Raw genomic sequence first — 72,089 nt, 5'->3', positions numbered from 1 at the left:
CTTCTATCCTGACAAGTGCTCCAGTCCCTGCTGCAGAGAAACACCCCCATAACAGGATATTACCACTCCATGCTTTACTGTAGGAATGATGTTATTTGAATGGTGAGCTGTATTGAATTTCCGCCAGACATATAGTTTGGTGTTGAGGTAAAATAATTCAATTTTAGTCTCACCTGACCATCTAAATGCACCTTGAAGATGCTAAGGCCACATGGAAAAAGGTGCTATGGCCAGATCAGAGTAAAATTGAATTATCTGTCCTCAACACCAAACGATATGTCTGGCGGAAATCCAATACAGCTCACCATCCAAATAATGATGGAGCATGGATGGAGGACATGAAACCAGTGGATAGCGCTTGTAAACCTAGGGAAAATGTTACTATTAGACACAGTACGTGATTATAGGTGGAAGATGCTAGAGGTGTTTTTTTCCTGTACAGTCATTGAGTACATATTTTTTCTCCATGATCTTTAGAAATAGAATCACCTTATATAACGTTATTTACACAAAATTTAAAACTGGAGTAATACAAGAATAAAACGGTGTGAAAATTTATTCCAACAGAGGTGGTTCTTTTGGGCACCAAAGGTTGGTGATAGGGATCTGGGACTGTGTACATCTTAAACAGGAACTTCACCCTGCCAAAATTTTCATCCCACCACTGTTCTTCCACACCACCATCTTGAACGTTTGCAGATGTGTTACAGGTCTTTGAAAGGTATTTGGAACCTGAAAGAGAGCTGAGACATGACTATGCATGTGTGGGGGATTCCCGCACCTTCACACACATGCCACTGGTTTTGGGTATCTGGGACCTTATATGGACCTGCATCATGTGTGCACTTGTGGGGGAATCCCCCAAATGCATGCATAGACATGCTGTGGGTCTCTGCCAGTTCCCAAATACCTGATCTGCATCATGTCTGCACATGTGTCCCGCATTAAAGGACTGCCTCTGGGATTCCCTACATCATTCTTACCTAAGAGAGGAGGCAGGAAATACTAAACATTTCTAAAAAGGATTCATACTGATAGCAGATAGCAGCAGACAGAAATGACACCTAGTGCTCTTAATTGAGACAAGTACACACTAGAGGGATATGCTTTGTTCATATTTCATGTCTGAGGTTTACAACCACTTTAATGAGTGACGATTTGCTTTAAGTTTGACAGTAGAGGACGGAGAAGCTAACAATAAAGTGATTTTAACCACTTGCCGACCTGCTCACATACATTTACTGCAGCAGGTCGGCTCTCCTGCGGGAACCGACGTATCTGTACATCGGTCTGTGCAAGGAGGATAGCGGGCACGCACCCGCCGAGCGCCGCAGGAGCGTGCCCACAGGTCCCGCGGACTCGATGTCTGCGATCGCTGTGTAAACAAGGTGATTCCCCATTCTGCCTAGTGACATGTCAGAGATCTTCTGTTCCCAGTGATTGGGAACAGTGATCTCTGTCATGTCCCTGGTAGCCCATCCCCCCTACAGTTAGAACACACCCAGGGAACACAGTTAACCCCTTGTTCGCCCCCTAGTGTTAACCCCTCCCCTGCCAGTGTCATTTTTACATTGATCAGAGCATTTTTATAGCACTGATCAATGTAATAATGTCACTGGTCCCCAAAAAGTGTAATTTGGGGTCAGATTTGTGAGCCGCAGTGTTGCAGTCCCGCAGTCCCGCTAAAAATCGCAGATCACAGCCATTACCAGTAAAAACAAAAAGTCCCTAAATCTATCCTGTAGTTTGTAGACGTGATAGCTTTTGCGCAAACCAATCAATATACACCTATTGCAATTTTTTTACGAAAAATATGTAGAAGAATTTATATCGCCTAAACTGATAAATACATTTTTTTTTTTTTTAGATATTTTGTTTGGATATGTATTATAGCAGAAAGTAAAAAAAATTGTTTTGTTTTCAAAATTGTCGGTCTTTTTTTGTTTATTGCGCAAAAAATAAAAACCGTAAAGGTGATCAAATACCACCAAAAGAAAGCTCTATTTGTGGGTAAAAAAGGATGTCAATTTTGTTTGGATACAGCGTCACACGACGCACAATTGTCAGTTAAAGCGTCGCAGTGCCAAATCGCAAAAAATGGCCTGGTCATTAAGGGGGCAAATCCTTCTGGGGCTGAAGTGAATAAAGCTTTGGGTTTTTTTGTTTGTTTTTTAACCACTTGCCGACTGCCCGCCGTCGTTATATGTCTGTAGTTTGAAGAGGATTATCGTTGTTATGGCAACAGCTGGCTGCCATAACCCTGGTATCCTCTTCTTCAGTGGGCAGTCGGCTTTTATCTGATTCGCCGCAAGATCACTTTTATCAGTGGTGGGAGAGGGCTCCCTGAGGGCAAGCGTCTTTCTTGTCCTGAGGGCACCGCTGCATGCTCACTTCTGGGCCGCTGTGCTATGCATCCATAAGACACATAGAGCCCACCCCTCACTCTTTCCTCAGTGGCTCACTGGCTGTGATTGACAGCAGTAGGAGCCAATAAGCTCACAATGCTGTCTTAGCCACTGAGGAGGGAAAGTTCCCATACAGCCAAGGCTAACGTGAACATCGCTGGATCGGAGGGGGCTCAGGTAAGGATTGGGGATGCTGGGGGGAGCAGCTGCACACAAAAGTTTTTTTTTAACTTCATGCATAGAATGCATGAAGGTAAAGAACCTTCAGTCTTTAGAACCACTTTAAGGTTAAGTTCTTACTAACTCATTTTCTGAAAATCAATCTGCGGTAGAACGCTTTAAATGTGCGTCTATGCAGCCACTGTCAGGCGTTCAAGAGCCAAGCCTGCCTCCTCCTGAATTCTTGTCTTTATTTTTATTTTTTCTGAACAGTGGCATATATTTTTTTTGCTGAACAAGCGTTTGGCTTGCAGTTTCGGCACAGCCCCTGACGTGACTTGACTTGAATGGAGCTGTCGCCTGTCAAACTTACATGCCATGTTAAATGTTCTATAGCATGTGAACATCCCACTCCAGCTGTCTTGTGGACTTTAGGTGGACTTTAGCTGTAAGCCTCTTACACAATTGCCAGTAGTAAGATGCCTTACAGCTTTAGTTTGCAATGGTACACTTCTTGTCAGGTCGGCTTCTTTTGGCAGAAGCTTCCTATCCGGAACGAAAGATGTTAACAGTGTTTGACTGCTGGATGATTAAGCAGTCTGAGCGCTATCACGCTTGTTTATATCCCACCAGACAATCTCCCTCATAAATGGATGAATTCTTCCCAAGAGAAACTGGAACAGGTTACAACATTCTGCGCATACATTTCATGCAGGCTTATCCAATCAGACAATGACAAGAGCAGTGATGATGTGCAAAGTACACTACACCACAGCAACCAGCAAAGAATGTCTTCTGCTAAGCAAAGTTTGTATTGGAAAATGGTCACATAATATAACAAAATTATCATTTTTAGATAAACTATGACCCTTTCAGCGAAAGAAAGATACTTATCATGGTGCCCTATGTCTGTAATAGACAAGACATGCCAAGAACTTGTTTTTTTTTTCACGTGTGGCTACTAATCCCCTCAGGGTTCACAGCTGAGTACATCTGAACCATGAAATACACTTAGTTCCCATGATACAATAAAAGCTGTCAATGCCTTGAGGTCTGTATGTCGTGCTTTAAGTCTAAATGATGCAATAAATAGAGCCAGCAGAAACACACTAAAGCTGGCCATACACAGCTCATATTTCGGCTTGGTTCCTGACGGCACGTCTAGCTCAACAAACTTTGAAAAAAGTAAAAAGTTGCCAGTTGAACAGTGACCGCGTCCAACCAGATGCAGGTACTGTTCAGGCATTCATAACCTAAAGCTGTCTTAATACAACAGGCAGCAGGGGAAATTCTTCCCTCCATGCGGTTTAGACCTCGTTCACACTTAGCGATTTGGAAATCCAAATCACAACAAAAAGCGTGACGCGTGTTTTGGTACCATTCATCCTTAATGGCACCTCAAACGTGTTGCAATTTTGACACAATTGTGCGACAAAACACAAGAGAATCTCGGCAAAATGTGGGTTTAAAACACACCTGACACATGTGGAACCGCGTGTGGATCACTCAAAAAAAAAAAAAACCATGATCGGGAACACGTGTGAGTGTGAATGGGTCCTTAGGGCTGAACATGCGGCTGAAAAAGATAAATTTAAAGGTCTATGGTTAGCCTAAGGCCTATGTCACACTAGTGATCTGTCGCTATTGTTAAAGTGGTTGTTAAGCCATTCTAACATCTTTATACTATCTGCTCTGTCTCCTAATGCTGTGTACCCCTGTGTGTATGATTTATTAAAAAAATGCAGCTATATACCTAATTTCAGAGCCCCACTCAGCGCTCACGTGACCGGCCAGCTCTCACCTCTTACCTTCTGACAGCTGCAGTGGGCGGGGCCGATATTCCCCCATTGATGTCAGCCAGGAAGGAAGTAGAAGAGGAGGAGAGAGCTGGATGGTCATGTGAGCGCCGACCAGCGTTCTGAAATGAGGTATGTAGCTGCATTTTTTTAATAAATCACACACACAGGGGGACATAGGATTAGTAGACAGCATGGATAGTATAAAGATGTAGATGTTAGTCCAGTAGCGGGGGGGGGGCACTGTCACTAGCTGACAGGTGGGGGAGGGGAACACAGAGGAGGACAGGAGAGACAGCGGATGACAGAGGCATGTAAACTGACCACGGGATTAGAGTTTAGCAGCCATGACATACTGTGGTCAGTTTACATAGGGGAGGGCATAGCCAGGCAGGATCAGCCAGGTATTTCAGGTGATACAGGGGGCCAAATTACACAGCACAAGCACTGTGTTGTATAACATGCTTTAAAGGGGGACAGGATCCATTTATTTTTTTAGCGTAATAAACGCTTTAAGGGCTCATTCACAACAGGGAAATCTATTACAGTGTGTTTAACATGTGTTGTGTTAAAAACAAGACATATGGGAGATATGGGACTTTAAAGGTGCAAATCATTAAAAACAACAAAGTATAAAAAATATGTACAAATTTTATTAAATGAACAACATCAATAAAAATAGTGCATACAGTACAGTCATGACCATGGATGTGTGTAAGGCATCCTATTATTGACAATGATTTACTGGGATCACGTTCATGTTTTCTACATGTTTCGCCACATGGCTTCTTCAGGAAGAACGTGAAGATTCATAAATTCATAGATTCATAGGTTTGTTAAAGGAACCAATTCATGTGAAAGGGCTTCCAAATACAAATGACAAAAATCACTCCTGCACCGAGACTGGCTAGTGTAGTGTAACACATAGTGCAATACAAGTACACTGGGATTACATTCACATTGATTGGTTCCGCAGTATAGCAACACTCATCTCTCCCTTGCTGGTGAAAATGCTGAAGACTGCGGTGTCCATTTATCAAGCAACGGAAAATAACCGCTGCTGAGTTCTCCAGCATTCTCAGAGGAGATCGCTCGCCTCTGAGTGCCTGTTTATGAAGTGGTGTAGATAGCTTTTCCTTTTGAGGAGTGAAGTGATCTACAAATGCTTTGAACTGTGGAGAATGCTGCCTGTTACTGTAATCTTGTGAAACATTGTGAGATTACAGTAACAGAAAATCAGTGAAACACTTGGGGTGTCAGTTTTTTAAGCAGTTGTAAAATATATATATATATATATATATATATATATATATATATATATATATATATATATATATATATATATATATATATATACACAAATTATATACAGCATCTCACAAAAGTGAGTACACCCCTCACATTTTTGTAAATATTTTATTATACCTTTTTATGTGACAACACTGAAGAAATGACACTTTGCTACAATGTAAAGTAGTGAGTGTACAGCTTGTATAACAGTGTAAATTTGCTGTCCCCTCAAAATAACTCAACACACAGCCATTAACTAGTTGCTGCCCGCCCACCATCAAATGACGGAGGGGCGGGGCGGTGCGGCTCTCATTCTGGGACGCCGTCATATGACATATCTTCCCGTAGTAAAAGCAGCACATACAGTACACAAAAACACTGGCTAGGCACACAGTTAACCCTTTGATCGCCCTAGATGTTTAACCCCTTCCCAGCCAGTGTCATTAGTACAATGACAGTGCATATTTTTAGCACTGATGACTGTATTAGTGTCATTGGTTGCCACAAAGTGTCAAAAGTGTCAAGTGTTCGATTGTTTGCCGCAATATTGCAGTCCTGCTATAAGTCGCTGATCTCCGCCATTACTAGTATAAAAAAAAAAGTAAAAATTCCAGTATATATACCATAGTTTGTAGACACTAACTTTTGCGCAAACCAATCAATATACGCTCATTGGGATTTTTTTTACAAAAATATGTAGCAGAATACATAATGGTCTAAATTAATAAAGAAATTAGAATTTTACATTTTTTTATTGGATATGTTTTATAGCAGAAAGTAAAAAATATAGTTTGTTTTTTTTTCAAAATTGTCAGTCTTTTTTTGGTTATAGCACAAAAAATAAAAAAACGCAGTGGTGGTCAAATACCACCAAAAGAAAGCTCTATTTGTGGGGAAAAAAAATACATACATTTAATTTATGTACAGAGTTGCATGACTGCGCAATTGTCAGTTAATCATTTCCGGATCGCAGCACGCGGATATACATTCTTACTTTGAAGGGGGATATCGTTATTATGGCAGCAGCTAGCTGCCATAACCCTGTCAAAACGTCACTTCTGCCCATAGCGCTTAAAGGGCCATTTTTTTTTTTGTTTTTAGATGACAAATTTTATTTTTATTTTTCATTGCATTTAAGTGTAAATATGAGGTCTAAGGTCTTTTTGACACCAGAGCTCATATTTAAGAGGTCCTGTCATGCTTTTTTTCTATTACAAGGGATGTTTACATTACTTGTAATAGGAATAAAAGTGACACCATTTTTTTTAAAAACTGTGTAAAAATAAAAAATAAAAGGTAAAATAAGAAAAAAAAAATGTTTTAAACGCGCTCCGTCCCGCCGAGCTCACGCATATGAAAACGGTGTTCAAACCACTCAAGTATTGCCGTGATCGGTACAGCGAGAGCAATAATTCTAGCCCTAGACCTCCTCTGTAACTCTAAACATGCAACCTGTAGAATTTTTTAAACGTCGCTTATGGAGATTTTTAAGGGTAAAAGTTTGTCGCCATTCCACGAGTGGGCGCAATTTTGAAGCGTGACATATTGGGTATCAATTTACTTGGCGTAACATTATCTTTCACAATATAAAAAAAAAAAATTGGGATAACTTTACTGTTGTCTTATTTTTTATTTCAAAAAGTGTATTTTTTTCCCAAAAAAGTGCGCTTGTAACACAGCTGCGCAAATGTGGTGTGACAGAAAGTATTGCAACAACCGCCATTTTATTCTCTAGGATGTTAGAAAAAAAAATTAGAATGTGTGGGGGTTCTAAGTAATTTTCTAGCAAAAAAAAACAGTTTTTACTGTTTTAAACAACACAACACATCTCAAAAAGAGGCTAGGTCCTTAAAGAGGAGTTCCACCCAGGGGGTCCATTAAAAAAAAAAAAAATTAAAAGTCAGCAGCTACAAATACTGCAGCTGCTGACTTTTAATTGGACACTTACCTGTCCCTGGGTCCAGCGATGCGGGGGTTCGAAGCCCCGCTCGTCCCCCCCCTCCGCTCGTCGGCGCCGGCATTTCAACTGTGGGCGCCGGGTTGTGGCTTCACAGCCTGGCACCCACTGCGCATGCGCGAGCGGCGCCGCGTGCCGTGATTGGCCGCTCAATCACCTGGGACCTGTAATGGGTCCCAGATGATTGACAGGAGGGAGGGAGCAGAGCCGAGCCCTTCCTGTGCCAAGGGGGAAGTGATGTCACCAGCCCAGGCAAAGGAAGAGGCAGACTACGAGGGACCACCTAGCAACAGGCATTTAGAGGTAAGTAAAAAAAAAAAAATATCCAAATTTTTTTTGTTTTTTTTGTTTTTTTAGAACTTTTCAAGTATTTTTGTTTTTTTGGGTGGAACCCCACTTTAAGTGGTTAAAGTAATGCAGTGCCGTTTTGCAAAAATGGCCAGATCATGAAATAGGGTAAACCTTCCGAAGATCAAGCAGTTAACTAGGATCAAGGAACCTTCACTTTGCAAAGTCAACAATCTCTACCCTTTTAAGCCGATCATACATGGATCGAAATTCGAATAGTTCAGCAGGGACCAGCTGAATTTCGATCCATGTAAGGAGGTTGGACTTGATAGGTTGGACTTGATGGACTTGTGTCTTTTTTCAACCTCACCTACTGTGTAACTATGTAACTATGTAAGGGCAGGGTGATTGTACAGAAGTCGATCTACCGACCAACTTCTGTACAACAGCCCTGTAGGTTTTTTGCAGCTGGATCAGCACCGCTGGCTATAGCCGGCAACGCTGATCAGTGTATTCTCCGGACAGAGAAGTCTCTCCAATGTCAGAATTAATAGCTCAGCACAGAGGATTAACCCATGCTCACATTTGAGGTGAGTCAAATCTTTTTTTTTTTTCCATTCAATCCACTGGTTGAATGAAAATAAAACAACTCATCTATGGCCAGTCTTAGTAAATCAAGCCCTATGTGTATGATAATAAAACCTCCCATTGTCACTCTGCTGTATATAACTATATAAGCCATACAAACCGTCTGACTGACACTTAACGAACAATCGTGCAACCCCCCATGTATGGATATATTTACTTTACCTTCTTCACAATGCCTCTTTATTATGCTTGGTTTACATAAGATCCTTTGTGGCTCATTTGCACCTTTGCAAACAGCATTTATTTTGTCTTGTATGTGTGTATTTTCCTTTTATTAATAGATTAGCATTAATGTGAGCAGTCTGTGTGTGAAGGAGCTGTGCGCTTGTGTATTTTCACTGCCATTCAATCTGTTATTCTGCTGCGGATTGCCAAAACTGTGCATTCTTTGTGTGCGGGAGCAGCGACGTTCCCTGCGCTCTTCTCTTCCATTTAGAAGGTGTTATTCATCCTGCCCCTTTCTGTGTGGAGGGGCACTGAGTTCCCATTAGCCTCCCTCAGCAGCTTGTCACCCAGCACTGAGTCACAGGTCACTGGCGCTCTGCATGCTGCCCGCACACAGGTGCTTTATTTGGGACACTTTTGTTTGTGCTGCACAAAGATCAGGAAGTGTGTCAGTCAGGGAAAGTGTCAGAAATAACACGGCCTAGTTGTGTTTTCAAGCAAACTATAAATCAAACCAAAGTTATTTCCAGGACTGTCTGGTCACAGGAGGAGGAGGAACACCATCCATTATCTATTGCTGGGTTTCACACACAATTCCTTTAACTGTTATTTATCAACTCCACTCTTACTATTATAACTCCCAGGCTTAGGCAAGCCCATGTAGGCCTCTTTCACCCTGGCAATGATATACATGTACACATAGAATGTTTCTGAATACATACAGGCCCATTGCACATGGGTGCAAAATATGCGGCATTCAGATCTGTAATGCGTACATTTTGTAGGTCCATGCAAACGGTTATGTAAAGCTCCATAATCTGGAGCAGCACTCAACTGCAAAAGAAAAAAATGGGTGTCCACAGTCCTGCATATGAACCGTATTTAACACAATGGAACCGTTTGTACCAGGGACGAGCGGTGAGGTCAGTGGCTGGTGAGGCACTGGCTAGTATCAGAGCCAGATACACACAGGTTACATATGCAGCGATCGTTAGAATGAGAGCAATAACTCTAGCACTAGACCTCCTCTGTAACTCTAAAGTGTTGTCTATGGAGATTCTTAAAATGATTGTAAAGGATCGTTTTTTGTTTTTTTTAACCACTTGACATCCACGTTATAGCCGAATGACAGCTACAGCGCGGACCTGAATTTCCAGGAGGCCTCCCCTGTGCACGCGCGTGGAGCGCGCTGTGATCACCGAGTCACTGAGACTCGGGTGATCACCGATCCGAGTAAGGGGCCGGTCCCGGCCCCTTACCATGTGATCAGCTGTCAGCCAATGACAGCTGATCACATGATCAAAACAAAAGCTCTGTGATCGTTTTTTTTTTTCTCCTCATGCTGACAGCGCGAGGAGAAAAAAAAGCAGATCAGCGGCTTATCAGCAAAGGACACTGGTCCCGAAGAGGAAGAGGCAATTCTGCCTCATATGTGCCACCAGTACCCCCTGCCAGTGCCACCTGTCATTGCCACCTGACAGTGCCCACAGTGCACACCAGTGCCACCTATCAATGCCCAAGAGTGCCACCTATCAATGCCTACAAGTGCCACCTATCAATGCCCACAAGTGCCACCTATCAATGCCCACCGGTGGTGCCAATCAGTGCCACCTAGCAGTGCTGCCTATCAGTGTAACCGATCAGTGCCCATTATTGCCACCCATCAGTGCCCATCACTGCCACCTATCGGTGCCCATCAGTGCCGCCTCATCAGCGTACATAAATGAAGGAGAAAAATTACCTTTTTTAAAATTTTATAACAAAATATAAAAATGTTTTTTTTTTTTTTTTAATTCGGTATTTTTACATTTTTTTAACAAAAAATTTAAAAAACGCAAAGGTGATCAAATACCACCAAAAGAAAGCTCTATTTGTGGGAAAAAAAATGATAAAAATTTGGGTACAGTGTTGTATGTCCGCCCAATTGTCATTCAAAGTGCGTCAGCGCTGAAAGCTGAAAATTGGTCTGGATAGGAGGGGGGTTTAAGTGCCCAGTAAGCAAGAGGTTAAATAACAAACATGTCATACTTACCTCCACTGTGCAGCTCGTTTTGCACAGAGTAGCCCCGAACCTCGTCTTCTGGGGTCCCCTGGCGGCTCTCGTGGCTCCTCCCCGCATCAAATAACCCCCTAGGAGAAGTTCTCTCCCGAGGGGATTACCTTGCGGGCGCACTCCCAATAGAGTTGCCACTTCATCCCTTTAAACCCGAACACATATGAATTACATAGGTTCTGTGGCTAATTAAATGCAGATAAGGCAACAAGTGAGTTTAATTACCACCTTGATCAGCCACAGAACCTATGTAATTCATATGTGTTTGGGTTTAGAGGGATGAGGTGGCAACCCTAGCTCCCGAGTCCAGCATTTGCATCCACAGACACGAATGCCGGACTCAGCCCCGCCCCATGGCACCCACATCATTGGATTTGATTGACAGCAGCGGGAGCCAATGGCTGCGCTGCTATCAATTTATCCAATCAAGAGCCGGGACCCCGTGGAGAGAAGGACAGCGCATCCCTGCCGAACAGATGGAGGGGCTCAGGCAAGTAAGACAGGGGGGCTGGGGGGCCAGTGACTGCCAGGTGTTTTTTCACCTTAATGCATAGGATACAAAAACACAAGGGCTTACAACCCCTTTAAGAACTGAAGTTTGGCGCCATTCCACAAGTGTGCGCAATTTTAAAGTGTGACATGTTATGTATCTATTTACTCAGCGTAACATCATCTTTCACATTACACAAAAAAATGGAGCTAACTTTAGTGGGTTTTTTTTTATTCATGAAAAGGGTTCTTTCCAAAAAAAATGTGAAAAATTGCTACACAAATACCGTGTAACTTAAAAAGTTGCAACGACCGCCATTTTATTCCATAGGGTGTCTGCTAAAACAATATAATGTTTGGGGGTTCTGAGTAATTGCTCAGGGGTTAATTACCATAAGTAATATACAAATAATTATTATATATTATTTTTAAGGTTAAATTGCTATATTTTCAAAAACTGTACTCAAGCAGGTGGCTTGACAAATTACTGAAGTTTGAAGTTATAACTTCCTACCAGTAATTTCACAGTAAATAAATAAATAATAAATTATTATCTTATAACATATAGCATACTAATATATGATTTAGCTTTTCAACAGCAGCAGATTCTCATTATCCCGCTTAACTGTGTGAGAAAAACATGGGATTGTGGGTATATCTTATACACATAAACCCATGTTTTTTCCTTGTAGTTAAAAGAGGGCTGGAAGGGAGCATGTGTCTTTTAGACGCATGCCCCCTTCTATGACACTGCAATGAGAGGCGTGCCTTCACTGCAGTATTTTTATTGGACAGCTTGGGCTAATGGTACTTTACCATTGGTCCAAGACTCCAAGCTGTCCATTGAGCTCAGTGCCTCTGACAAGAAGTGAGGAGAGGCACCGTGAGCTCATCCTCTCAGTCTGCTGCAAACAGAGTGTGCCAGCTTGTATTTAAACTGGCCGCTCTGTATGTAGCTTCTGACAGGCTGCACAAGGAGCCCCAAATCTCCGGACCCATAGGTCGTAGGAGCCCCAAATTTTGACCAGTGGTGGGGTAGGACTTCAGCTACCAACTGTGACTGCTGAGCTACGACCCTCGAAGTTTTTTTTTTTTTTTTTTTATGTTAATGGCAGGTGAGGCTCTGCCTCATGCATACATACATACAACATTCAATGTAAACTTACTCTATTGGCATATGTGGAAAATTTTGAAAATCTGAATTTCTGAGAATGGGGGTGAAGTAGAGAGCCGAGTGGTGGGAAGGGCTAATAGCAGCACACTTGGTACTCCAAATGGTGCGTGTGAAAAAATTGTGCTAACAAAGGGTGTAGCTTAAAGAGGTTGTAAAGGCAGATTTTTTTTATCTTAATGCATTCTATGCATTAATATAAAAAGCCTTCTGTGTGCAGCAACCCCCCTCAGCCCCCTAATACTTATCTAAGCCCCTCTCTGTCCAGCGATGTCCACGAGTGTCTCGGCCATCCGGGACTCTCCCCCCTGATTGGCTGAGACACAGCAGCAGTGCCATTGGCTCCCGCTGCTGTCAATCAAAGTCAGCTAGCCAATGAGGAGAGAGGGGGTGGGGGCCAAACTGCTGCTCCGTGTCTGAATGGATACACGGAGCTGCAGCTTGGCTCTGGTGCCCTTATAGCAAGCAGCTTGCTGTGGGGGAACTCAACAGGAGGAAGGGGCCAGGATCACAGAAGAGGGACCCGAGAAGAGGAGAATCTGGGTTGCTCTGTGCAAAACCATTACACAGAGCAGGTAAGTATAATATGTTTGCTATTTTTATTTAAAAAAACGAGATTTTACCATAACTTTAAAACTTGAGGTGATGTACAGAATGCAGGAGTCCAAAGTATGGAACATATATAGTGCAGGGGTTCAGGTTGGGTAATGTACATAATGCAGGTGTATGGGGTGCGTAACTTATATATTGCAGGGGTCAGGTGTGTAATGTACAGAGTGGGAGGGTTAGGAGCAGGTAATCCACAGAGTGCAGGGGTCAGCTGTATGTAACATACAATACATAGTTATGGAGTCAGAAGTACAGTATATACAGCCTAGTGCACAGCGCCCCCTGTGATTTTTTTTTTTTTACCACCACCCTCTTATGCATAACACAGCAGTGCCACACTCTGCACACACTGCAATATACAAACTGTACACCATACACACTGCATACACATGCATGTTTATATATGTATATGTATATGTATATATATATATATATATATATATATATATATATATATATACATATGGCGCTAAAGAGCTAAAAAAATACGTAGTATGTGGCTAACATTTGTGTAACCATGTGTCTGCAAGACGAGTTTGAGCAAACACCCTTCAGACAAAAGTCCATGGTTTTGTTGGCCAACAATCCGATCGTGTGTACGGGGCATAAGAGGTAGTCTTATAAGAAATAAATTATATGTGTAATTTATGCTCCTAGAACACCTAATGGTGCTCCATGCATGTTGGGCCTCTGTATGTCACCACACTGTGTAAAAGTCTCACACATGTGGTATCGCCATACTCAGGAGGAATAGTAGAATGTATTTTGGGGTGTAATTTGTGCTATGCATATGCTGTGTGTGAGAAATAACCTGCTAATATAACAATTTTGTGAAAAAACAAATCTTGATTTTGCAAAGAATTGTGGGAAAAAATTACAACTTCAAAAAACTCACCATGCCTCTTACTAAATACCTTGGAATGTCTACTTTCCAAAAAGGGGTCAATTGGGGGGTATTTGTACTTGCCTGGCTTGTTATGCCCTGTACACACGGTCAGATTTTCCGACGGAAAATGTCTGATAGGACCTTGTTGTCGGAAATTCCGACCGTGTGTAGGCTCCATCACACATTTTCCATCGGATTTTCCGACACACAAAGTTTGAGAGCAGGATATAAAATTTTCCGACAACAAAATCCGTTGTCGGAAATTCCGATCATGTGTACACAAATCCGACAGACAAAGTGCCACGCATGCTCAGAATAAATAAAGAGATGAAAGCTATTGGCTACTGCCCCATTTATAGTCCCGACATACGTGTTTTACGTCACCGCGTTTAGAACGATCGGATTTTCCGACAACTTTGTGTGACCGTGTGTATGCAAGACAAGTTTGAGCCAACATCCGTCGGAAAAAATCCTAGGATTTTGTTGTCAGAATGTCCGAACAAAGTCCGACCGTGTGTACAGGGCATTAGTGTCTCAAGAAATGAGATAGGCCATCAGTACTTCAGGTGTGATAAATTTTCAGAGATTGGCACCATAGCTTGTAGACTCTATAACTTTTACAAAGACCAAATAATATACACCAATGTTGGTTATTTTTACCAAAGATATGTAGCAGTATAAATTTTGGCCAAAATTCATGAAGAAAAATTACTAATTTGCTAAATTTTATAACAGAAACGGAGAAAAATGCATTTTTTTACAGAATTTTCAGTCTTGTTTCTTTTATAGCACAAAAAATAAAAAAATCCAGCGATGATTAAATACCACCAAAGGAAAGCTATATTTGTGTGAAAAAAAGTACAAAAAAAAGTACAAAAAATTCATATAGGTACAGTGTTGCATGACTGAGTAATTGTCATTCAAAATGTGAGAGCACCAAAAGCAGAAAATTGGTCTGGTTAGGAAGGGGGTTTAAGTGCCCAGTGGGTAAGTTAAGAAACTTGATTCCAGATTCTTGCCTTTTCCAGCTCTGTAGATGTTGATCAAGTCACTCCAGTCACTTCCTATTTCCTGAGTGCTTAAATATAATATATTCGCATGATCAGTCCCAGTATTGTAATGAGAAAAACTGCTGGGAAAACCAATGATCCAATCAGATAAGAAAGAAATGACAAATCTGGGATCACTTCATACACAAGCAATATTCAACATGTCCCTTATTTGTTACAAGGAAGCAAATTTTGGGACAATAACAACAGTTACGGTAAAAGAAAACCCTAATTATAATTATTCTTAAAAAATGTTTCCTCCTACCATTCCTGCCTAACCTTTATAAAAGAGATCTGTGTGCTTACTTATTTTCAATCTACTCTGGTCTGGTCACGCTCAACAATGGAAGTGAACTCTGAGAGCTGTGATGTCACCCATAGGCACATCACCCTCTCCCCTGCAGCAGCTGCTGACTGACCAAGGGGCGCTGGAGCTGTGGAATCATGTGACTAGACCGGAGTGGACTAAATACAGGTAAGTACACAGATCTTTTTTATGCAGGTGTAGCGATGGTGGACTATACTTGTAATATTATGTGCATTCCCCGTCCTTCCTCACCTATAGGATATCCCTTTAATGCTGGGCGCCAGTGACTGTCATCATATTTGTGAGCCCAACCCCAAAGGATTGTGGGACTAGTAGTCTTTCTGAGCAGCAATTCCATTGTATAACCATACCAGGACTATACATCCCAGGGGACTTCTGGGAGAGACTATAAAGGAGACTGGAGATCAATCCCATGCTCTGTTCTTCCTGGGCCCTGCGTAATGCACACGGGGAGAGAGAGGTTGCGGCCTACCACGCGGTGTCCAAGTGATTCCAGACCGGCCTCGAAGAGCCTAACTCTGCTTGCTGTTCATCAGACATCTACATGGCACCAACTCAGCAGCTCGACACCACGTTCATACACCCTTCGAGCCTGAGGGTCATTGCTGAAGGTTTCATCAACGGATGTCTCTTCCCGGGTCGCTGCCTGCAAGGCATCTAGTTCGGTCCAGTCATTGGTGAGAGGGAAATAGCCCATCTTCTACAACCTTTCACTGATTACTTTATTGGAACACTGTGTACAGACACCTTTACCTTGGGATAACTTTACTGCACTGTCATTTGAACACTGTACATAGACACCTCTACTTACAACCATTTCAAGGAATACCATTAGCCTGTTTAAGCCAGTCAGTCTGTTAATACAACACTGTGCCTTATTGGATATAATCTAATGTGCTCCAACTGCCGATGAAGACTATCAGGCCTTCACCTCGGACATTGCTGTTCTTACTATTTAAAGGGCCCTACACAATCCTTCTTCTTTATAGGCCGCCCTGTCTTGGGCTCCCCTTTAGAGTGTAACTACCTGCATTAAACACTTAACCCTTTATTGTCCTACAGGTCATGCTTCAGTTGGTATCTCACTGTACATATATTTATATTGTATTTTCATACTGTTAAACTGTACTTAAGCTGTCTTTGGGGAATTCCTCTACTGAGTCTGGGCTGTTCTTCAGAACTTGGTTGATCCATTGCCCTTGTTTGTAAATTAATACTACTTTGCTACTTCAGTAAAAGCTGAGTTAATATAAACATATTGATCTGTGTGACGTGCCATTTAAAGGTGCTAGTGGGAAGATGTCTGAACCCAGAGTGTCAGGTGGGTTTTAAGGTTTACAGGTTCATGGTAATGCAGATGAGCAGGTAAATCCAAGCAGTCCTCAAGGGGACCGTGCTACACAGGTTAGGCAGGATAAAGAGGAGGGGGAGGGAACAGTTTTTAAGACTAGTTAGGTTTTTCTTCCACTCTAACTTGTGTGATACACACTCTTTCCATGATCAACCCCCCAAATGAAACCTTTCTTTAATGCCACCCATTGATGTCCTTGCCTTGACAATACACAAGATGTAACGCATTGATGAAATGCTTATCTCTTAACAACTATCATGATCTATCGTCTGCACTCATCGTGAAAGTGGAATGTGATGCTAATGAAAATGTTTTGGAATCTACTACAGATTTATTAATGAAAAATATTTCAGCTGCCTCAAGCAGAACACGGCTTTTTAACACTTTGGCAATATGAAGACTCGGAAACATTTGTATTTTTTTTTTAAATGTTTGGATGTGCAGGAATTCTGTACACTTTACAATTTAAACTATTCAGAATGTTAACTTTAAAGATGAATTCCGGGATAAACAGATAATATCTAAGTACAAGAGACATGTGCATTCTTTGAATCTTGGTGTGTATTTCTTCCAGATTTGTCCAGTGTAAAACTTTACCTTTATGCAGGAGCTTCCTGTAATAAAGACCAGTCACTGCTGTTCTCTCTCCTTGTGCAGGGTGATGGTTCTTGAATCCGCCCCCTCCTGTAGTTTTCTGCAGGGAGTCTGTAGTGGGTGGGGCCTGTTGGGTTCCTCCTACAGCACTGTTCTCTGTACAGTGATGATTTCACAGATACTTTTACAAAGTAATATTTGGATTTGCAAAGGCACACAATGTGGATTTATATAATTTATGGAATATATTTCAGTGAATTTTTTTTTAATGTCCGGAGTTCAGCTTTTAACAGTTAAATACAAAGACAAAATTCATACGAGGGGGCTGTTTTACCTACCAAAGGGTTTGTTTTTCTGTCCATCCAGTCTTGAGAGCTTCCACCACTCTGCCACAGGGAAAGGGAACCGATCTTTCTTTCTGCAGCTTTGCATTCACATTCGGGTCTCCTCCCCAACTTGATGCTGTGGTAGGAAAGTGAACCGAAATACAGCACAACAATGAGCTTGTTTTTCTGTCACTCTGCTGTCTCCTTCTATTACATGCTCCTTGCACTGCAACCAATGCTGGGACAAGGTCATACAGAGCCCAGGGCAAACAAAGTGCCCCCCCGCAAGATGTATGAGCATTATACGTCAGCAAAAATCCCCCCCCCCCCCCCACGAAAACAATGAGCACTGATCTCTGCACTGCAAACTTACTCCCTAAGCATAAATCCCCCCTCCTCCCAGTACAAATCTGCCCCAGTGCTGAAATCCTCCCTCTCAGCCCAAATCTTTGCCCCCCCGTCCCCCTAATTCCCCCCCCCCCCAAAAAAAAAAAAAAAAATCACCATTCTTAGCACTCCCCTCCACCTCTCAAATTTCCCTACCTAAAATAATGCTTACACCCCTGCCACCACTAAACCCCCCCTTCCAACACAAATCCTTTCCTCCCCAATCCCCTTGTAGAGCCCTCCCTCCTCACATGATACCACAGTGCCCAGGGCAGCTGCCCTGCCTCCTGCCCACCCTTTAGCCTAGCCCTGACTGCCACACACTTAATTGGCTCCTTGTGCTGCTTCTCCTTCCTCCAGTCTGAGGTCTGCTGTATGAGACTGCAAGAGGTTAATACCAAGTCAAATTCAAGTGCTTACATAGCTTGCATTTAACAAAAATATATATTTAAAGCACATCTATGGTCAAAATGTAAAATCATATATTCATTTCCACATTGTACTTCAGTTATTCCTAGCCTACTCCTATTCATCTGAATGATCGTGAAGTTTGTAAACTTACTTTGTGAAAATCCCCACACAATGACTTCCTTGAATTCTGGGACAGGTATTCACTATACCCTGTGGGTGGGCACTGATGTGTAACACATAACACAGAGGAGGAGTCTCAGGAGGAGGAGTTAGTACAGGAATCACTGCTTTCAGGCAGCAAGGTACCATGGGATATGTAGTCCTTAGAAGTTGAATGTAAACAGCAGAGGAGGAACTGCAAAGCATGCAAGGAATCCAGGAAATTGTGGAAAGAGATGATCAACAGACAGGCAGAACTCACAGCAAGAAAGGAAATTGTCCAACTAAGTTTATATTGGATTGACAAAAATAACTATTGTTTGTATTATTATTACAGTACTGATGTTATAAAATTAAAGTGTATGCTGTGACCATAGATTTCTTTTAATGATTTACTAGGCTATATTCACACTTGAAAGTCTATATCTTCTGTTTTTGTATGTCTTATGGGGCGCCAAAGAAGCTCCTGTACATTTTCTGTGCATTGAGCTCAGATTTGAACAAGCACAACAGGAAAAAATATGAGGGTTAAGCGTAGAGGCGTTTCTAGAAACATACTTCTGATCCTTCAGGTGTGAATGAGGGCTAATTGAATACAATGCTGCATTAGTGTCTTTTATATCTGCCCGGAGATCACACAAGGGCTGACGTATTAAAGGGAAATAAACAAAAGCAGAGAGAAACCACCCTGGTACACTGGTACTGTGTGGCTGCATTTGTGTATCAAAGTACGCATTCATTGTAAACATGATTCCCGGGTCTGTAAAATCGCACCTTGGTGCTCAGTATATATGGAGCAGACACTGGGGTTGATTTACTAAAACTGGAGCGTGCAAATTCTGGTGCAGCTCTGCATAGAAACCAATCAGATTCCAGTTTTTTTTTTCGTCAAAGCTTAATTGAACAAGCTGAAGTTAGAAGCTAAATGGCTACCATGCACAGCTACACCAGATTTTGCACTCTCCAGTTTTAGTAAATCAAACCCATAATGTGCAATGTGAGTTGAACATCCAAATAAGTCTTTTGCATTCTGTTCCTAGGTGCACTAAAGAATGCGTTTGACAACCTTTTACCTGAAAATTAAAAAATAATGCGACCGTCACCGGCATCAGTATAGACAAGAAAAGTCAACCCATACACCCTGCTGTTAGGGCAAAAAAGGCAGCACATGCACTTGTACTCACCACCGGAACCTCCAACCTGAATAGCAGCATATGAAACTGTTTGTGACCACAAGCAGCAAATGTGCGCATGTGCACTGATATTCCCAGCACTTCACGCACTATGGATTTTTCTCTTTCAGGTATACAACACAATCACCAAAAAAACTAATAAAAGAACGACCCCTATAAGGTACACACAATGGGGATGATATAACTTTGTCCTGGAATATACCCATATCTCATTTTTTATTGTCTGTCAAATAACTGTGTTATGTACAAAGATTTTAGATTTACTCTATTGCTCCTTTCTACTATACTCCATGACGCATTAGTCACCTGTTATCTAGAATGCCATCGCATATCACTGACCTTTAACAAAACCTTTGCGATCTTTGTATTGTATGTACCATTTTTCTTGCTTCCAATAAAAATGTTTGTGGAAAAAACGAATAAAAGTGTCCTGTTAAATCTGATCAATAAGTACACCTCATGTTCTGCACAGTGAATGCTGCATTTAAAACTTAAAGTGATTGTAAAGTCTCCTTTTTTCCCGTAAAAAAACAAAACAAACATGTTATACTTACCTGCTCTGTGTAGTGGATTTGCACAGAGCAGCCCGGATCCTCCTCTTCCTGGGTCCCTCTTGTGTGATCCTGGCCCCTCCCTCCTATTCAGTGCCCCTACAGCAAGCAGCTTGCTATGGGGGCACCCGAGTCACAGCCCCCAGTGTCCATTCAGACAGAGAGCCCCGGCCTGGCCCTGCCCCTCTCTCCCCTGATTGGCTAGCTGACGTTGATTGACAGCAGCGACAGCCAATGGCGCAACTGTTGTGCCTCAGCCAATCAGAAGGGAGAATCTCGGATGGCTGAGACACATCTGGACATCGCTGGACAGAGAGGGACCTCAGGTAAGTGTTGGGGGGGCTGCTACACAGAAGGCTTTTTATCATAACCCCTTTAAACATCCCCCCACCCCCCTGTCCACAGACCCCCATTATTACCAGGCCAGGGTTGTGGGGAAGAGGCTCTTCGCTTTGCAAGATCCCCCATGCTTAGGGGATGTGGCCTGGTATGGTTCAGGCAGGCGTACGTCTCTCCCTTTCCTGGCCAGTCTGACTAAATGCTTGAATTGGGATCTGATTTAAATTTTGGAGGGGACCCACATTTTTTTTTGTGGGCTCCCCCTTAAAGTGGAACTTTAGTCAGAAAATGAAGTCCCACTAGATCACTTCAGGCTGGCACCTTCTGCAGGTATAGCTATGTAAAACATTACAAATAAGTACCTATACTGTTTAAAATCCTGTAATGCACTGCCTCACCCTGCTCTGCACATCGGCATAGTGACAAACTTCAGAGCCACTAGAGGCCGATCTGCTGACAGCCTAAAGATTGATTGCTACTCTGGGCTTCAGCTAAATGCCAGCCTCCGGCAAGAAGGAACAGGGGCAATGGTTGAAACAATTTACAGCACACACTAATTTTGGTAGCAGAGTTATTAACCGGTTACTGACCAGCTACATTTACTGTGGCACAATGGCACCTATGTAAACACACAAATCCCTGTATTGTCAGAGCAGAGGAGACATGGTGTTTGTTCCTAGTAAGTAGGAACAGCGAAATGTCTCCTCACCTACTCAGTCCTATCCCCATACAGTTAGAACACACCTAGGGAGCACACATTTAACCCCTTGATCGCCCCCTAGTGTTAACCCCTTCCCTACCAGTGTCATTTACCCAGTAATCAGTGCATTTTTATTGTACTGATCGCTGTATAAATATCAATGGTCCCAAAAATGTGTTAAAAGCGTCCAATCTGTCCACCACAATGTCGCAATACTGCTAAAAATCGCAGATCACCGCCATTACTAGTAAAAAAAAAATATATACTAAAAATGCCATACAAATGCCATAAATCTTTCCCATAGTTTGTAGACGCTATAAATTTTGCGCAAAGCAATCAATATACACTTATTGTGATTTTTTTTTACCAAAAATATGTAAAAGAATATATATTGGCCTAAAGTGATGAAGAGATTTGTTTTTTAAAAAAATTTTTGGGGATATTTATTTCAGCAAAAAAAGGAAAAAATATTGTTTTTTTTTTCAAAAATGTCGCTTTTTTTTTGTATATAGCGCAAAAAATAAAAACCACAGAGGTGATCAAATAGCACCATTTGCGGGGAAAGAAGGACGCAAAGTTCGTTTGGGTACAGCATTGCATGACCACACAATTAACAGTTAAAGCGACGCAGTGCTAAATTGTAAAAAGTGCTCTGGTCAGGAAGGGGGTAAAACCTTCCGGGGCTGAAGTGGTTAATGTGGAATGTATGTTTCCTGCTAAAGAACATTAATTTTTATCAAGTTGTTATGGGGAAAGTTCCACTTTAAAATCCATACTAGACCTGAAGGTTCTAGGATAAATATTTGGGGTGATCCCATAAAATTTGTTTACACTCCTTTGTTTACATTCTGTTGTCAGCCTAATGGGATTGAATCATGGTTAATAGGACACCGGCAGCTGCCGGCTCCATAACAACCAGTCTATGAGGAAGTTGTCACATTTAGCGGCAGTGGCATACCTCCCAACATTTTGAGATGGAAATGAGGGATACCTACTAGCAAACATATGTAGGCATAGGACACTCCCCCTGCCACACCCAAGTAAAGGAGAATTAACCAAGAAAAAAGTTAATTAAATCCACAAGGGCTTTTTTTTACCACTGGTAAAAATCGCCGCATCGCGGCGATCGTTGTTGCGGGGTGTCAGTCTGACACCCCGCTACACCAATCTAGGTAAAGAGTCTCTGACGGAGACTCTTTACCATGTGATCAGCCGTGTTCAATCACAGCTGATCACGATGTAAATAGGAAGAGCCGGTGATCGGCTTTTCCTCACTCGCGTCTGACAGACGCAAGTAGAGGAGAGCCGATCAGTGCCCATCAGTGCCATGTATCAGTGCCCAGCAGTGCCGCCTATCAGTGCCCATCAGTGCCCAGCAATGCCGCCTATCAGTGCCCTTCAGTGCCACCCATAAGAACCCATCTTTGCCGCCTTTCAGTGCCCATCAGTGTCGCCTATCAGTGCCCATCAGTGCCACCCAGTGCCACCCATGAGTGACCATCAGTACCGCCTATCAATGCCCATTAGTGCTGCATATCGGTGCCGCGTATCAGTGCCCATCGCCAGTGCCCGTCAGTGCCAGCTCATTGGTGCCACCTCATCGGTGCTGCCTTATCAGTGCCTGTCAGTGCCGCCTTATCAGTGCCCATCAGTGAAAGAGAAAACTTACTTATTTACAACATTTTTAAACAGAAACCAAAGCAAAACTTTTATTTTTTTCAAAATTTTCGGGCTTTTTTTATTTGTTTAGCAAAAAATAAATACCGCAGAGGTGATTAAATACCACCAAAAGAAAGCTCTATTTGTGGGAAGAAAATGATAAAAATTTAGTTTGGGTACAGTGTAGTATGACCGCGCAATTGTCATTCAAACTTCGACAGTGCTGAAAGCTGAAAATTGGTCTGGGCAGGAAGGTGTATAAGTGCCTGGTATTGAAGTGGTTAAAGAACCAGCAGCTCATTCCTACTACTGACTCAGAGCCAGAGCTCTCTGATCAGCAGGAATCTGCTATAGATCTAATTCAGCAGGGGGGTGTCAGACTTCTGCACTGCTTCCCCACAGAGAACAAGGGAAGGACTCTACAGCTCCTGACAGAGGACATGCCTCTCTATTTAAAGCATAGCAGCTTTAAAAGAAAATATACTAGAAACCTTTGCACTCTTTTTGTTTTGATGCACCCGGGATTTATTTAGCTGATTTACTGTTCTCTAAGTCTACAGTAGGTTCACATCTTTGCACTGCAGTAATGCATGCACATTGAGGTTCCATGCATTAACGTGTTGCTTTCAAATGAATTGATTGCCTAGTGCACCAAATCACACTTAAAACTGTGCATGTACTATTTTTTGTAACACAGCGCACCACAACACACAGTGTTATGGTGTTTTGCAGTGCAAGGCTGTTGGCAAGTTGTGTTGTGGTGCCATTAAGAATGAATGGCTCCGAAGGGCACCAGTGCGCAAAACACGTGCTTTTACACGTTGCAATAATGTATGTTAATCCATGTGTTACTGCAGCGCAATAATGTGAACTGAGCCTAATATAAAGTTTTCTCTGTTTTCAAATTAATTATATCTCAAAAATGGATAGAACTTCCTAACATGTATACAGTAAAGCCTTATTATTGATGGAGTCCTGCCATATGTAAGCTGGCTGCAATAATGGAACTCCCCCATTCACCTGCTGTGTAGATTACAAGCTCTGTAATAGGAATGCTGTTCATTCTAATCACTATCTACTCAGACATGTAGACAAAACAGAACTTTATCCATCAGTATTACTCCAAGCCTCTGATGTCTCTGCTCATACCTGTCAGCAATCTATCACATTCTGATTTTTTTTCTGCTGACCATTAAAGGAGAAGTAGGGCCAAAGCTCTCCTGGCCATATTTCTCCTGTGGGTCACAGGAGTGTACTTAGTTCTACACTCCTGTGACCCAGATTCAGCTGACAGCGGGCTAAAGTCCTGTGTCAGCTGATGTCACAAAGCCAGTCCAGGCTCTGCAGGGGCTTTGCTAGAATTGTAAAAGAAAACAAGCACCTTTGGACATGCAGAGGAAAAAACTGTGTTAGGTTTGGGCACTGTGGGAGGGTCTTAAAGGGGTATGGTTAAATGAAACCTGAGCCTACTAACTGTATTCGCTGTAAACAATGCACACATATGTCACAGTCCTTGTACCTACAAAATATGCTTTAAAGTGATTGTAAGGCTTTGTTTTTTTTTTAAAATAGCAAATATGTCATACTTACCTCCACTGTGCAGTTAGTTTTGCACAGAGTGGTCCCGATCCTCGGCTTCTGGGGTCCCCCGATGGCGCTGGTAGCTCCTCCCCGCATTGTATAATCCCCTGGGAGAAGTGCTCTCCCGGGGGGTTACCTTGCGGGCGCGCTCCTGAGTCCAGCATTTGTGTCCATAGACGCAGAATGCCGGACTCGGCCCCGCCCCCAAGAGCCGGCGCCATTGGATTTGATTGACAGCAGCAGGAGCCAATGGCTGCGCTGCTATTGATCTATGCAATCAAGAGCTGAGACACCAGGCAGAGGGGAAGAGCGCATCTCCGGTGGGGGAATACAGGACTCAGGAGAGTAAAGCGGGGGGGGGGGGGGGGCTGGGGGGTTGGTCAGTGACAGAAGTTTTTTAGGATGCATTAAGGTGAAAAAAGATGAGGATTTACAACCCCTTTAATCACTGTGCCACAAGTGAGAATCTAACAGACAAACCATTGCACAATCATACAAAAAAAAAACCTCTTCCATTACATATTCTTTATTGTACACAGTCTACCTTAAAGTGGTTGTAAACCCTTACACGTACCCAGTAAAAAGACTATCCTCAGGTGATACATAGAGATGAAGAGAATTCTCCTACATAAGTTGTACCTGTTTATTTGCAGTCTTCTCATCTCTACAGATGTTCTAAGTGGTGAATTTATAAAGCTTATGTGAGCTATCAGAAAAAAGGGGACAGGGAGCTAAAGTTACACTCTACAGAGCTCAGTGAGGAGAGCTCTGATAGCTGATCGGAGGGAAGAGACACACCCCACTTTACACAGCTCACAGGAACAGAGGAGAGGCAGTCAATCTAACTGAAGGTCCCTCCCCTGTCACCTTTTTTCTCTTAGTGTCAAGAAAACTTGTCAGAAGTGATTCATTCTGATAGCACAAGAACAGAGCAACAGACAGAAATTACTCTTAGTGCTCTTAACGGGGCAAATATATATATATATATATATATACACACACTATAGAGGGGCATGCTTTGTTCATGTCTAAGGTTTACAACCACCTTAAAGAAAAACCTTAATAAAATAGTCAGTATCTATTTAACAACCAGCATATCTTAAAATAGTAATTACATTGGTCAGAAGTATAATATACTGTACTTTGGTAAGTATATAATGTGCTTAGAGTGCAGTGGTCAGAAAGAAATATACGAAATGCAGTAGAGTACATCATTAAGTAACACAAAGAGTGCAGGGTTTGGGATTTAGTAAAGCACAGGGCACAAGGGTTGGATGTGCATAACACACAGAGTGCAGGGGTTAGCAGTACATAAGGCACAGAGCAGGGCCACTAATAAGACAGTACAGCTGTCCTTCCTGTACTTGGACCCCTTCAGTTCAATGGGGGGGGCCTGGGCACTTGACAAGCAGGAGGGCCGGCTGTACTGCCTTCCCTAAAACTGATCCTCCTGTGGACTTATAAGAGTATGCTAGAAATAATTGAAATATAATGTGGAAATGAGTACTTAAAGTGGTTTAAATGCAGAAGGTTTTTTTATTTCAATGCATTTTATGCATTAAGATAAAAAACCTTTTGTGTGCAGCAGCCCCCCTCAGCCCCCCCCCCAATACTTACCTGAGCTCCAGCTAGATCCAGCGATGTTGCAGGAGTGTCTCAGCTGCCTGGGACTTCCCTCTTCATTGGCTGAAACAGAAGTGCAGCGCCATTAGCTCCCGCCGCTGTCAATCAAAGTCAGTAAGAAAATGAGGAGAGAAAGGGGACGGGGCTGGGCCACGGCTCTGTGTCTGAATGGACACAGGGAGCTGTGGCTCGGCTCGGGTGCCCCCATAGCAAGCTGCTTGCTGTGGGGGCACTCAGCGGGAGGGAGGGGCCAGGAGCACCAAAGAGGGACCTGAGAAGAGGAGGATCTGGGCTGCTCTGTGCAAAACCACCGCACAGAGCAGGTGAGTATAATGTGTTTGTTATTTTTAACTAAATAAAAATGAGACTTTAGTATCACTTTAATTTTTCATTTTGTCCATAGGTACCCTTTAAATAAAACAATCAGGAGGTTATGGTGTCGGAACTTGGGGCACCCCAGAAGAGATGGGGGGAACATGCCCTGGGTGCCCCGCACTAGCGAAGCCCATGTGGTTGGCCTAGTATACAGTGGAGTTGACTCACTAAAAGAAAAGAACGTGTACACTTTATAAAGTGTATGCTGTGTTCACTTCAGTCATTCCACTTTTTTTCCCTTGCATGTGATTGGGTATTCAAGGTGAACACAGCTTCACTTTTTTTTTACTAACCTAAGAGAACATTCACTTTACAAAGTGAACATTCAGTTTGCTAAGTGAACAGACACTACCTTGATTTATCACAATTAACTTTCATTCTTTGAATATAGTGTATAAAAGTAAGAAATTGAGGAATTGGCATGCCCCTCTACAAGTGTGTCTAAATGGAACCTCCTCCACAGCAGTCCTAGTTAGACATTGATGTCTGATGGGAAGAGGAGCTGGCAAGGTACACTCCCAATGTTGAAGGCATATGGCCTGCTTTGGATCAGGAGGAGGAAGGGGGTACACGCTCACTGCCCCTGCCGTAAGTAGCCAACCAAGCTACTGCCCAGATAAGAGCCAGGTACGCATTTTGGATGGCGGGTCCACACCATTCTGTTTTTTGCATTCTCTGCAAAACTCCATTCCAGACCCATATCTAAGATAAAGATCTAGTATAGATTTTGGGGGAAATTCCAGCAATTCTACTCAGTATGCCGTCCCTTCAAAGCACTGTGCTGCGGCTGTGACTCCTGTGTGCATGCGTGGGATTTATGTCATTGTGGATTAGCCATCCAAACTGCCGGAGCCTGCGAACAAGGAAGGAAGACCAGGTGAAGATGGAAGCCTGGTCAGCATTGACAGCACACCGCCGGAGGGCTTCATTTTACAGTGGAACAAAACCCATTGATTTACAGTTTCAAAAAAACAGTTACATTCCCGGCACATGCCAGGAATGTAACTGTCACATTGTATGTGCTCTCAATAAACCGTCAAACTATCAAATGGCTGGTGTCATAGCTGATCACATGTGCGAATTCATTGCAATTGAAGATCAAAGATAGGCCAAAATGGCAGCTTCCTTGGCTGACAATGATAGGAGGGTTTAGTTCTGCTTTAACCACTTCCTGCCCAGCCTATAGCAGAATGACAGCCCAGTTTCATTGTTCTGACTAGACATTATATGACGTCCTTCAGAACAAGTCACTCGTGCGCGCCCCCGGGGGCATGCAGCGCGGCAATCGGTGGTGAGGTGTGTCCTTTGTACACACCACATTTCTGATAACAGTAAAGAGTCTATGACGTAGGCTCTTTCCCATGTGATCAGCTGTGTCCAATCATAGCTGATCATAGTGTAAATAGGAAGTGCCTATTTAACCACCTGCCGACTGCTGCACGCCGATATACAATGGCACAATGGCAGCGGTGGGCAAATAGGCGTACCTGTACATCCCCTTTAATTGGCGGGGCCAGTGGATGTGCACAGCGTGACCATGCCGTGAGTCCGCTGGTTTCCTACGATCGTGTCACGGACAGGCAGAATAGCGAGATGCCTATGTAAACCAGGCATTTCCATGTTCTGTCTAGTGACATGACAGGGATCTACTGCTCCCTGTCATCTGGAGCAGTGATCACTGTCATGTCAGTGGTAGCCCATCCCCCCCATTCACAGTTAGAATCACTCCCTAGGATACACTTAACCCCTTGATCGCGCCCTAGTGTTAACCCCTTCCCTGCCATTGTCATTTACACAGTAATCAGTGCATTTTTAAAGCACTGATCGCTGTATAAATGGCAATGGTCCCAAAATAGTGTGAAAAGTGTCCGATATGTTCGCCATAATGTCGTAGTCACGACAAAAATCGCAGATCGCCACCATTACTAATAAAAAATAATAAATAATAAAAAAATAATGCCATAAATCTACCCCCTATTTTGTAGACGCTATAACTTTTGTGCAAACCAATCAATATACGCTTATTGCAATTTTTTTCACCAAAAATATGTAGAAGAATACATATCGGCCTAACCTGAGGAAAAAAATAGTTTTTTTATATATTTTTTGGGGATATTTATTATATAAAAAAGTAAAAAATATTGCTTTTTTTTCAAAATTGTCGCTCTTTTTTTGTTTATAGCGCAAAAAAATTTAAAAAAACGCAGAGGTGATCAAATACCACCAAAAGAAAGCTCTATTTGTGGGAAAAAAAGGACGTCAGTTTTGTTTTGGTGTAACATCGCACGACCGCGCAATTGTCAGTTAAAACGACGCAGTGCCGATTAGCAAAAAGTGCTCTGGTCAGGAAGGGGGTAAAATCTTCCGGGGCTGAAGCGGTTAAGAGAGGAGAGCTTACTGAAGCTGAAGCGGCTGAAGTCGCTTTCCTCACAGAGGTGATCTGCACTGATAATCAGTGAAATGATTAACAGTGTAGCCCCACCAGTGATGCCAATCAGGGCCCACCAGTGATGCCAATCAGTGCTGCCTTTCAGTGCCCATCAGTGCTGCCTATCAGTGCCCTTCGTTGCTGCCTATCAGTGCCCATAAATCCTGCCCTTCAGTGCTGCATATCAGTGCCGCCTATCAGTGCCCATCAGTGCTGCATATCAGTGATGCCTATCAGTACCGCATATTAATGCCTATTTGTCCTCATCAGTGCCCATCAGTGCCACCTCATCAGTGCCCATCAGTGCAGCCTATCAGTGCCCGTCAGTGCAGCCTCATCAGCGCACATCAATGAGGGAGAAAAATTACTTATTTACAAAAGTTTATTACAGAAAATAAGAAAAAACTTTTCGGTCTTTTTTTGTTTGTTTAGCAAAAAATAAAAAACCCAGTGGTAATTAAATACCATCAAAAGAAAGCTCTATGTGTCTTAAAAAAATGATAAAAATTTTGTTTGGGTACAGCATTGCATGACTGCGCAATTGTCATTCAAAGTGCGACAGGGCTAAAAGCTGGCCTGGGCAGGAAGGGGGTGGAAGTGTCCTGTATTGTAATGGTAAAGTAAGTCATTTTTAAAGGTGCTGGCATGTGATGCATACTAGCACATTATGCCCTTAACTTGCAGGGGGGGGGGGGATTTTTATTTTTTTCAGACCTTACTACCGCATTAAAAATCTATACCAAATCCTTATCCACGTAAGATAAGGGCTGGTTTGACTTTTGAGTTTTTGCATGAGGTCCTCCTCAAAATCCATACCCTTTTGAGCATGTAGCCTGGCTACCCATGAAAGGGATATGCAGCAAGCATATGTCCCCCCCCCCACACACACACACACAAACACATGTAAACTTTACCAGGCCACGTGCCAGTAGTAGTGGGATAGTACCTTGCCAGGGTGTATATGCGGGTCTGTCAGGGGACATAGCAGAATCTTAAAGCCCCATTTGAAGGGCCTAAAAAATCCAGCCCTTTATAAGGCGTATATAGTACCCGTCGCTACTCAATTACAAAAAAAAAGGACAAAGTAAATAAACAAATAAAACAAAGTCCCTTATGAAATAAAATTAATAATGAAAAAATAAACAAATAAACATTGTCCCCTGATGTGAATCCAATGTCAATCATGTTGCCCAGCGATGTAGATCTATCACAAGGGAAATATCCCCGTTGACTCGTGCCATGATGATTTAGCCTCCTCTCGCTAAATGACAGCTCGCTAAATGACTACTAAATGTCTACAATTAGCATGGCTGACATTGACCACATATGGACATGACTATATGAAGTCAATGACATCACCTGGAATAGTTGCTGGTTTGTTTACAGTTCGAAACATTCCGGCAACCAGTGAGAAGCTGTTATTTAGTTGCTCTAGAAATATTCCTACTAAATGAATGACTTCCAGCTGCAACGGCCAGAGATTCAGGTAGGCAGGCGAACCTGCCAGTTTTGAGCCCTCTCTAGATGATAACTCCAGTTTATAAGTGAGCCCTTTTCATATGATAATGACACCAGTGAAAAAAATGAGCCCTTTCCAGCTGATGACCCCAGTGTATAAGTGAGTCCTGGATAGGGTTGCCACCTGTCCAGGATTCAACCGGACAGTTTGGGTTTTGAATCATGTGTCCGGGTTTCAGTCCACCTGAAATCCGGACACATTATTAAGACCAGGCTGTGGCTCCCCAAGTATCCAACATAGTCATACACAAATCTGTTGTCACTGCGGAGCGGCTGTTTGGGGGCAGGTTTGGCATCACTGAAGGGTGGGGTGATGATGTCAGCAAGAGCAATTTGGCCACACCCACTGGCGCGCTCTGTGCCCTACATTACTACTCCCCTTGGGGCACCCAAATGTGTCCAGGTCTTTTATAATCCTATAGTGCTTACTGCAAAAAAATAAAAAATGTGCCGCAAAAGTGTTCGAGTTTGGCTTGAAGAAAAGGTGGCAACCCTAGTCCTGGATGATGACCTAGATATATAAGCAAGCCCCGCCCAGGTGATGACTCCAGTAAATAAGTAAGCCTTGCCCAATGATGACCTTCAGTATATACTGTAAGTGAGATCTCTCGAGTGAAGACCACAGTATATAATTTATCCCTCTCCACATTTTTTATTTTTTTCCCTTCGTAGAGGGGATAGTTTTTGCTTTGATATAAGTTGTAAGTACTAATGAATACCTATATCTATATATATATTTTATACTGGATAACTGTTATAAGTGATTATGGCAATCTGAAGAAGCAGTTATTGGACCTATACACTTTACAGTAACTCCTTATACTTGACATATGTATTTATGTATTAAGAACTGTATAAGATCTTCCGGAACCATGCTGGAATGTATAGACCGGAGCAAACGTCAAGGGGATGGTAACGCGTTTTGGAGCAGCGCAATTCGCTGCTTCGTCAGACCTCTGACAAAGCAGACAATTGCGCATGCTCCAAAATGCGCAACCACCCCCTTGAGCTTGGTTCCGGAATTCCATCGGCCATCTTGCTTCCTCGCTTAACCCTCACCTGTCACAAATGCGGGCCAGCTCTCCCTCCCACTAGAGGCAAAGGACTATACAGGATGCCTCCCCCAGTCTCTCCTCCTTCCCTTAACCCTAATGGTGAAGCTGATGTTGATGTGATAATAATCTAGTACAGTTCACTGGAGGACATTTCCTGACAGAAGTGCCCTATTTCTCTTCCTTTTGCATAATATTTGACTCCCACTGCTGTTTAGACAATTTGGCCTCACAATAGCATTAGCTCACATTAGCCTCACAATATTTATTTGTATGTTTACTGTCTGGGTGACAACCCAGTATATAAGTGAGCCCTGTCTGGGTGATGACTCCAAGTATATATAAGTGAGCTCTCTCCAAGTGAGAACCTCACAATATAAGTGAGCCCTCATGAGGTGATGACCTCACCATATAGGTGAGCCCTCGTCTGGGTGATAACTCCAAGTATAAGTGAGCCCTCTCCAAGTGAGAACCTCACAATATAAGTGAGTCTTCATCAGGTGATGACTTCACCATATTGGTGAGCCCTTGTCTGAGTGATAACTCCAAGTATATAATTGATCCCTCGCCAAGTTAGAACCTCACAATATATGTGAGTCCTCATCAGGTGATGACCTCACCATATTGGTGAGCCCTCGTCTGGGTGATGACTCCAAGTATATAAGTGAGTCCTCTCTGGGTGATATCTCCAGTATATAAGTGAGCCCTCTCCAGGTGAGAATCTCCGCATATACTGTAAGTGAGCCCTTGCCAGGCGATGACCTCATTATATATGTGAGCCCTCTCTGCGTGAAGACCCCAATATATAAGTGGGTGAGAACCCTAGTATATAAGTGAGCTCTATCCAGGCAATGACCTCAGTATATAAGTGAGCCCACTCTGAGTGAGGACCCCAGTATATAAGTGATCCCTCTCTGAGTGAGGACCCCAATATATGAGTGAGCCCTCTCTGAGTTAATGAGTGAGCCCTCTCTGAGTGAGGACCTTCGTATATCAGTGAGTTATTTCCAGGCAATTACCTCAGTATATAAGTGAGCCCTCTCCAGGTGAGAATCTCCGCATATACTGTAAGTGAGCCCTTGCCAGGCGATGACCTCATTATATATGTGAGCCCTCTCTGCATGAAGACCCCAATATATAAGTGGGTGAGAACCCTAGTATATAAGTGAGCTCTATCCAGGCAATGACCTCAGTATATAAGTGAGCCCACTCTGAGTGAGGACCCCAGTATATAAGTGATCCCTCTCTGAGTGAGGACCCCAATATATGAGTGAGCCCTCTCTGAGTTAATGAGTGAGCCCTCTCTGAGTGAGGACCTTCGTATATCAGTGAGTTATTTCCAGGCAATTACCTCAGTATATAAGTGAGCCCTCTCTGGGTAAAGACCCCAGTATATAAGTGAGCTATTTTGTGATGATGACTCCAGTATATATAAGTTAGACCTGTCCAGGTAAGGAGCCCAGTATAAAAGTGAACCCTATTTGTGCAATGACCCCAATAAGCCCTCCAGGTGGTGACCTCAGTATATAAGTGAGCCCTCTCTCCCTTGATGACTCCAGTACATAGGTGAACTCTATCTATGTGGGGGCCCTAGTATATAAGTGAGTGCTATCCAGGGGATGACTCTAATATATAAGTGGGCCCTGTCTGGGTGATGACTCCAGTATATAAGTGAGCCCCTCCAGGTGAGGAGCCCAGTATGTAAGTGAACCCTAGCAAGGTGATGACACCAGTGAGCCCTTTCCAAGTTATGACCACAGTATACAAGTGACCCCTCTCTCCTGTGATGACTCCAGTATATAAGTGAACCCTAACCAAGTGAGGGCCCTACTATATAAGTGAGCCCTCTCCAGGTGATGACTACAGTATATAAGTGAGCCTTACCCAGAAGAGGACCCCAGTATGTAAATGAACCCTATCAGGGTGATGACACCAGTGAGCCCTTTCCATGTGGTGACCTCAGTATATAAGTGAGCCCTCTCTCCCGTGATGACTCCAGTATATAGGTGAACCCTATCTATGTGAGCGCCCTAGTATTTAAGTGAGTCCTATCAAGGGGATGACTCTAGTATGTAAGTAAGCCCTGTCTGGGTGATGACTCCAGTATATAAGTGAGCCCCCTCCAGATGAGGACCCCAGTATGTAAGTGAACCCTATCAGGGTGATGACACCAGTAAACCTTTCCAGGTTATGACCTGTATACAAGTGAGCCCTCTCTCCTGTGATGACTCCAGTATATAAGTGAAACCTAGCCAAGTGAGGGCCCTACTATATAAGTGAGCCCTCTCCAGGTGATGACTCCAGTATATAAGTGAGCCCTACCCAGCTGAGGACCCCAGTATGTAAATGAACCCTAGCAGGGTGATGACACCAGTGAGCCCTTTCCAGGTGATGACCTCAGTATTTAAGTGAGCTCTCCCACCTGTGATGACTCCAGTATGAAACTGAACGCTATCCAGGTGAGGGCCCTAGTATATAAGTGAGCCCACTCCAGGTGATGACTCTGGCATATGTGTGAGCCATGTTTGGGTGATTTCCAGCATAGAAAATACCCTATTCTGGTGAGAACCCTGGTATATAAGTGAGCCCTATCTGGGTGATGGCTCCGGTATTTAAGTAAGCCTTCTTAAGTGAGTCCCCTGGGCTCAGGAAGTGATTGCGGTGAGAAGTGCAGTGTGGCTGTGCGGGGATCTGGGCTCTTATGTACACAGCCTGGACTCTGCACAGCTCTGGCCCACGCACATTCCTGAACATTGAATGAGGCCAATTCGTTTCCTGCCTATTAAATGATTATTTTTGTGACCCTGAGGAAACTTGTAGGAGAAATCTCAGGTATTAGTCTTTACACTTTCGAAATAAAACAAAACTGTGGCTTTCCATGTAGGAATGACTTGTAAGTATTGAAAAAATAGAAACAAAGTGTGAATCTACAGGAGGAGGATCAATGCCAACATCACCAAAGTGCAGCCTGTACTTTCAGAGACTGACACCAAAGACACCGAACCACTTTTCTCATTGTTCCAAGTAGTATTAATAAGAATAAGATTATTATTATTACTATATAACTTGTTTAGTTCGGCTAGTCCTTTAATTATAACTGTAACTCTAGTAATAGGAGTAGCATCATTATGAAGCCAATAAAAATGACTGTTATCCTAGTTCAGTGATCTTCATTTACCAAAAATATCATTACCAGCATTAATACTACTATCCATAACAATTTACTACTATCAGTAACAATTCTAGGAATAATTCAGACTATAATGCTGTTAATAGGCTCTGATGGGTTGATTTACTAAAACTAAAGAGGGCAAAATTTGGTACAGATCTGCATAGAGACCAATCAGCTTCCAAGTTTTATTGCCAAAGCTTAATTGAACAAGCTGAAGTTAGGAGAGTGCGCATGCGCGGGACTTCCGGAGAGACGTCTTGATCCGGAGCTCCGCACCGCTCCGCTGTCTCAGAGGCCCGTAGGCTATTTTATTACAGCGGTTCCCAATCACAGTTACCCCCCCCGCCTGAAGGACATTAAGGAGCACATACCTGGATGCCAAAAAGCCTCAAATTTAAAAGGTAAATAGGCATACTAAGTGCGGCCTAGCACCCCCTGGGTCATCCAAGATGGCGACCGATGCCACCTCCTATTCAGGACTAGGAGCACACTACCCTCTACCAGACCCCCAGCCCCCACCTCCTGCTGATTCCCTGCCAGGACACACTGGACAGAACCTATCTGCCTCCTCAGCCCCTGTGGACTTTCTATTGAGGAGATCTATGATGGGAGCCCCCCTCTCTCCCTCACCAAACTCCCAGAACAACCCGGCTGACTCCATACAGACCTTACCCTTGAACCCTAACTATCCAAATGAAATGTCCCTACTTCTTAGCAGCTTTTCAGATATGCTTGCTGCAGGGCTTTCACAAACAGCGATGCAGATTACCACATCCATTAAAGCGGATTTGCAGAACCTAGGCGCCCGCATGGATGCCATTGAAAAAGCGGTAGACGATTCTGCAGCACGCACCAACCAAAATTCAACATGCATCCAAACGCTGCAAGATCAACTGGATTTAGCGTTATCTAAAATTGATGACCTAGAAAATAGGAATAGACGATATAACTTCCGCATTAGAGGGATTCCGGAAACGATCAACGACACACAAGATGCTGTTAAATCTGTCATTAAAAACATCATTCCAGATATCCCGGACCATAGACTAGAATTGGACAGAGCACACAGAGCTCTTCAACCACCTCGCCAGGACGGCCTTCCACGCGACATAGTGGTCAAGCCTCATTTTTACGCCGTAAAGGAGGAAATAATGAGGAAATCACGCAACATGGACAATTTGACCGTTCAAGGAAACAAAATTCAAATTTTTGCAGACATCTCCCCTACCACGATAATGAAAAGAAGATCTCTCAAACCCCTCCTGGAAGTTCTCAACCGGAACTCGATTAGGTACAGGTGGTCTTTCCCGTTCCGTCTACAATTTAGCTACAAAGACAAATCTTATGGATTTACTAATCTTCAAAACGGCGAACGTCTTCTCCTACAACTGGGTCTTATCACTCAGGATCCCTCCCTCCAACAAGATGAAGATCGCCAAATCAACACCTCCAAGAGACCCCCTCCAAATAGCCCTCTCACCCCCCTTTGGATCAAACATCAATCCAAGAGACACCGAGACTCCATCCCTCCATGATAATCCTGAGACTTGACTCTTAGAGTCTTCCTCACTCCCTAATATTCAGAGACTATGATTCCTACCTGGGTATATTAGTCACCTCCACACCCAACTAGGTTCATAGCTACTTTGATAGAACTGTTTGACCCATCTTCTGACTTTTTCTCTTAGGAATTAGCTTTGGGTTTTAACTTTTTTTTCAGGTCTCTTTCATCGGGACACTTATGCACACCTTTAGTATATCGGTTCACGATTCAGTGTACAAGATCTCACAGCCCATTATTATTATAGTCTAGGTTAATTTCATCCCCCCCCCACTTCCTAGCCCTCATCCCCTTCCCATCCCTCATTCCCTTTTCCCCTTCCCTTTCACCTACCCCCCCCCCCTTTTTTGAGACCAACAAATGCACATTTCTCTCCTAGACAGTTCGATGGTTTACTAGTTCCTGTTTTGCCTAATTAGGCTTTCTGTTATGTTTTATAATCATATTTGATTTTCTGTATTTTTTCATAATATTTTACTATTACTTTGTGCCTTCTTCTAGATGCACTGTTTCTCAACTTTGGGTCCAAATAATTTTTACATAAGGCCTCGAGACCGGAGCGGTTCAACTTGCCACTCCACCTGTTGAACTCTAGGGGAGACCTCCCCCTAGGCTCATCAGAAATGCAACCCCTTTGTTGGTTGCCACATCACCGAATCCCGATTTTTATTGGTATTCGGAGTAGGGTTTGGCATGCCAGCCCTACACCTCAGGTGACAGGGAAAGTTTCTTCCCTGCCCCTGATTTCTCTTTTCTTCTTCTTCCTCCAATCCTCTTTTTGGCTTCTCTTTATACACCCTAACCTCTTCTTCTTCCCCCTCCAGGTGCTCTCATTAATGGTTCGTGGATTCTCCTTTCCTAGGTTACCATTCCAGAACAACCATACCAAGATCTCTCTTATCACTCCTCGTACTCAGGTAAGTCCTCTCCTGTTTAACGCGCGCCCCCCCCCGCACATCCATGGCTAATCCAACCACACACCCAGGGACCCTCAAAATTGCCACCCACAATATACAAGGATTCAATTCCCCGATAAAATGGCGTAAAGCTCTACAAAGCTACCACTCCAGAGGCCTAGAAATTCTATTATTACAAGAAACCCATTTCGCTAAAAGATCGGCTCCCACATTCCTACATCACAGCTACCCGACTTTTTTTCTAGCCAATGCGGAGGTCAAAAAGAGAGGAGTAGCAATCCTAATCTCCAAACGTATTCCATTTACCCATTCCCAAACCATTTCAGACAATGATGGCCGCTATATATTAGTCAAAGGCCACATCAATGACACCCTCTTTTCTTTAGTCTCCTATTATGCCCCCAACAAGAACCAAGCAGCCTTTTTCGCATCTATGCTCAATGTTTTAACACCACATCTTGAAGGGACCATAGTATTAGGAGGTGATTCGAATATAGCATTTGACCTCCTATTAGATAAATCATCGAAGGGCATCCCCACTCCCAAAATACCTCCAAAACAAAGTCTACACATAGCCAAACTGCTACATTCCTTAGGGTTGATAGATACCTGGAGGGAACTGAATCCCTCAGCAAAAGATTACACTCACTTTTCGGCCCCCCACGGAACCTATTCACGAATTGACCACATATTTTTACACTCATCTACGATACACTTAGCATCTCAATCCTCAATACGCGAAGTACCCTGGTCTGACCATTCCATAGTTACAATTAAAATCTCATGCCCCCCAACCAGAGTTGGCCCCCCCCAATGGCGCCTTAAAGAATCCCTTCTTTCCAATCCTGTACATTGTAATATTTTGGAAAAAGATTTGAAAGATTATTTTCTCATAAACGACAATACTGAATGTTCTCCCAATTCTTTATGGGGGGCCCATAAAGCAGTAATGAGAGGAAAGTTTATTCAACTATCTTCACGCCTTAAACGTGAATCCCTAATGGAGATCGCAAACCTTGAGAAAGATTTCCGATCCCTTTGCAAACAACATAAGAAAAACCCGACACCTAACTCCCTTGCCAATCTAAACACAGCTAGAATAGCTTTGAACCTAGCCCTTACTTCCAACGCTAAAAAGCACATAGAATGGGTTAGCGGTAAATTTTACCATCTAGCGAACAAATTTGGACCCCAATTAGCAGCAAAACTTTCCCCCAAACAAAAATTTCACGCTCTTCCCAAAATTAAATCCCTTTCAGGCCAATTAACCCAGAATCCTAAGCTGATCTTAGAGACATTTCACTCATTCTATTCTAACCTCTATGCAGACACCAACCCTTGCTCCCCACCTAACATAAATTCCTTTCTAGACAATACCCCCCTCCCCAAACTATCTGAATCTCACCATTCTATTATGGACGCCCCTTTCACTGAAGGAGAGGTTAGGGAGGTTATCAAGGGTCTCAAAAATGGCTCAGCCCCAGGACCGGACGGGTTTTCGTCCCAGTATTTCAAGACTTTCATAGATGTCCTCTCTCCTTATCTGGCCCGGCTCTTCAATTCACTGAGAAATGGACAACCTCTTGAAAGAACAGCAAATCTTGCTTTCATCTCGGTCATCCCCAAACCAGGCAAGGACCCCAGCCAAGTAAGCAACTATAGGCCAATCTCCCTAATCAACATCGATCTTAAGATCATGACAAAAATTCTCTCTAACAGACTGGGGTCCTTTATAAATTCATACGTCCACAAAGACCAAGTTGGCTTCATACCGGGGAGGCAGGGGCCGGACCAGATAAGGAGAGCAGTAGACATTATATCCCTACTCAGGTCAGGATGGGATGGGGGCCCTTCACAGGAGGGATTCCTCCTTTCATTGGACCTCCAGAAGGCCTTTGATACGGTCACTTGGCCGTACCTTTTCTCAACCCTTGAAAAATGGGGTTTTGGTCCTTACTTCCTCTCCTCAGTCAAAGCCCTTTATTCCACCCCCAATGCTCAGATTAGACTACAAGGTTCCCTGTCTGACCCATTCCCTATCTCTAAAGGAACTCGCCAGGGTTGCCCTCTTTCCCCCCTCCTCTTTGCCATAGCTATTGAAACCCTTGCAATTGCGATAAGAGCTCACCCTGACATCCACGGAGTTAAATGCGGCCCCTCGATTCACAAATGTGCCCTATTTGCAGACGATATCCTTCTCTTCGTTACCTCACCCCTCACTTCAACCCCTAATTTAATGCAACTACTTAACAATTTTTCCAATGCTTCTGGACTTAAGATTAACATGTCCAAATCCACCGCTCTCAATATCTCTATCCCATCACCCCTTTTAGATAAACTTATAGAAAACTTCCCTTTTAATTGGAGTTCATCCTCTATCCCATATCTAGGTATCCATCTCTCCTCCTCCATAGATATGCTGTACAAAGCTAATTACCCACCTATTTTTAAGAAACTTAAGTCCGACCTGGACCATTGGTCACTCTACAATCTATCATGGCTAGGCAAGATAAATGCCGTTAAAATGACACTCCTCCCCAGGATACTTTATCTTTTCCGTTCCCTCCCCATTCCAGTACCCAAATTACAAATTACAAACCTCCAATCGACGATTATACGTTTCACTTGGGGTAAACTAAACCACCGTCTTCCTAAGCAAACACTGATTAGACCCAGAAAGAAAGGAGGCCTAGGACTTCCTAACCTCTGGTGGTATTACCAGGCAGCCCAATTATCCCAATTCTCCATCATATACGCTAAAGGCCCAAAACCAGATTGGGTTGAAATAGAACAACAAGCAGTCCATAATCACAACTTAGATTCCCTTTTATGGCAGCCCCCTAAATCTAGACCCCCTATCCTCTCTCCTAACCTGTCCCACTCTTTTACTTTATGCGATTCTCTTCACAAAACACAATCTATAACTTCTCAATGGTGCCCCCTAGCCCATTTATTTCATAATCCTAAATTCCCTCCTGGAAGAGACATCAAGGCCTTCCAATGGTGGCTAGATAAAGGCCTGTATCGAATTGGACACTTTTTTAATTCCAACGGTCCCCTTACACTAGAACACTGCATCTCCAATTTGGACATGCCCCCTTCAGAAACATTTCGCTTCCACCAAATCTTTCACTTCTTAAGCTCTATTAAAACAAACGACAACACCCCCCTTACAGTCACCCCATACGAACAATGGTGCTTCAAAGCCATGGATGTGCGAGGGGGTATCTCCCTAATATACTCAGTTTTAGCTGACCCCCCGGAGAAAGCGCCTTTCATGCTTAAATGGGAGAGCGACCTCGATTTTGAGTGGGATCTGGAAACATGGAACAATCAAGTTGCAAAAGCATTCAAAGGAATAATCAATATTTCCCTAGTCGAAGCAAATCTTAAGATAATAACTCGTTGGTACCTCGTCCCCACTCGTCTTTTTAAATTTTTTCCTCAATCCTCGCCCCTCTGTTTCAGAGGATGCGATATCCTGGGTTCCCACATACATATCTTTTGGCAGTGCCCTAAGATCAGGAGCTTTTGAAATAAAGTTTTTATCCTAATTCGAAAAGTTACTGGGGCACTCCTTAGCCAGGACCCGTTAATAGCACTCCTAAACAAAAAGATACCCAATACCACGAAAAACAAACAGAAATTGATTCACTTTATACTCCTTGGTGCTAAAATAACGATTGGGCACTCCTGGAAATCTCCCTCAGTATCCTTTCATTCAACTAAACAAAAAATCACTTGGATTATGACACAGGAGAAAACCTCCAGCATGATCCTAGATAAATTCGAATCATTCAAATGCATATGGGAACCCTGGGCCCAATATATCGGCATCTCCTTATAACTTACGACTCTACTACCCCTTGAACACCCCTTTTAACCTTCAACTCCCCATCAACTTCGGGCCATTGGTGAGTAGCTCCTGGATCCCCTCCTTCTACTTTCTTTCTCTGCCCACCTTTCCCTTTTAACTGTTCTTTCCCTTCCCTAATTGTTTTTTGCCTTCTTTATACCCCAATGGATCTATCTAATGGGGACTCTTGATTCAGTTAGTTACATGTAACCACTTCATTCTACTATGTTTGCCCTGACACTTTCTCAACGTTCTGTATGACATAATACTTCATCAGGTCGTCTTACTCCTATATATTTTTCATCTTTGTATCTCAAATTTTGACTCGCATTAAGTTTTTTAGCTCCTTATGTTTTCACTAAGATGGAGGCGGGGTTGATCTTTTGCTCTTGGACACAGATTGCTCCCATTTGGGGTGTCTGAAAGCAACGGTTATCCTCATGTAATACTCCATGTTACACTTTATTCTCTAACCTAACATTGTTACACGTTGTATTATGTATAACCTATCTTAATTTACTCTGATTAATCAAGCTCGATCGGTTTGGGCTAGAACATATATTTTGGCTTTCCATTTGATTATTTGATTGTATCTTTCTATCACCCCTGCGCGGGTGTTTCTCCGCACCATTGTTTCACTTATTATCTGAAATAAAGCTCTTTTGGAAAAAAAAAAAAAGCTGAAGTTAGAAGCTGATTGGCTACCATGCACAGCGGCACTAGATTTTGCACTTTCAAGTCTTAGTAAATAAACCCCACTGACATAGGCGTGCGCAGGGGGTATGCCGGATGTGCCTAGGCACACCCTAATCACCCAATGTGGCGCAGATTCCCCCCTGCTGATATTTCATCAAAATGTTTAAATAAAAAAAAAAAAAAAAAGAAATTGTAAAAAATAATAGAAAATAAAATAATAAAAATTAAAAACTACTGAGGACTCTACTGACACCGTCCACTACATTTTAACATTTAACAATATATATATATATATATATATATACACACACGTATGTGTGTTTGAGGTTTGGGGCGCATGCTCTAATGCAATAGGCTGCGCACACATATGCCCACTAATTACAATAATAATACAGTAGCACTTCAACTTACAGGGGAGAAGTACTATTGTTAGAAATAGTAATATACAAAGAGCATACAAACTAACAATAAAAATGATAGCGAGCAGTACACCTAGCAGTTTGTGCTAGTATGAGGATTACAATGCTGCTACTTCTACACCCAATGCAGTGTAATTACAATATTAAAAATATATACGGTATATTATCTATTACTAACAGCTGGGAGAGTGAAGTATTATCTCCTTGGGAATGCTATCTTTATTACTTTTAAAGTTACATTGTATTGATTAGAGATCAGCAACTATCATGTATTTATTTTGATTATACTATATGCAAATGGGCAGAAAAAGTGCAGCTTTTAGAATTATTTTTCCTTCCTTTTTTTGCCTCTAAACACAGTTCAGTATTAGCCAATGTGTGCACATTGTGGCATTTATTTTCGTATTTTAGAGCAGTGTTTGGGGGCACAAAAAAATGCCCCAAACCTGCATTCAGAGAGAATCTTGTTGGTGTAATTTACGTATATGAGCGCATAAACACACATATAGACGCATAAACAAATATGCATGTGTTTATGCGCCTATAAGCATGTTTATGCGCTCATATATGTAAATTACACCAATAACTATGTGCATAGTTTCAGCCTAACAAATTATGTTCTAGCCACTACAATGAAATTACACACATATACTTTACTCGCATTAAGGCCACATGTACACAGGCGTATGAAATTTTGTTGCAGATATGCTGGATTATTTCTACCCGAACTTGGAACTCATGTTTATATGCATATGTGTGCGTATGGTGTTGAGCATAAATGCATTCTTCTGGCCAGAATATTCATTTTATGCACTTATTATGTACATTTGCACACATATGAGCATAAAGTGCGCACTGCACAGGTATGGGTTTTTTGGGGTTTTTTTTTTTTACACCCCTGAACGCTGCTCTAAAATACACTTGTAAACGACACAATGGGGTTGATTTACTAAAGGCCAACAGACTGTGAACCTTGGAAAGTGCAGTTGCTCCAGAGCTTAGTAAATGAGGTAAAGCTTCACTTTGCAAAGAATACCCAATCACATGCAAGGAAAAAAAAAAAACAGCATTTTTGTTTGCACATGATTGGTTGATGAAAGTCAGCAGAGCTTCTGCACATTTACTAAACTCTGGAGCAACTTTCCAAAGTGCACAGTCTTTTTGCCTTTAGTAAATAAACCCCAATGTGTATATGCAAAATAAATAACCTAGAGCTGCTTTCAGAGGCATAAAAAATAGAAATGCCAGGTCCCTGTAACAGCAGCATTCATTCCGCCCATTTGTATGAGGCCTTACATGCATAAATACATGCTTTAACATGTGTAAATATGCACCAGATGAAGAATTTTTTTTTACGCTGGATTTTTCTGCCAGCTCCTGCTAAAAAAGATAGACAGTAAATACACATTTACACATGTAAACTTATTTATACACATTTACATAGCTGCAAGAAGTGTATTCTGGTATTAAAAAAAAAAAAAAAAAAAAAAGCAGGAGGATACAGAACTACAATTTTATGCATAAAAAAAACCTTATCTGAAGGCAAGCATTTTACTGATCATTTTACGAATAAAACACTATTCCAAAAAAAACCCTGCCTCTATGATCAGGAAATTCTTATGGCTATGTGCATGTAGCCTTAGATTTGTATTGCCATTTGTATTACCATCTATATTACCACTATTGTTACAACTAACTGAGCTATGCTTATAATAATCATCATCATCAATTTGTTGCTATTGTTATCATTATTCTGTTATTCCATTATTTTCATAAATAATAATACAGGCATGGCTTCTTAGTAAAATGGTAGTTTGTTTACTCCATAGCAATAGTAATTAAAAATATTTCTCCAGTCATGTGCAAACAAAAATGCTGTATTTTTTAAATTAATATTATTATTATTATTATTTTATATATATTATTTACTCTAAATGTGACAGGGTATTCTTTGCAAAATAAACCTTCACCACTGTCACAAGTTCTGGGGAAAATTTCCTTGCAAAGTGCAACTCCCCTGGCAAAGTGAACAGCCTATTTGCCTTTAGTAAAAAAAAAAAAAACAACGCTTCTTCCATGCATCAAAAGTAACTGATTATTCATTGTTGACATCTTAGCAATAGAAGAATGATTTCAAGAAAATGCTATTCCTACATTCTGAATGTACAACACTATGGTTATTTCCTATATATATAGAGAGATATAGATATATCTATATCTATAGATATAGATATAGATATAGATATAGATATATCTATATCTATAGATATAGATATATCTATCTTTATCTATAGATATATCTAGAGAGAGAGAGAGAGAGAGAGAGAGAGAGAGAAAATATATTTATATATATATAGATCTAGATATAGATCTATATATATATAGATATATATAGATATATCTATATATACTGTATATGGATTTATCTATCTATATATATATATAGATATATATATATATATATATATATATATATATCTATATATATATATATATATAGATATATATATATAAAATATTAAACACCCTAGTACCTGAAATTATTATTATTATTATTATTATTATTATTATTATTATTATTATTATTATTAATAATAATAATAATAATAATAATAGTAAATCATCCTGTTACCTTAAATAATAATAATCAAAACAGTACTGGAATATCCTATTACCTGAAATAATAATAATAATAATAATAATAATAATAATTATTATTATTATTATTATTATTATTATTATTATTATTATTATTATTATTATTATTATTATTATTATAGTATAATAATTAAAAAAAATACTGGAGCATCCTGTTACCTGAATTAATGATAACTAAAGTAATTCTGAATAATCCTCTTACCTGAAATATTAATAATAATAATAACAATAATACTAGAGCATCCTAAAATAATAATAATAATAACAATACTGGAACATCCTATTACCTGGAATAATAATAATAATAATAATAATAATAATAATACTTCCAATTATCTGAAAAAGAATTAGCACATACATACCAGAGGTATACAGCAAAGTGAATTAGGTAATAGCTGTATTGGTAGGAAAATTATTCTTTAAATTAGGATTATTATACTAATAATCACATTATTATCATTAGTATTATTATCATTAATGTTATTATTGTAATTAATTGTAGAAGTAGTTTTCAGCACACAAAGATTACCAAATACAACTCTAATACATTTAAAAACAGTTTATTATAGAATAAATCACAAGACTGTCTTGTTTTTCCAACTGTAGTTTATAAATTAGAGGGAAACATACATCATCTTAAAAAAAAAAAGATCCATTGACAACAAGAGCATTATGGAGCCCTCTGCTGCAGGCCACCTCTACAGGATCATCTCCACAAAGCAGGCCAGGCAATCAGGCTATTCTTAGGAAGACTCTGTCCTACCATCAGTCTTCACATTGGCTATGAAAAAAAATACTTATGTATAGTAGGAAAGTGCTAGGGGCAGTATCAGATTTCCATGGGGTAAGGCTTTCTGATGAAGGATGGGGCTCTGGTAGTGGGGAAGGAACATCAGACTTGGAATAGGCAGGAAGACTTTGGAATGTCAGAACCCCACAGATCCTACCAGTTGCACCCACAGAGTCATTTAGGGACTGGCAGTCCTTGATTCGGTACTCATTTCCCAGCTAGCACCTTTTGTTGGTTTCCAAGTTCCAACCAAGTCCAGTCTATAAAAATATATGTAGTTATAATATGTAAATCTTATACATAGTTCAAACAGCATGGATACCATGGAGGAAGCCTGTCTGGTTTGATCTTGTGATGGAGTCAGCAGGCTGATTAGGGGATAGCCCCAGCTCCCCTGATTTTGGACAGTGATGAGTATAATAAATAGCGGCTGCTTTAAGGAGTCCCTCCAGTGCAGGCTGCCGCGGCTGCTGCGGCCGCTGCGGCAGCCGATAGCGTCCAGCCAGGCAGGGCACAATAGTAAGGGTAATAGTATGGGGGCTGTAGGGGCACTAGTGACGGCCTTAGCACCTCTCCAGGCTGGTACTGTCTCTGATCGTCCCTCACCAGGACCTTAACTGCCACTTTCTTGGCGGCCGGGGCCGTGGCCATCATGTCTGCAGCCATTTGCCGTCGTTTGGTCTTGTAGCGGCGGTTCTGGAACCAGATCTTCACCTGGGTCTCCGTCAGCTTCAGGGAGGCGGCCAGGTCGGCCCGTTCTGGTCCGGATAGGTAGCGCTGGTGGTTAAATCGTCTCTCCAACTCAAAGACCTGAGCATGCGAGAAGGCGGCCCGGGAGCGCTTCTTCCTCTGCTTGGGGGCCTCCAGGAGGAGCTGGTCACACTTGGGGTCCTCGTCTGGGGGGCTGGGATCTGTGGAGAAATCGGGATGTTAGTACCACAGGCTACAATAATATAGGATAGCACTGTATTCATTACATTATAGTTAACTGGATAATCAGGCAGTAATCGATAAACTTGGTCAAATGGGTAATCAAAGCATAGATTAGCAAAGAAATGATCATCAATGCACCAGATAGACAATGACTTTTATTAATGACTCTTATAATTATTCTATCTATCTCTCTCTCTAGATAGATATATCTAAGAAGAGAAAGAGAGAGAGAGAGAGAGAGAGAGAGAGAGAGAGAGAGAGAGAGGCATTTTGTACCACCACCCCTCTCTTTAGAATGTAAGCTCTATGAGCAGGGCCCTCCTATCCCCTCTGTATTGAACTGGACTGCAATTGTGCTGTTCCCCCTTCTACATTGTAAAGCGCTGCGTGAACTGTTGGCGCTATTTTAACGTGTATAATAATAATAATCGATATTCCGAATGAACTATAGTGGCTCCTAATCTGCCTGATTTATTATTCACATACATTTTACCAAGTTGATTGAAAATTGAATCCTATGGACCGGGGCTTACTATATGACCCACCATTTATCCACATAAAAGAGCTAATTTACTAAAGGAAACAATTGATTCTTAAGTACCCAATCAGGTACAAGGGAATTAACAAGACAATAAAATAGGATACACATCTTCCTATGATCACAAAGCAGTATAAAATCACTCCATACTTACTTATATATAGTTACATATAGTTACATAGTTAGTCAGGTTGAAAAAAGACACAAGTCCATCCATTTCAACCATAAAAATAAAAATAAAAATAAAAAAATAATAATACAATTCCATATACACAATCCTTCACCCACAGTTGATCCAGAGGAAGGCATACAAACATACATACATACATACTTACATACATACATACATACTTAGTAAAGAAGCATAGACTGATTAAATTAACTAGTTAAAAGTAATGTTTAGTGCATAAATCATCCAGTTGTGTGCAGACAAAATATCTGTTTTGTTTCTTTTTTTTTTCTTTCATCTACTTTTTTGTCATCGAAAATATCCAAGTGCTATGGCCTATTGTACTCTGCATTATATTTATATATTTATCAGCAAGCAAGGAACCTACATTCAGAATTATTAACTTTAGATTTATTTATTATGAAATATAAATTATAAAATTATATATATATATATATATATATATATATATATATATATATATATATATATATATATATATATATATATATATATATATGATAGATACCAGCTAGCTAGATAAATCTATGAGACAGAAAGAAAGAAAGAAAGAAAGAAAGAAAGAAAGAAAGAAAGAAAGAAAGAAAGAAAGAAAGAAAGAAAGAAAGAAAGAAAGAAAGAAAGAAAGAGAAAGAGAGAGAGAGAGAGGGGGGGGGAGAAAGAAAGAAGGAAAGAAAGAAAGAAAGAAAGAAAGAAAGAAAGAAAGAAAGAAAGAAAGAAAGAAAGAAAGAAAGAAAGAAAGAAAGAAAGAAAGAAAGAAAGAAAGAAAGAAAGAAAGAAAGAAAGAAAGAAAAGCATTATATAAGTCCAAATGAGATATGGCACCATTTCGCTGCTATAGATAAGAGTATTTCAACAGGTTCAAGTTCAGTTATCACCCTTTTTAGCATCCAGATTCTTTATGGAGCTCACTAGTAATCCATATAAGTAATATAAGATGGGTGGATAAAGATGTGAGATAACCACTAGATAAATCTATGTCGCTATTTATTTATGGAAAGAAAGAAAGAAAGAAAGAAAGAAAGAAAGAAAGAAAGAAAGAAAGAAAGAAAGAAAGAAAGAAAGAAAGAAAGAAAGAAAGAAAGAAAGAAAGAAAGAAAGAAAGAAATTATTATTATTATTATTATAAGGAGATAGGACACCCCTTGCTTGCTACTGTAGAAAAGTGTATTTTCACATGTCAGAAGTTCGGTTATCTCCCTATAGCATCCACACTCTTTATGAAGCTCGCTAGTAATACATACAAAGGGTACAATTCCTTAATACCAGAGATGAAGTATAATATATATATATATATATATATATATATATATATATATATATATATATATATATATATATATATATATATTTATACAAATCGATAATATCATAGATAGATATATTATCTCCTGCAATGGACACAATCCTCCAATGCACTGTGGTGTCCAGGGCTGGTGAGGGGCTGACAGGCAGATGCCCCCATCCCATTCAGCTCCTATATTATGCAAATCATTTACAAGAGGGCCTTCTAGGCTAGGAGGTCAGAAGTTAATTTTGGTTACAGAACTTAATACCTCAGCGAGGAGAGAGGCCAGGAGGTCACCAGCACGGTGCATCTGACACTGACTGGCAGCCATAGGGCACACAGTCCTGTATACACAATGATGTACCCACTGCACATCACCAGAGGACACATCACATAACACATGTGATTTATGGCACTGTACACCTATGGAAAATAATATTCACTGAGCTTAGCAAATAAGCTGAAACTGTGTTGCAGTAATCGTATGCTAGATAAAAATCCTATTTTTATAAAACATTTCCATAGTACGATTGGGTATTCAAAGAGAGCACAGCTTTGCCTAATCGCTGTCATTTACTATGGAAATTCCCTACTCTTAATAAATCACCCTTCGATGTGCTATTCTGTCTGCTGCTCCTAGGGTGCTCATCAGCCTGCGGAAATCTACCCCAGTGTTAGTGAAAAATAAAAAATAAGTTATATGTAATATCATCACGACCAACACTATAGTCTAACAAGTATACTGTCTAAACCTAAACTTCACAATACCTCCCTGTAACAAATGCAGAAAGTATAATATACCTCCAGTGCATCTGCCGCATCTGTATACGCCGCCGCATGTAATAATATATAACATATAGGAACATATACTAAAATAATACGTATATTAAATGTTTGTATGTATGTACATTGCTGAAAAATCGTTAGTTCCCCAATGACAGTCAGCCGCAACATGAAGGCAATGTATTGATTTAATTTATTAATTGCAGAATTATCATAATATTTATAGAAAATATATTCCCGACCTCAGTAAGAATGTATGTATTTTATTAATTATATGGAGTCTATTCATAAATGTTTTCATTCAAGATTCACACATTTTTTCATATGAGATTTATTTATTATTTATTTGTTTTAATTTTTAGATTTGTTTTAAATCTATTTTTATTTTTTATTTAAGATCTTGCTGTTCGGAGGAGATATATAGTCCCGTCTATATTCCGAAGGCCTTTCTAGTTACCAGATTAGTTGTTCATTATAATTACATATAATAAGTTATTTATAATTCTGTCTATATCTATAACATGTTTCTATATAATGTACAGACCAATATGTAGGTTATTTATGTCGATTTTATATATGTATATATATATATATATATATATATATATATATATATATATATATATATATATATATATATATATATATATATATATGTAGAATACACCTTTTCTGCATCTATAATATACGTTCCATCTGCCAGATATAGAAATTATTCCCAGCTGTGATTCTTATAATATCGATTTAAAAATACACTTTACACTTTTTATTGTTTCTGTACTGCTTTAACAAAAAGCGTTCACACTACAAAACCACAAAAGCCAAGCAAAACACACTAATATTTGCAACATTGTTTTAACCTCCTACCAAATCGCCCACAGAATAAGAATACAACTATTGTATACACAGGTTGTGTTGCTCCAGATGTGGGGAATAATCTGAAGCTCTGGTTTTGTTTGAGTGTACATCACACCATACAGACACAATAAGAATTTCCTGACACCTCCCTGGAACCTGGAGCCACGCCCACACGATGACAGGTCAGTCACAGGGGAGAGAGAGTGACACATCCCTTGTAATGAAAACACCACACACTCATCTTCAAAATTACACTCATCAAATTTTCATCTTAGTAAATTAAGCAAATGGAAAAGCATTAGCAATAATTCACTAAACTAAAAGTGAAACGAAAACAAAGATAAAAAAAGTATTACTACAAAACAAATACTACAACCACTATTATTACTACTATTACTATTATTTCTTGTAATACTAGCAGGCTTATCATTGGTACTTTAACTGTTGTGCATAGTAAATTATTTGTCATTGTACGTCTATATATATATATATATATATATATATATATATATATATATATATATATATATATATATTGTATCTATCTATCTATCTATCTATCTATCTATCTATCTATCTATCTATCTATCTATCTATCTCTATCTATCTATCTATCTATCTATCTCTATCTATCTATCTATCTATCTATCTATCTATCTATCTTTTTTTTTTGGTTGAACTGGATGGACTTGTGTCTTTTTTTAACTTAACTATGTAACTATATGTAACTATGTAGCTATGTAACTATGTAAGTAAGTATGGAGTGATTTTATACTGCTTTGTGATCATAGGAAGATGTGTATCCTATTTTATTTTCTTGTTAATTCCCTTGTACCTGATTGGGTATTTAAGAATCAATTGTTTACTTTAGTAAACTAGCTCTTTTATGTGGATAAATGGTGGGTCATATAGTAAGCCCCGGTCCATAGGAAATTTGCCGGATTCAATTTTCAATTAACTTGGTAAAATGTATGTGAATAATAAATCAGGCAGATTAGGAGCCACTATAGTTCATTCGGAATTTCTATCTATCTATCTATCTATCTATCTATCTATCTATCTATCTATCTATCTATCTATCTATCTATCTATCTATCTATCTATCTATCGATAGACAGATGTATAGATAGATGTATCTATCTATCTATATATAGATGTATCTATCTATCTATATATAGATGTATCTATCTATCTATAGCTATAGATAGATATATCTATATATATATACAGTATACGTATATTTAATATTGCAAGCATAAATGTGGTAAAGACATTATAGAGAATGGTAGTGGTGTTTTGATAATAGTAATAATAATAATAATAATTATAATAATAATAATAATAATAAGCAATAGTCACATTCACCCAACTTGTTCTGTCATTAAAATAAACAATGTATTATATTACCCTCCTGATACTTGGATTTGTTGATTTGCATAAAAACAAGATATATATATATATATATATATATATATATATATATATATATATATATATATATATATATATATATATATAATATATAAAAATATATAATGGATACTTTTATAGATACTTTTTTGTATATATTTTTAGTTTTGCCCCTGCATGCCATTTCACCTTTTTTATAGTCATCGTACTGGTATATAGTTATTAATAAGTTTTGAGTGAGTTTTATAGTTGTGTCCCTGCATGTCACTTTATTGTAACATACAGTAGCCCTTGTATTGGTATATAACTAATAATAAGTTTTAAATGAGTTGATCATGTTTGCTCCTGCATGCCATTTCAGCATACTATGTAGTAACCATATAGGCTCCATTTATAAAGTTGATACAGCACGATAAGTATTAAAAAAAAAAAAGAGTGACAGTTATTTTCAGTTATGTCATTGAAATTCGTAAATTACAGTCTAGTGGCTAAAAATAGAGTGTCTTGGGCTGGTGTTGGAGAGTTGTAATTGAGCCGTTTGCATTAGTATATAGTTATTAGCTGTTTATGAGTTTATATTTTTGCCCCAGTATGTCATTTCTCTGTATTATGCATAAGGAAAAGATTCATATTTGTGATTCTTCCATTGTGTGTGTGATATTATATCATCATAATAAGTATATGCATGTGAGGCCTTGTCTAGTTGTATAGTGTTTGCTGGCACTGTAAGGAAGGGAGGGGGGGGGGGGGGGGTTGTTGTATAGATTGCATCACTCGTGTATAGGAATTATGTGAAATGTATACAATGAAGTTAGTGACACATAAGTAAAATTAGTGTATAATAATATAAAAAAAAGACATGAATGTTTCCAGGGAATCTTGTGTGTGATGTTGACATCATGTTTGGATGGGGGGGGGGTGTATTTTAATTATAATGTATTGATATTTGCACTGTACATATACAAAGTATATGAATTGAAGTAGAGGGGTCAATGTTGGTGACATGTCAGATGACAGTATTCTTCAGACTGTCCCAGTATGACCCCAGCAGCCCCCATTAGCCCCTCAGCCTTACCTGTGCCACTGGCTGCGATCTCACAGTCACTGCAGCCCGGGGTCTCCTCTTCTTCCTCCTTCTTAGGTCTGGCCTCCATGGACCTCACCCCCGATTCCTCCATCCTCAGGCTTCCCTCCACCGGCCTCCCCGGGTCCCCCTCCTCACTGAGAGCAGAGTCCGAGTCCCATCCAGCCTGCTCCTTCCCTGCCAGTCCTCTGGCCTCCACTTCCCCGAACAGCCTCCAGCAGCAGGCGGGGGTGGTGGGGCTGCCGCTGGCGGGGATCAGGCAGCCCAGCCTGGGGTAGGTGGCCCCTCGGTCCTCCTTCTTGTTCAGGATGGCCTGGATGGAGAAGGAGGTCAGGGTGCCGGAGCTCCTCACAGCCATCTGCAGGGGGAATGAGGAGGAGGATGAGGATGATGGAGGGGGGGGGGGGGCTGAGGCTGCTAAGATTCCCCTCCGAGGATCGGATCACTGGGGAGAAGCCAGATGACAGCCCATGCAAATCACTGGGGGGGTCATTCGCTCCACTTATCCAGGTATGTCCAGGAATGGGCGCACAGGAACGTCTGCTGTCAGAAACACACAAAAGAAAAAGCCGATCCCAGGATCTCATCTACTGGATGGCATCACCGCACTCTGCTATTGGGAGCGGACCCGGGAGGGAACAGCCTGCCTCCACATAGACAGGTCCTCCTTGCCCCAGACAGGCCAGGCAAACCGAGGACCCCTCCGACCTTCTCCACCTCTGTAGATGTCTTCTCTGCTCAGCACAGACAGGGCAGGAACACCACTGATCCCCAGGATCTTCCCTACACTGCCTCTGCTCTCTGTGTCTAATCTCTGTGCCTCTGCTCTCTGTACCTCTGCACTGTGCCTACTCTCTGTGTCCTCTGCCTCTGCTCTATGTGCCTCTGCTCTCTGTGCTCTGCACTGTCCCTACTCTCTGTGTCTACTCTCTGTGCCTCTGCACTGTGCCTACTCTCTGTGTCCTCTGCCTCTGCTCTCTGTGCCTCTGCTCTCTGTACTCTGCACTGTGCCTACTCTCTGTGTCCTCTGCCTCTGCTCTCTGTGCCTCTGCTCTCTGTGCCTCTGCTCTCTGTACTCTGCACTGTGCCTACTCTCTGTGTCCTCTGCCTCTGCTCTCTGTGCCTCTGCTTTCTGTGCTCTGCACTGTTCCTACTCTCTGTGTCTACTCTCTGTGCCTCTGCTCTCTGCACTGTGCCTACTCTCTGTGTCCTCTGCCTCTGCTCTCTGTGCTCTGCACTGTCCCTACTCTCTGTGTCCACTGGCTCTGCTCTTTGTGTACACTCTCTGTGCCTCTGCTTTCTGTGTCTCTGCCCTTTATGTCTACTCTCTGTGTCTCTGCTCTCGCTGCCTCTTATTTTTCTACAGGAAAAGGTCTGTGATCAGAGATATCCCTCTTCTGTGTACAGTCCCTCTATGATTGTTGTGCAGGCTGAGAGCTGTGCTGTCCCTGTCTGCTCTCTGTACAGGATGTGATCTGGGCTGTCCTTATCCGCCTGTAAATCTGTCCCTCTGTGCTCCCTTGTAAATGTGCCCCCTGTCCTCCCCTGTAGATCTCTCTGTGCTCTTCTGTAGATCTGTGTTATCCTGAAGATCTGTGATTCCCTGCAGAGGTCTTTCTGTGTTCTCCTGTGGATCTTTGCTTTCCTGTAGATCTGTGTTGTCCTGTAGATATGTTCTTTCCTGAAGATCTGTGTTCTCCTGAAGATCTGTGTTCTCCTGAAGATCTATGTTGTCCTGTAGATCTGTGCTTTCCTGTAGATCTGTGCTTTCCTGTAGATCTGTGTTGTCCTGTAGATCTGTGTTGTCCTGTAGATCTGTGTTGTCCTGCAGATCTCTCTGCTGTCCTGTATACAAGATGTCCCTCTTATGCTCTTCTATACAGGCTGAGCTACCTGCAGAGGGATCTCTGGCATTGGATGATGTCTTTGCACTCACTCTCTTCTCTCTCATTGCTCACCTGTGAGTGACAGCTGCAGCCAGCGCGTTCTGATTGGCTGGTTTTTGGAACAGGGCGCATCTCATTGGCTAGACAACTCCTGGGAATGCTGACCATACGCTGAGATATTAACCCCTAAATCCTCAGCATGAAAACACAGAGTGCCATTAGTGTGCAAGAAAATAAATCAAATTAGTGATGTTACCACACAGTAAGGGATTAACTAGCTGAATGGCAAAAGCTACTAACCAAAAACCAGACGACCTCTTACCTGCATCGCTAATGTGTATTAGATCGACCATAACGAATTCCTAATTGGACGAGGAAGACTGCTGCTCTTGGTAAATAACAATACTATAGGAACATACTGAATTATTCCAACCTCTTATACATATTTACTGCAAACCTACATATATCTTTTTTAATTCATATATGTACACTTAACTTAAGCTGGCCATACATTATACAATTTTGTTGTTCAATTTCCTTTAGATTTACCTTCAACTATATAGTGTAAGGGCCAGCCTGATTGTATACACATTGCAAGTGTTTAGATTGGACCTCATATTATATGGTTTTGGTAAAATTGTAGAAGAACATTGTATAATGTGAGACCAGCCTTACACCTTTCCCAACTGGCAAAACATTCCCCAGATTATTTATTGCTATTCTAAGCTGTTCTACTATTACTTCTATCTATCTATCTATCTATCTATCTATCTATCTATCTATCTATCTATCTATCTATCTATCTATCTACCCATTTTTTTATAAAAGTAAAGCTAATACACATATAAATACAATTATAATAGTATAATATTTTATTACTATATACTACTTTGCATTTCATGCACTCGTAATTTACACATTTCCAACTTGCAAACAAATGCAAATTACATATATTGATATTCCAAGTTGTTAATGATCTCTCTCTCTCTCTCTCTCTCTCTCTCTCTCTCTCTCTCTCTCTCTCTCTCTCTCTCTCTATCTTTCTATCTATTTATCTATCTATCTTTTATATATAAATATAGATGATAAAAATATAAATAGCATAATAATATTATTCTATTGTTAAAATCGCTGAACCAAATATAAACAAAAATTATAGAAAAATGACCAATATTATATTGCTTGAGTGAGTGTTAGGTTTCATTTTACTAAGCATAGTTTAGAAATAATTGGGTATTATTTTCAAATGATATACTGAGATATAGATAGATAGATAGATAGATAGATAGAGATATCTATCTATATATATAATCTATATATATATATATATATATATATATATATATATATATATATATATATATATATATATATATATATATATAGATAGATAGATAGATAGATAGATAGATAGATAGATAGATAGATAGATAGAAAATTTAAGTAATCTCTCTCTCTCTCTGTATAAATAGATAGATAGACAGACATATAGATAGATAGGTAGATAGATAGATAGATAGATAGATAGATAGATAGATAGATAGATAGATAGATAGATAGATAGAAAGAAAATTTAAGTAATATCTCTCTCTCTCTCTCTGTATAAACAGATAGATAGACAGACATATAGATAGATAGATAGATAGACAGACATATAGATAGACAGACATATAGATAGATAGATAGATAGATAGAAAATTTAAGTAATATCTCTCTCTCTCTCTGTATAAATAGATAGATAGACAGACAGATAGATAGATAGATAGACAGATAGATAGATAGATAGATAGATAGATAGATAGATAGATAGATAGATAGATAGATAGATAGATAGATAGATAAATTATACATAAGAGAGTTGACAGCGATCCTTCTCCTGCCGATACATGGGTAGTCTGACCCTGATAAGGACATACAAATATTCCTTTATTAATAGAAATAGTCGTCTTTTAGTATTTACCAGATTTCTGCATATAATTTGTATATAATATTTAATATAGGTGATTTTTAACCCAAATAATAACTTGGCAAAATCACCAATGTGTCCTCTCCCTTCTGATGGATATTAGTTCTTCCTATATTGTTACACTGGATGTCGATTGTCTGGATTCAGCCAATCGGTTCGGCTCGGACACATTAGAATCTGTACAATTTGTGCACATCGTCCTGTGTGGACCCTTCTCTGTGGTAAATCTGAAGGGACTATTTTTTTTTTGGTTTTACCAGAAATCCACTCGGAAACTATACTGTATCCAATTAAAATAATTCGAATTTTTAGTAAAAATACCCTAGTAACAACTTAGTAACCTAGTAAATTTAATCATAGCGTGGAGTAATTGGATTCAAAACAGACATTGGCGTTGAATTGCTAGAAGGGTTGAGCCTGTTCAATTAGCAAAGTCAAAGTTCACTGAGATTAGTAAATAAGGTAAGGCGGTGTTAACTTTAATCGTCCATCCATTTTCCAGGCATTATTTATTACACAAGATTGAATATACAAAGCTAGAATGGTTGTCCTGTATACTAAGCAATGAGCGAACATTCCTTATAGCAAACTCAAATGAATATCTTCTCCAGTTAGCTAATGAGCCCTACAGAATGGAGAGGATCGATATATAGCTGATTGATCAGTCTGGGAGTTGTATTGGGGGGTTATACAATGGATACGATATTGCCGCAATTGGCTTATATAGACCAATGTTGCTAACAGCCGAAAATACAAGTTCAAATCCTAAATACAGTTTTATGTGAAAGATGATTTTTGATAGATGCCATGAATTACCGACCATCATTGTACTGAATATAATAGTACATTGGTATACTGTATATGTATATAAATATTAGATAATACTTCTCTGCTGACAGTCATAATACATTATAGGGAGTTTGATGTCACCGATAATCAACTCATATTCATCAATGTATGACCATCTCTAGATCTATAATTCTGCTCCCATTCACCCCACTAATTAATTGCCGCTTTCTTACAATCGCTAGAATAAAAACAGTTTTATAAAAAATAAATATATAAATAAAATGATATTACTTGCCAAACACACATGACATATCTACTCCTCCTAGCCAATTACATTTAACGATTTCAGTCAATTTGACTGTGTACTGGCCATTATCATCTGACGATTTACTAAAGGATCATGTGCAGGGGAAAGGTATGTTTTAATTCCCGAGTCATCAAGAGTCAAAACCTCTCCTTTTCACAAATAAAGCTGTTCCTATTTTCTGATAGGGATTAAATACTGGTAGATCATCTATATGAAAATGTCAGGGTGGAAATTGCAAGGTGCCTTTACACAGTGCCAGTGGAAAAAGCACTACACAGAGCCAGTGCACATAGGGAAAGAGTATGCCTTTACATAATGCCAATATATGTATCATTACACAGTGCCAGTGTACAAATCCTTGTATAGAGAAATAGTATATGCCTTTACTTAGTGCCAATATATACAGTATACCAATACACAGTGCCACTGCACAAGCCCTTGTATAGGGAAATAATATATGCCTTTACATAATATTCCTTTACATAGTGCCAATATATGTTCCGCTACACAGTGCCAGTACATACGCCCTTGTAAAGGGAAATAATATATGCCTTTATATAGTGTCAATATATGTTCCAATACACAGTGCCAGTGCACAAGCCATTGTTTAGAGAAATAATATATGGTTTAACACAGTGCCATGTGTCAATACATAGTGCCAGTGCAGAAGCCCTTGAATAGGGGAATAGTACATGCCTTTACACAGTGCCAATAAATGTGCTAATACAGAGTGCCAGTGCAGGTGCCTTATAGAGTGCTTGTGCAAAAGCATTCAGTCTGATTTACTAAAGGATTTGAGAATTTTCACTCATAAATTGCATGGATATTGAGTTATAATTATGCAATCATGTGCAGGAGAAATGTGTAAACTTGAATTTGCTTTTGAATGGATAATTGAAGGCAATATTCACACACCATATTGTGTAAATATTCTGAACCCTTTAGTAAATGAGCCTCATAGTGTCAGTGCATGTGCAATGAAAATAGTGTATTTGCTATTATATAGTGCCAGTGCATGTCCTATTAATAGTCCCAGTAGATGTTCCCTTACACAGTGCCAGTTTAATTGTCCTTTTAAAGGGCCAATACAAACACCCATACATAGTGCATATATATTTATATAGCGCTAGTGCATGTACTCTTACATAGTGCCAATTTATGTCTCCTTACAATGTGCCAGTGCATGTGCCCTTATAAGGTGCAGGCATACGTATCTATACAAAGTGTCAGTGCATGCACCCTTGCAAAGTGTCAATGCATGTATCCTTATAGTGCCAATGCAATTACTCTTACATAGTACCAGTGCATGTGCCTTTACAGAGTGCCTGTGTATGTACAATTACAAAGTGCCAGTGCATGTACCCATGCAAAGTACCAGTGCATGTATCCTTATAGTGCCAATGCAAGTACTCTTACATAGTGCCAGTGCATGTGTCTCTACAGAGTGCCTGTGTATGTACAATTACAAAGTGCCAGTGCATGTACCCATGCAAAGTGCCAGTGCATGTATCCTTAAAGTGCCAATGCAAGTACTTTTACATAGTGCCAGTGCATGTGCCTTTACAGAGTGCCTGTGTATGTACAATTACAAAGTGCCAGTGAATGTACCCTTGCAAAGTGCCAGTGCATGTATCCTTATATAGTGCCAGTGCCCTTACATAGTTCCAGTGCATGTACTGTACATGTACATTGTGCCAGTGTGTGTGCCTTTGCAGAGTGTCAGTGTATGTGAAATTACATGCACATGCCTTAGCACTGTTGCAGCCTTTACTCCTGCTAATATTCACCAGTTCAATGGAAACTAAGCCTTGAGCTATAGCTTGAGGCACTGTGCCCTAAATGGCTCTTGTGATTTGACAGCATACGTTTCTATAGCATTGCTGTATCCCTCCAAAGGCCAGCATTGTGAAGGCTAGACAGGTCCTCTCTAAACAGTAGCGCAGACTGAGCTATTAAACCCTAGAAGCATGCTACCAGGTGCTTGGCAGGGACAATGGCAGCTCCAGCAGAGACATGGCTCAGACAAGGCTTATGAGATGCAGGCTTCAACAGCCCCATCCATAATCATCTTGTAAAAATACAGTCTGACAATAAGATAAACTTTACCATAATGAGGGGCACTGTACAACCAAGTGCCATTGTGTTATAACCACTAAAAGTGAGTTGCCCATTAATAAAATAAAGAATGACACAGGGGAGGGGGGTCTGAGACAGGGCTGGTGATGAGGCTTCCTGAGATCTGCAGGCAAGTTGGGTGGTCTGTGTTTATTTCAACAGTGTTAACTAGACCCCTTCCTCACCTCCCTGTGCAAGAGCCTTCAGCAGCTTGTCCTGCTGAGATCCTCTTCACACAGTTCCCTGTCATCCCCCAGGAGAAAGAAATCTCCACATTTTGCAGGGCCGCGTGTTTATTTTTCACCCCACCAAGAAGTTAATGTATAGGCCAAGATCAATATGGTGCTGGATTTGTGAACAAGGAACCGCCAGGTAGTTTTCCAGCCTCCCTGCCAGGGAAGAACTTCCAGAGAATCCCCATCTTGTGTTTTTCAGGCTCCTTTCTCTATACTCACTCCTGTAGAAAACAGTAGCCTGATTCCTCCTTGGCACTGCAGGCTCTCCATAGGCTTTTAGCATTTTTAGGCTTTATTGTTTTGCATATTACCTATTATATTTATTTTGTATATTATTTTATTAATTTATATAGGGTTGTCGGTTTGCAGACAACTCAGAGTTATTTCCATCAGTTCCTGCCTGAAAGGAGTCAAGCTTGCCCTTTAAGGGGCATCAGAATCTGTGAAAGCTGTCAACAGCTGCCCATAAACCTTTGTTCATCATTAGCCTAGCCTAGGTTCACACTAGTGCTGCTGCACAATTATGGAATTTCCCAGTGCATTTAAGTAGTGCGTTTTCCGTGCATCCTTGGTGTGTTTTCATGTAGGGGGGGGGGGGGGTTGTTAAATACAAAACCCTGCCAAAAATGTATGTACACATGTTTTTAACCACTTACAGACCATATGGGAAAGCAATGTATTGGTACGTCACTGCCTGTTTTCTGGTTTAAGGCACGCAAATGCGTGGCACCCCGTTGACACCCGATGTGAATGTACACGACGGGAGTTTGTCAGCAGTTCACAACCAATGTGTCATGGCCGAGACCTGCTGATGTACATGCACAGCCCAGAGCCCTGTGTTGACAATTATAGGCTTATTATAGGCTTACCTATAGGTACAAGTCAGAGATGGGAGTTTACTTCCATTTTAATTTAAGATCCAAGCTTTGCAAAGCACCAAGCTGATTACACTATATATTGCTAGATAAGATTATTTCTTCATTAATATTTTTATTTTATAATTAAAGTGTTACTAAACTCACAACGGTAAAATCAGTCTGTATATGCAGTAAAGCATGCTTGTTATACTCACTGTGGAACCTAAGGGGTTAATACTCTGCATTGTGTAAAAAGGTTGTTTGATCTTGTCTTCTCTGATCCTCCCCTTCTTCCACTGTCCCAAATCCATCTCCTGATAGAACAGAGCCTTGGGGGCACTCTGCACATGCTCAGTTTGATGTTTATTGCTAGAGATTTTTTTTTATCCTTGGGAGGGTGCATGTGATCAGCACAGGGCTAATCAGCACTGTCCAGACAGAGGGTCAAGGGTCCTGAAGCCTCTCCTAGGACAGTCATAGTGGAATGAAAACTTCTCCTATAAGCTTTTACCAGACACTGATAAAAGTCACAAGACTGCTATATACTGCTGATGAGAAAAGGTATTTAGCAGTTTATATTTACTAAAATAATTGCATTTCCATGTTCTGTGTACTGTGGGAGACCAGATATAGTGAATGCAGGGTCCTGGGTTTAGTAGCACTTTATTGTTCTATTTTCTATAATACAGTTGCCATCTCCGTTTATCTAAAGGACAGTTCAGTATTTTGGAGACTGTTCCTTGATTTATTTTCCGTGATCACCTAGCTTTACGAACAATCTACTGGAAATAATAAACTCAATACACACAGCTAACACTGTCCCTCTGTACCCTGTATTGGGTACATTTCTAATTTTGTGTCTGTACCCACGCTCTTCACTACATCATGATGACTGACAGCACATCTTACACACAAGAATCTCCAGGTGCATAATGGCAACACAGTATTTATTTCCTGACTCAAAACTCCTTGGTTATGACATGCTAGAGGAGAGGATTGGGTACTGACAGGTCTTAGTTTTTCCCATTTTTTTACACACGTGTCTGTTGTTAGAGGCATTAAGACACCAATAGCAGTAAGGGAATAATTCATTAAATTAGTATCTTTTTTAATTTAATCTTATTTTATTCCATTACATATTACAAGAGCAAGGAAAAGAATGTATTTCTTTTTTTCTTAGTAATATTTAGCTTTAAAGAGTAACTCCACTTTTGTTGTGAAAAAAAACAAAAACCTTTTGGGTGATCAATGTACATTGCAGGGATTTTAACAAACTTGCAGATTCCTACCTGTTTCTGCTCTAAAGAAAAAGCTGTCTTTTTGATTATGTCAATGTGCAAAGTGAATCTGACTGGGAGTGACTTTTTCATTATTAATCTGCTGATACGCTTGCAGTGTTATAATATAATGAGGAAAGTTGCAGGGTCAGCATCCCTTTAGAAGTGATTAACTCTCCGGGAGTATCTCAAAGAAAATGCATTTTTTTGTTGCAGAGAATGCCTAAAATCTGACTTGTATCTTAGTGCAAGCCTTTGGGGAAACTGGTGAGCCAATCACACAAGCAGGAAATGATATTTCTGGGGAAGTTTTGTATACTAACTGTGTACAGAAGGCCTGCAGGTTCCCATATCACATTGAATTTTACAGAAAATTACAGCGGCTGCAGATTGAAAAAGAAAGGTAATTTTTAATAACATTCAATTACAAAATGGCTTTGTCAGGTTAGGCTCAGCCCTTCCTTTTCAAAGCTGGCTGCTCAGATGTCGGCTAATTGCCAGCTCCTTTCTCTTCACAGTGACTCACCTGTTGATGATATCCTGCTCATCAGTCCTGCCTACTTAAGCCGTCCAGCCCAGATGATCTCTGCCTTTGCCTTGGTCACATCTCTAGAGATGCTCTCCTGTGTTCCTGTTAAAGACTTGCTTGGCTGACATTCCTTCTGGCTCCAGATCCTGCTTGTTGTTCTAACACGCTCATCTCTGGCTCCCTGACATTTTGGCTTGTCTGACTATCCATTCGGGTTCCTGAACTCTGGCTATGTTTCGACTACGTTTACTCTGTTTACCTTTTTATTATTATTATTAAACAAGTGCGATTTAACTGTACTTCTGTCTCAGTCTTATTCATGGATTCTGATAGTAGGCAAAGGCCATGAATTCAGAAGATGCAGTCAATCCACTTGTTGGTAATATTTTTTCCAGATTGGCTGAGCAAGATCACCGCATGGATCAGTTTGCCATGGCATTACAAATGCTCCTGAGATGCACGGCTCATCTGGAATCTCCCACTGTGGCTGCTCCTGTACAACCTGTGTTGCAGGCCTTCCCTGATGCTGCTCCAGTCTCTGTGCAGGCACCTGCCTCGAGTATTACCTCTATAAGAGGTATGTCTGGTTCCACTCCACTTCCCAGTGATTTGGGGGCGATCCAGTCCAATGCAGAGGGTTTCTCAACCAGGTTGAAATATACTTTGAGATGCTGCCCCAGGCGTTTCCCACGGACAGAAGCAAAGTAGGTTTTGTGATATCTTAGCTTTCTGAGAGAGCATTGGCCTGGGCAAACCCTCTATGGGAGACGCAAAAACCTGTTGTCTTGAGTTACCCAGAGTTTGTGGCTTCTTTTAAAAGGGTATTTGACGTTCCTCCATGCTCCGCTTCTGCTGCCAAGTGCCTTATGTCCATCAAACAGAGTACGAGAACTGTTGCCGATTACGCCATTGAATTACGTACCCTGGCAGCAGAGGTTGCTTGGAACAATGAGGCCCTCGTGGCTGCTTTTTCTCATGGTCTCTCGGATACCATCACGTTTGCCATCCTCATTGACTCCACACTCAGAGAAAGACTTCCTTTTAAGGTGCGCTTGCGGAAGCCACCTGTACATTTGTCTACGAACTTTGCAGACCCACCCTTGCCTCCCTCACCTCCCATGCCTCCTGGTACCGAGTCGGTCTGTGAAGATGAGCCCATGCACTCGGGCTTCATGCATCTCTCTGCGGATGAGAGAACCCTTAGGAGGAGGGAGAGATTGTGCCTTTATTGTGGCCAGGCAGGTCATTTTTTGAAGTCTTGTCCTACCCGTCCAGGGAACGCCTGAACCTTGAGGTCCTGTCACGGACAGACCTTAGGTGGCGTTGTTTCATCCCCAGTTATCCAGAAAGATAAGCCCCTGGTTTCGGTTGCCCTTTCTTGAGCTGAGTCGTCCGTCGAGATACAGGCTGTAATCGACTCTGGGGCTGCAGGCCTGTTCATTTATTCTGCCTTTGTATCGAAGCACTCGATTCTGCTGCAGCTGTGTGACACTCCACTTGCCATTGAGGCTTTTGACGGGAGACCTCTACAGCCTGCTCATGTGACTCATGAAACTGTTCCGTTGTCCATGGCCATAGGGGCTCTTCACCATGAGATAATCCAATTCCAAGTTATTTCCTCACCTAAGTTTCTGCTGGTTATTGGTTATCCTTGGTTACAGAGGCACAACCCCTTGTTTAATTGGCTCCGTGCTGAGGTTCTCTCCTGGTCGCCACAATGCAGTAAGTCATGCTTCCAGAAGGTAGCCAAGGTCCTGTGCACCCTTTCACTCTCCTCCCTGCTGGAGGAGTACCGCGATTTTAGGGATGTATTTGACAAAGGTCAAGCTGGTAGTTTGCCTCCACATCGGTTGTATGATTGCGCAATTGACCTTCAACCTGGTGCCATACCCCCTCATGGCCTGGTACCCTTTGTCGGTCTTAGAGGATAGGGCCATGGAGGAGTATGTTGCAGGTGCACTTTCTCAAGGTTTCATCCGCAAATCCTCGTCTCCTGCTGGTGCTGTTTTCTTCTTTTTGAAGAAGAAGAGTGGTGAACTGAGACCTTGTATTGATTATAGGGGTCTCAATTATTTCACGATTAACAATGCCTGTTTCCGTTGATTACGAAGTTATTTGACTGCCTCAAGGGAGCAACGATTTTCACGAAGCTTAATTTGAGAGGGGCATACAATCTCGTGAGGCTTAGGGAGGGCGACGAGTGGAAAACTGCGTTTAATACCAGAACAGGCCATTATGAGTACCTCGTAATGCCTTTTGGCCTTTTGGCCTTTGTAACACTTCGGCAGTTTTCCAGGAATTTATTAACGATGACCTCCGAGATTTGTTGCAGTTATGGTGATTTACCTCTATGATATCCACATATTTTCCAAGTCCCTGGAGAGCCACCACACAGATGTCTGTCGTGTGCTTCAGAAACTATGAGAGAACAATCTCTATTGTAAACTGGAGAAGTGCGAGTTCCATCGTGAACAGGTTAAATTCCTGTAATTTCCACTGCTGGTTTTTCGATGGACAGAGAGAAACTTTCGGCAGTCCTACAGTGGCCCTGACCCGTGGGTTTACGTCCTCTGCAGCGTTTTCTTGACCTTGCCAACTATTATAGGAAGTTTATTTGTAACTTCTCGTCTCTGGTCAAGCCCCTGACTGATATGACCAGAAAGGACGGTAACCCACAGAGTTGGTCTCCAGAGTTCATTAAGGCCTTTGAGGGTCTCAAGGCTGCCTTTGTTTCTGCTCCTGTGTTGGCACATCCTGATCCTATGTTACCTTTTATCCTTGAGGTTCATGCTTCTGAGACTGGAGTTGGCACCCTTCTGTCTCAACGTCCTGCCTCTGAGAGCGCTATGCATCCTTGTGGCTACTTTTCCAAGAAATTGTCAGAGTGCAATTACGAGATTGGTGACAGAGAGCTGTTAGCAATAATTTTAGCCCTGAAAGAATGGAGACATCTCCTTGAAGGTACCACTGTGCCGGTTCTCAATCTTACTGACCATAAGAACCTCACATTCTTGTCTGAGGCTAAATTCCTCTCTCCCAGAAGGGCGTGATGGGCTCTTTTCTTGTCTAGTTTCAACTACATTGTCTCATTCTCAGCCCTTACATTCTTACTAAGAATGTAAGGGCTGACGCTTTGTTATGACAATTTTCCTACACTTCCAAGATGGAGTCGGTTCCGGTTCCTGTGATTCCTCCTGATCGTATTCTGGCTACGGTTTGAACCAGTCTCACTTCTCCTTTGGGTTACAAAATTCTTGCTGCTCAGTTCCATGCTCCTCCTGAGAAACCTTGTGGCTGTTGCTTTGTCCCAGAGAGTCTCCGTACTGCCGTGCTCCAAACTTACCATTCTCCCAAGGCTGGTGGCCATCCTGGGAAGAATCAACTCTTTTGGGCCATTTCCCAACAATTCTGATGGCCTAGTCTACGTGCTAATGTAACTGCCTTCGTAGCTGCCTGTTCCATGTGTGCTCAGAGTAAGACTCCACGACACCTTCCAGTGGGCCTCCTACAACCCATGCCCAATGGAGAGAGGCCCTGGACCCACCTGTCTATGGATTTCATTGTGGAGTTACCCAACTCCCAGGGCAACACAGTTATAATTATCGTGGTTGACCGGTTCTCGAAAATGTCCCATTGTATTCCACTTAAGAAGTTGCCCACTTCTAAGGAACTGGATTCCATTTTTGCTTGGGAGATCTTTCGCTTACATGGGCTACCCAAAATGATCTTCTCGGACAGGGGTAGTCAGTTTGTGTCCCGGTTCTGGCGAGCCTTTTGTGCACAGTTGGGAATTCAGCTTGCTTTCTCCTCTGCGTATCACCCACAGTCTAATGGGGCAACAGAACGAGCCAACCAGTCCTTGGAGCAGTTCCTACGTTGCTATATTTCTGACCATCATAACAACTGGTCAGACCTCTTACCTTGGGCGGAGCTTGCTCACAATAGTGCCTTGAATTCTGCTTCCCGATTGTCTCCGTTTATGGCGAATTATGGTTTTCAACCTTCCATGTTGCCTAACTCGTTTTGTTCCACAGAGTATTCCTGCGTTAGAGGAGCATCTCTGTGGTTTTTGTTTCACTTGGGCACAAGTCCAGGAGGCTTTGCGACATGCTAATGATAGGTACAGACTCCATGCTGACCGCAGACGCCTGCCTGCGCCCTTCTACCAGGTTGGGGACAGGGTCTGGCTGTCATCTCGCAACCTCGGACTTCGTGTTCCCTCTCTGAAGTTCGCACCTCGGTTTATTGGGCCTTTCTGTATTCTTCGCAGGATTAACCCAGTGGCTTACGCATTAGACCTTCCTTCTAATATGCGTATCTTGAATGTATTTCATGTCTCCTTATTAAAACCTTTGGTCTGCAACTGCTTTACCACCTCGGTGCCTCACCCTCACCCTGTACAGGTTGAGAAGTACAGGTTGAGAACCATGAGGAGTAAGAAGCACTGTTCATTGTTGACTCCCGTAGGTTCCGTGGGCACATACAGTACCTGGTGCATTGGAAAGGGTACGGTCCGGAGGAACACTCTTGGGTCTCATCCTCAAACGTACATGCCCCTGTCCTCCTCCGTGATTTTCATAGACATTTTCTCCTCAAGCCTGGTGGTCCTCCGAGGGGGAGGGGTCATTGCAGAGGGGGTACTGTCAGGGCTGGGCTCAGCCCTTCCTTTTCAAATCTGGCTGCTCAGATGTCGGCTAATTGCCAGCTCCTTTGTCTCCACAGTGACTCACCTGTTGATGATATCCTGCTCGTCAGTCCTGCCTACTTAAGCCAACCAGCTCAGATGAGCTCTGCCTTTGCCTTGGTCAACATCACAAGAAACATCTCCTGTGTTCCTGTTTAAATACTGGCTTTGCTGACATCCCTTCTGGCTCCGGATCCTGCTTGCTGTTCCACTACTTTGATCTCTGACTTCTAGCTTGGCTGACTATCTGTTCCGGTTACTGAACTTTGGCTATGTTTTGACTACGTTTGTTCTTTTTACTTTTATTATTAAACAAGTGTGATTTAACTGTACTTCTGTCACTTCGCTCGCCTTGGTCACATCTCTAGAGATGCTCTCCTGTGTTCCTGTTAAAGACTTGCTTGGCTGACATTCCTTCTGGCTCCAGATCTTGCTTGCTGTTCTACTACGCTCATTTCTGGCTCCCTGACGTTTTGCCTTGTCTGACTATCTGTTTCGGTTCTTTCAGATCTGTTTTGACTATGTTTACTCTGTTTACCTTTTTATTATTATTATTAAACAAGTGTGATTTAACTGTACTTCTGTCTCAGTCTGATTCATGGTTTCTGACAGGCTTGTGTCGCAATTGTATATGCTATACTAGTTTTTCTTTATTTTTTTTTTTCTTCAATTAAAGTGGAGTTACCCTTTAACCACTAGCCAACCAGCCGCCACAGTTATAATCCGGCCGGTTGGCTCGGCAGGGTAAATCACCGTAACTGTACATCGTTCCTTTCAGACGTCACAGCAGGGGCTCCCACGCGCCTGCCGCGTGTCCCCGAAGCCAATGCCCATGCCCGACGGGATGTGATGACCGCTGGGCACCCGCGATCGCTTATGACAGAGCGAGAACCGGAATCTGTGTGTGTGTTCTCTCAGGGGAGAGGAGAGAGATTGTGTGTTCATACTAAGTATGAACACCGATCTCTCCTCCCCTAGTCAGTCCCATCCCCCCTACAGTTAAAACACAGTTAACCCCTTGATTGCCCCCTAGTGTTAACCCCTTCCCTGCTAGTGCCATTTATACAGTAATCAATGGCTATTTTTAGCTCTGATTGCTGTATAAATGTCAATGGTCCCAAAATAGTCAAAAGTGTCCGATCTGTCCGCCGCAATGTCGCAGTCCTGATAAAAATTGCAGATCACCGCCATTACTAGTAAAAGAAAAAAAAATTGCATACATCTATCCCCTATTTTGTAGATGCTATAACTTTTGCACAAACCAATCAATATATGCTTACTGATATTTTTTTTTACCAAAAATATGTAGAAGAGTACACATCAGCCTAAACTGAGGAAAAACTGTGTTTTTTAAAAAAAAAACTTGAGGATATTTATTATAGCAAAAACTACAAAATATTGTGTTTTTTGCAAAATTGTTGCTCTTTTTTTGTTTATAGTGCAAAAAATAAAAACTGCAGAGGTGATCAAATACCACCAAAAGAAAGCTCTATTTGTGGGGAAAAAAGGACATACATTTTGTTTGGGTACAATGTTGCATGACCGCGTAATTGTCAGTTAAAGCAGTGCCATATCGCAAAAAATGGTCTGGTCAGGAAGGGGGCAAATCCTTCTGGGGCTGAAGTGAATAAAGTGATACTAAAGAATTTTTTTTTTTGCTTAAAAAATATATTATTCTTACCTGCTTTGTGCAATGATATTGCACAAAGCAGTCCCCTGCCGCCTCTTCTGGAGTCCCCTGCTGGTGCTGTCCACACCTCCTTCCTCCAGGTGCCCCCTCAGCAAGCCGTGTGCTAAGGGGAAGCCCAGGCAGGTGAACTCCTGTGCTGGGCTGTGTGCATCCACAGACAAACAGTGGGGTCGATTTCTAAAGGCAAATAGACTGTGCACTTTGCAAAGAGCAGATGCACTCTGCAAGAGAAGTTGCTTAGTAAATGAGGTAAAGGTTCACTTTGCAAATAATATCCAATCACATGCAAGGAAAATAAAAAAAAAAAAACAGCATTTTTGCTTGCACATGATTGGATGATGGAAGTCAGCAGAGCTTCTGCTCATTTACTAAGCTCTGGAGCAACTGCTCTTACAGAGTGCAACTGCACTTTGCAAAGTGCACAGTCTATAAACATGACTTTTTTTGGCCGATGCACTGCATATATATATGAACTAGCACCATTACAAATGCTGGCAACCCCTGCACATGTGCTAACACATATTAAAACCTGTGCATTAAAAATGCATACGTGCAATTTTTTAAACAATACATTTTTAAACAAAAAATGAATAATCAGCATAGTGCAATTTTAAGAAAAAGTGTTTAGCGCCAAAAGTAAATGAACAGCGATGAGATGACAATACTGTGTTATAAATGGACAGCACATTGAAATAAAGTCCAAAAAAGTGTTAAAGTGAAAAAATGCTAAAGTGAAAGAAAAAATATATATAAGTCCAATCTTGTGGATGGAAATCAACCATAGAAAACCAATGTAGTAAAAAAAAATATAGATTTAAATGCACAGTCCCATGATAGGATCAGCAATATAAACTTAATGGTGAAAACACAATAGTTCAGTGCAAAGATGTGCACAAAAATTTGGTGGTAACTTGAAAAGTGAAGAGGTGATCCAGTACAGTGCTCCAGAATCATCCACCCCTGTGAAATGGACACTCACATAGTTGCCAACATTGCAAAAAAACAAACAAACACTTTTTTGGCTGTAGGCGGAGCTGTATAATAATTAGGGGGCAGGGCATGCGTTTGTAGGCGTGACTTAGCAATAAAAAATAAAACTGTGGCGCGCTAAGTGCGCCACTGCGAAAAATGCGCGTGGTTTACGTAGAATAGTGGGCGTGGCTCAAAGGGGGTGTGGTTAGAGTCTGAGATGAATGAGGGATGGAGAGGGAAAGCAGGAGAGAGGAATGAAGGGACAGCAGCCCCAGATCCCACACAACAATAGAAATATGTGTATTCTAGAAAATTTAACAATCAGCAGATAAAGATACTCCAAACACCTGGTGTTAGCGCTTCAATCATCCCGGCACCATGATTGTTATGGTGTCAGGATGATTAAAGTGCATTATTTCTATTATTACATTGTAATATAAAATTAAATCATTCAACTCACCATAATGCCGAATCAGTGGGATCCCTGAGCGTGTCACTAGCCACGTCACCTGCCACCAGCAGAGTCCATCCTTGCATCAGGTGCCACCAGCAGAGTCCTTCCTTGCATCAGGTGCCCCCAGCAAAGTCCATCCTTGCATCAGGTGCCCCCGGCAGAGTCCGTCCTTGCATCAGGTGCCCCCAGCAGAGTCCATCCTTGCATCAGGTGCCCCCAGCAGAGTCTGTCCTTGCATCAGGTGTCCCCAGCAGAGTCTGTCCTCGTATCAGGTGTCCCCAGCAGAGCAGAGTCCTCCATCAGTGCAGACCCCCTCATTGCAGACCCCCTCAGTGCAGACCCCCCTCCATCAGTGCAGACCCCCTCAGTGCAGACCCCCTCAGTGCAGACCCCCCTCCTTCAGTGCAGACCCCCTCAGTGCAGACCCCCCTCCATCAGTGCGGACCCCCCTCCATCAGTGCAGACCCCCTCAGTGCAGACCCCCCTCCATCAGTGCAGACCCCCCTCCATCAATGCAGACCCCCCTAGTGCAGACCCCCTCCATCAATGCAGACCCCCTCAGTGCAGACCCCCCTCCATTAATGCAGACCCCCTCAGTGCAGACCCCCTCAGTGCAGACCCCCTCCATCAATGCAGACCCCCTCAGTGCAGATCCCCCTCCATCAGTGCAGACCCCCTCAGTGCAGACCCGCCTCCATCAATGCAGACCCCCTCAGTGCAGACCCCCTCCATCAATGCAGACCCCCTCAGTGCAGACCCCCCTCCATCAGTGCAGACCCCCTCAGTGCAGACCCCCCTCCATCAGTGCAGACCCCCTCAGTGCAGACCCCCTCAATCAGTGCAGACCCTCCCCTCCCATAACGCCCCCCAGGCCCCAGCACATGTCCATTACAGTGGCCGCCGGCGCCGTGTGTTCAGTGGAGAGGGGAGGGGTCGATCCATGCAAGAGGAGAAGCCGATTCATTGGCTGCACGGTTCGAGCCCCCTTCCTCTCTCTACTGAACACAAGGGGGAGCAATCTAACGGTGGCGGCGGCACCGGCCGCCATTTTGCTGAAGCCTGCTTGCCAAAAAATGTGAAATGCAAACATTCCCGATTTCCCTGGGCAAATCCCGATTCGGGACAGCCTCCGATCGGGACGAGGGTCCCAAAATTGGGATTGTCCCGGTAAAATCGGGACTGTTGGCAACTATGCACTCACCAGAAAAGATGGCTGCCATTACAGCAGCAAACACACACTCAGTGTAGATCGGCCATGTGTTGTGGGGAAGGTTATTCAACAACTCGCACCATTCACATGTAACTGTAGTAAATATAGCTCACCGGGAGCCAGATGAAGTCTCCATAGTGCAGTATTTATTGGAATTGTATGTTAAAAGCTAAAATAAAATGAATCATAGAAACATATGACAATGGGTGCTACTGCCAACCCGGTATCGGACAGTGGCCTGAGGTCAGCACTAGTGTCTCCTCCCCTTGATAACTTCCTATTGGATGAAACATGTCAGCGAGGAGTTACTAGTGCTGACGTCAGGCCACTGTCCGATACCGGGTCGGACCCATTGTCATATGTTCTTATGATTTATTTTATTTATATATTATTTTATATATTTTATTTTAAGTCACCACCAAAT

General features: G+C 41.6%; 1 protein-coding gene across 1 annotated transcript; it reads right to left on the bottom strand.

Annotated features, from left to right (window-relative positions):
- Positions 1-45,407: 45,407 nt before the first annotated feature.
- NKX3-2 (NK3 homeobox 2) lies at positions 45,408-54,653 on the bottom strand. Its single transcript, XM_073610012.1, has 2 exons — positions 52,685-54,653; positions 45,408-46,520 (listed from the first exon to the last, which is right to left on the bottom strand). The coding sequence occupies exons 1-2, from the start codon at positions 53,049-53,051 to the stop codon at positions 46,045-46,047; spliced, it is 843 nt and encodes a 280-aa protein (XP_073466113.1). The 5' UTR covers positions 53,052-54,653; the 3' UTR covers positions 45,408-46,044.
- Positions 54,654-72,089: the final 17,436 nt, after the last annotated feature.

This window comes from Aquarana catesbeiana, linkage group LG01 (genome assembly GCF_042186555.1).
Source record: "Aquarana catesbeiana isolate 2022-GZ linkage group LG01, ASM4218655v1, whole genome shotgun sequence".
Classification (NCBI taxonomy): domain Eukaryota; kingdom Metazoa; phylum Chordata; class Amphibia; order Anura; family Ranidae; genus Aquarana; species Aquarana catesbeiana.
The sequence above is the reverse complement of the archived record's forward strand: the minus strand, read 5'-3'. Positions and strand labels throughout refer to the sequence as shown.

Excerpts from the sequence above, each read along its gene's own strand:
- NKX3-2 (XM_073610012.1), bottom strand. The coding sequence starts at position 53,051 with ATGGCTGTGAGGAGCTCCGGCACCCTGACCTCCTTCTCCATCCAGGCC. Across the intron at positions 46,521-52,684 it reads GATCGCAGCCAGTGGCACAG|ATCCCAGCCCCCCAGACGAG; the intron begins GTAAGGCTGAGG and ends ATTTCTCCACAG.